This window comes from Pantherophis guttatus, chromosome 5 (genome assembly GCF_059756535.1).
Source record: "Pantherophis guttatus breed Tessera chromosome 5, ASM5975653v1, whole genome shotgun sequence".
NCBI classification, from domain to species: domain Eukaryota; kingdom Metazoa; phylum Chordata; class Lepidosauria; order Squamata; family Colubridae; genus Pantherophis; species Pantherophis guttatus.
Window position 1 is genome coordinate 129,725,703 of NC_142067.1, and position 66,046 is coordinate 129,791,748.

Here is a 66,046-nt window from a genome sequence, read left to right on the forward strand (position 1 = left end):
ATGCCTCAAAGGAAGCTCCATGGAAGATAATCAAGACTGCAGTAATTATTTTCAGCAACTGGTTTAGCATACAGGAAGACCAAGGCTGGGTTTTGTTAAACTGTATTTCTAAACGGTAGGATTAATGATATAGTTGAACCAAAGTCTCAGAGAGGTAACTGGCTTTTTCACTGGACTAAAAGCCAGATGAGGTAGCGATTAAAACACTGGCCAGAAAAAAATGGAGGACCTTCTGTTTTAGGCAGGAAGACATCTGGGTGACCTTGGGCCAGTCGCTCTGCCTCAGCCCTAGGAAGGAGGCAATGGCAAACCACTTCAGAAATCTAGTTTCCATTTTCTGAAAAATTGTTTCCAGGAATCAAGATGGAAGTTGAAGGAACACACATACACACCCACAAATCACTGGACAGTCACTTCATGGAGACACAACTTTCATAAAGTCTCATGAAGACACAAGGAGAACTAAGGAGAAATTTCCTGAAAATCAAGAATAATTTATCAGTGGAACGACCTGCCTCCAGAAGTTATGGGTGCTCAGTCCCTGGAGGTTTTTAAGAGATTGGACAGCCATTTGTCAGAAATAGGACGGGGTTGGACTAGAAGACCTCCAAGGTCCCTTCCAACTCTGTTGTTCTATGTCCCGACTATAGAATCCTGTAATTCTTGGCGATCCTAAACACACTTGTGATTTGCGAGGTCCTGTCACCATTTCTCCCACACTACATGCTGACTATTTCCTATTGCACAAAAAGATGGGTAAGGTGAAATGGCTCATATTTTCAGTGGGCTGGGTGGGAAACGGCGAACAGAATTAAGCAAACAGAGGCCAGCTGCATTTCTGAGAAGAGATCCTGTAACGTCTGGTAAACAGGTTGAAGCTGCAAATCACACGGAGCCACAAGTTTATTTAGTGACAAGCAAAACAATGAGCATCTATCTGTAGGTTGGACCCGACCGGTAAAGTTTCTGAATCATCCCTAATTTAGTTAGCTAAGCTTCATGTCGCTTTGTCTGCCGGGAAGAGTATGGAAGGAAGCCACCAAGCCAACTGAACTTTTTAAAAAAGGCATTTGTGGTTTTTTATTCCCGTCAAATCCCCAGGTTTACATCTCTAACTGTGACTAACTAGGGACAAGCTAAGCCATATTGTCTTCCTCTACTAACAAAGTCTCTCATAATTTCTTTAGGATGCAATGTAGTTACTGGCACCCCCCTCTTGCAGGGATCAATGAAGGATAAATCAAACAAACACACACGCAAAAGCATTTCGAATAACGCTCAGCATTACCTGAAGCCCAATCCGTTTAATGCAGCTCGAACGATGCCTTCAGAACGCTAGAACTCTACTTTCCCCTTTGAAGCATAGACACTGTTAACATTAGCCAGATTCAGTTTTAAAAAAGGCTAGTTATTATAACAATTATTGCCACTTCGGTTTTGCATCACCTCTTTCGAAGGACCGAACTGCCTTTTCTACCCCTTGTAAAAGCAGAGGTTAGTCAAAGCAAGATTTCCATCTTTTCTCCCTCTGGCTGAAACCTCAAGTTTGCATTTCTTTGGCAGAAGTCCTTTTGCGGCAGGATTACAATTTTAATATTTTGCTGTTGAAACGCTCTCTACACCTTTTTTTTTTAAATAGGCTTTGCAAAACCTGGTTGAATCTGGCTTTTGACTGACCACATCATCTTCTTTTAACGACCCCATAATCCCTTGCGGGGGGTGGAATCTGGGCAACTGAATGGAGCCGAGTGTTTTACTGGCCGGATGCCCTTCCTGTCACCAATGCGGAGTTTTGTTCAGCAGATAATATTCTCATTGTGCCCAGAGAGAGAGAAATATCTGCCTCTAACCTAGGATCGAACTCACAGCTTCTATATCAACATGGTATGCTTTATTGGAAGTTGACATGTGCAATCGTTAAATATACTGGTATTTTTACCATTTTCCTCCCAATTCATCGCCCAGAACATGCACAAGAACATATGCATTTTATTACACAGATCGTATGCCCACCTCCAAAATGTGAGGAATTAATTTTTTTAAGATTTTTGCTTTGGTGAATTCATCCCTGCCCCTCCCCCACCCGCAGCCCGCATCAACCGGAACTGCAAAGGACAGAGTTTGACTTCAATATATATATATATTCATTTTCCAAGGCAACTGACAGAAGCAGCACCAGCCGAATCCCAAAAAGAGCTGTATAGGTGCAAAATTGAATCCATGTAGCGTCAAAAAAATAAAATAAAATAAAAATAAACTTAAAAAAACAACAACAACCAAAACCAAAGGAAAAATAAAATCGCTATCCAAACTGATTCAGTTCATTCTTTTTAAATTCACTCTGTACAACTGAATGGAGTAGTTACAGTTTCTATTTTACAAAGTAATTGTACACTAAATACACAAATATACATTAAGCAAAGAAACCTTCATCAGACCCATCCTATGTCACAGCATTTTTATCTACCGGTTCCTCTCCTAGAAAATAGGTGATTTTTTTAATTTATTTTTATTTTTTCGCACCTTCCTTGGCTATAGAAAATGAGTGCACATCTGCTTTTTTTTTTTTTTTTAAGACTGCAGGCACCAAAAGCCCCTTCCCTCCTTTTTTTTTACTGTCCCTCAGTTTCCCCAGAGTTCTTTCTTTCCCTGTCTTATTCCTTTGGCTTCCTGGTGGAAAGCTAGAGAAGGGGGCTTCATCCCCACCACCCTAGCCAAGTTCTTCACATTGCCAGGCCCAACAGCGCTTGCATTCATCACGGCATTAACACGGAAGGAAGATCGTTAAGGAAAAATTAAGCTTCAGGCACACAAAAACTCATACGGTTGGTTTTTTTTTTTTTTCTTTTAGCAGCCGCTGCAAAAGCTGCTCAAGTCGCCCAGTGCATTTGTGCTAATTCCCTGAATGGTGGCGAGACCCTCCCTCCCACTCCCAACTTTAAAAAATAAATCTCAAAAGAAAAATTTCAACCCTCTCCTGCTCCCCCCTTGAACGGCTCTAATACTGGAAAAGAAACCAATGTTTTGCGACTAGGAGTTGGGGAGGGAGGGAGGGAGGGCGCAGAAGTGTCTTCATAATTGGGGAGGGGGGTAGGAGACAGCATGCAGAGACTGCTGGATTCCCGCAGTCCAGCCTCTCTCAGCAGAATCCAGAGTGCCGAAATCTCAAGAGGTGCTTAAGACTGACTAGGCCGAAGGTCCGGAGTTTTGCGGTGCTGCAGCTTGGGAAGGTTGCAGGTTCGTCCCCTGCGTTTGCGAAGAATTCCCAGCTGGAGAATTGCTCGTCTGCAATTGCACCTGGAACTGAGCCAGCTGCTCTGGACTGGCCAAGGTTTTCAACAGGTTGTTCTCTTGTTCCAGCTGGTTGTTTTTCTCAATGAGTTCTTTGATCTGCTCTTTCAGGACTTCGACTTCCTCTCGCACCGCGTACATCAAGTGGCTCTTCACCAGATCCTGGAAAACAGAAGCAGGAGACGCCCGCCCCCCTCAAAAAAGTTGCACCAACTGCAGAGACTTCTGCAATGGCCGGTCGGAAGGCCTGTCAAAACTGGGGAGGGTCTCCCCCCCAAAGAACCCCTCTGCTGAATCCCACTCTCCTTGTGGTTTACCCATCCCACACTTCTGTTTGTGCAAAGGAGAGTGCTCTCTCGGTGCTCTCTGAGCTTGACGGTTTTCTTGTAGACATTTCATGACCCATCTAAGGAACATCATCAGTGCATTGAGGATGGGTTAAGTTAGGCACCGATGATGTTCCCTACTTTGGGTCATGAAGCATCTGCAAGGAAATCACCAAGCTCAGAGAGTACCAAGGACCTCACAGTCCTCCTCCTCCTCCTCCTCTCCCCAAATCCCACTCCCTCCTAGCACTGATGATGTTACCTAATTGGGTAATAAAACTTCTGCAAGGAAACCACCAAGCTCAGAGAACAGCAAGGACCCCTCGTTTCAACCCTGAGCTGCAAATATTCTTCTTTATTGGTGTCTACAGAAAAGCAGCTTGAAGTGGCTTGCAAGAAATTGAAATACACAGAAAAATATAACAGACGGCAATAAAGATTCATCATCATCATCCCTTTAACTTTAGCCCAAAACCTTATTCTCATTTTAAAATCTTTCCCCTCAAACTCTTTATTTTAAAACCTTTCCACTCAAATTCTTATTTTAAAACCTTTTCATTTGCAAAATCAAGGGCAGCCCTTACGGGGAAGACGATGGACACTGGGAATGTTCTTAGCGTATCCAATTTAATAAGTGACACCCCAAATCTGTTACCCATTTAAATGACCCCAAGTGTTGAATTGAGGTTTTGGCTTGCAACACAACACAGATCTTCAAGGCCTTTTGGGTTTGGTTCTAAATTCTCAATTTCCCTTCCGCTGCAGGTTAATGCAAAGCTGTCCTGACGTGGGCACTCTGCTATGGAGGGCTCCCCCTTTCTCTTTTTGTGGGCTCCTTGGTGCTCTCTGAGCTTGCTTGTTTTCTTGTAGATGTTTCATTCCCCTAACTAGGTAACATCATCATATTCTTCTTGTCCCAATTATGAAGCAGAAGGGATCCTGGATTTGGTGGCAAGTGATTTTTTTTCCCCCAGGCAGAATTGGTGGGATAGAAGGAACGGAAGCGGTGTTCCATGCCAGCCCAGTTTCTTGGGAATTACATTAATGCCCAGAACAGGAGTCCTGTTTTTGGCTACAAGGCAAAATTGTCCAGCCAGAACAATGCCTGGTTTGAGTGCCTTTTTTGGCCTCTTCTTCTGGAGCAAAGCAATCCGGCTCCCTGGGAAGATGCAGTCTTATTTTGGATCAGACAAGGGATGCAACGGACCGAGCCTGAAATTCTCCATTGTTGCATCATCATTTTATCCTCCGGCTGAAAGCATCACGGATGCTACTCAGGTTTTATAATGGTGGCGGCTGCAGCCGGCTTGAGGAAGGGGGGGGGGGAAGCCTTCCCTAGACTTGGGGGGGGGGCTCTGGGCCCAGATCACCTTCTTGCCTGCTCCTCCTCTCCAGGATCGGGGTACCCTGCGCCCCCCCCCTTATGCCCGCCTCCTGGGCTGCAGCTCATTCTGTCTGGTGAAAGGAAGGAGGGGGGGAAATAAGGTTGCTTGCCGCATTTCCCTCCCCACCATCCCCTCTGACGTCAGCCCGGGCGAGGAAGACCGCCTCCCTAGCTGATCCTTCAGCCAATCAGCGGGGCTGCCCTATTTATAGCCTGGGGTTATACTTCAAGTTTGCCTAGCAACAGAGGCAAGAGGAGGAGGAGGAGGAGGAGGGGGTTCCCGGGAGATGGGGCTCCTTGCAGCATTCCAGCAACAAAAGCGCCCAGTGGAAATTGGAGGGAGGGGGGGAACCAAACGGATAATAATAATAATAATAATAATAATAATAATAATAATAATAATAATAATAATAATAATAAATGGGGAGACCAATCAATCAACCAATCAATAGACCAAAGGGGCGCCCTCCTCCTCCTCTTCCTTCCCCCCACCCCAGAATTAAAGGCTCTTTCTCCCCCCTCCCCAATTATCCTCCCCGCTGACCCCCCCACCTGCTTTGGGGGTGATGCAAGAGGCCGCGCGGTGTCGTGTCCACCCCCCCCACCGTCCAACCCCCCGAAGCGACCCCGGCCCATGGCCAAAAGGGCGGAGGGAGCGCGCACCGCCGGCTCTGCAGCGCGGACGGCAGGGAGAGGCGCCCCCCGACCCCATCCTCCTCCTCCTCCTCCTCCGGTTGCCCAGTACGTACCATGGCTTGCTCGATTTTGTTGTCGATGGCGACCACGCTGGCCCCGGAGGAGCTGCAAGACACAAACGGGGAGGGGTGGAGAAGAAGCGCGGGTTAGCAGCGGCCGCTAAGGATGTGGCAGCCCCCTCCTCCGCCTTGGGCCGGAGCTGTCAAGGCTCGGTCCAGCCGGCCCGCCCGCCGGGGACAATGGCGAGGAGCCTGGTCGGGCAGGGCTTTTACCTACTGTCGAGGCTGAGCGCGGCGCTCTCGGTGCCCAGCAAGGAGGAGAGGAAGGAAATGGAGAAGTGCCGCAGCTGGTAGACGCCGAGATCCATCGCCCCCGGCCGGCTACGGCAGGGGCCGGGATGCGGAGCCCCGCGGGGGAAGGAGCGCGCCGGTGCTGCGCCAAAGCGGCCGCTCGCTCGCTCGCTCGCCCGCCCGGCTGCCTGCTTGCCTGCCTGCCTGCCTGCCCCCCTCCGCGCCGGGCGCTTGGCGGGGGCTCTGGCTTGCCCGCTCGCCCAATGCAGGCAAGGGAGGCGCGGCGCTCATTGGCTGGCCCGGCCCTCCGGACACGCCCTCGCCGCGCCCCCCACCCCCGCGCCCCCGCCCGGCCTGAAAGCTTGGCGGCCAGCCCCGCAGCCCAAGGCGGTGGCGGGCGAGCGCTGCGCGAAAGGGATGGAGAGTAAGGCAGGCGGCGCCTCTTCTCCCTTCTCCCTCCCCCCCGCCGGCCCCGCTTCCCTTCAAACCCCCCCCCCCCCCAAAACAGCTCAAACCTTCAAGGCAGCCAGGAAGGAAGGGGCAGCATCTTCCAAAGTAGCCTCCTCCCCCCGCTTTCAATCCCGCTCCGGAGCCATGAGCGACGGCGGAGTCTTCACGCGCGCAAAGGAAAGCGAAAGGACGCGCAGGAGCTCGGCGGGGCGAACAAAATGGGGCGGGGGGGGAGAGTTTTTACTCCCCCCCCGGCAGGCTGCATTGCACTCACTGCTGGTTGCTTAAGGCGCTCCAAGGGCGCCCCCTAATGGCCTCTGGAGGGAAAGCAGCAGCAGCCTCGCAGCGCCTCCCCCCACCCCCAGGGAAGACGTTTGGGGGAGGGGTCTGTCCTGGAGGGGTTCTGCTGGAAAGGCTGGGGGGCTCTTCGGGGCACACAGAGATGCTTAGAAATGGGGCTTCCTACTACCTCCTCGACTTGCGACCACAACGGAGCCTAAAATTTCCCACGGCTAAGAGAGGCAGTTTGCTAAGTGAGTTTGCTCCCACTTTGCAACCGTTCTTGAGACAGCCATTGAGTGAGTCACTGCAAACGGTGGAGGTGGGAACATGTTTAAGTGACTCTGGTTTCCCCCACTGTCTTTGCTAATCAGAAGTCCACAAAGCAGGATCACATTAAATTACATGCCAGTTGCCAAGCAACCAAATTTCGATCTCGTGACCGCAGGGATGCTGCAAAAATGTTGTAAGTGTGGAAACGGTCATAAATCCGTTTTTCCAGGGCCGTTTTTCACACTTACGGCCGCTGCAGCACCCCCGTGGTCCTGTGATGAAAAATTCAGAGGCTTGGCAACTGGCATGTACTTGTGACTGTTGCAGCGTCCCGGGTTCATCACATGACCTTCTGACAAGCAAAGTCAACAGAGAAGCCAGATTCACTTAACAAATGTGTGACTAATTTTAACAGCTGCAATGATTCACTTAACAACTGGCCAAAAAGGTTGTAAAATTGGAACGAAAACTCACTCTACAACCGTCTCGCTTAGCAATGGAAATTCTGGGCTGAATTATGCAGCTGTAAGTCAGGACTGTCTGTGCTGATTTCATTTCTCTTTCCTTGCTCCGAAAACATTTTTTTCCCCTCCCTTCGAAATGAAAATGCCCCTCTTATCTCGTCATCAAGTATTTCCTAAGGTCAGGCCAGCCTGCACTGTAAACAAGAAAAAAAAGCACCTTCCCCTAAGAAAATAAATAACAAGGGCATTTCAAATGTTGATAGTTCAGAAATGCAGTGTTACAGTTTCAAACTGTTTTTATTCACGCCTTGGTTTAATGCCAGGATCATTCAAAAACAACTTAAGAATAAGGTTCCCAGGCAGGAAAATCTCTCTCTTTTTTTTTTGGGAGGGTGAAGAATTCCAGCATGGAATTGTAAAGACACAAAATTCTAAAGTGGAACTCCAAGCCTCAAAACTCACGTCTATTTTTGCCGTGAGTGGCTTTTAACATATTTTGTTTTTGTTTTCAGCCGAGTAGCTATGACACAGTTCAATGTTAAGAGAAACGCACAGGAAAACAACTCTGCTGTCACTTCCCCTTTTCCCTACAGAAACTGACTCAACCTTTTCATATTTTTCCCCTTCACAATAGAAACGGATTGTTTGTGTTCCTTGCCACATTTACTGCAAAAGGTCACCAAGTTCTTTCATCAGCCTTCTGCAGTTTTCCCACGTTTCATGTCTTGAAGAATTCAGAAAGGAAAAAAAAGAAGAAGCAGCAAAAAAATTTTTCCCAAGGCTGCTTCTTCAGTATTTATTGCCGTAAATGTTCAACCATCTGAACGCACAATTCTTCTGCTTGTTATTTCGACTCCGGAACTTAAAAAGCGCATAGCTGGGTCTTTTGCCCTGCCCAAGGGGGAATCTTATCCTTTGACAAGAGATTAAATTATGTCGCATTTGCAAGAGATTAAAAATTATGTGGCGTGAATGTCAACCCACCGCACATCTGGCTGATGCCCGTCTTAGAGGAAACAGCGAAAAATGTAATTGCCATGGGCTTGAACATGGATTCAGTTTTTTAAAAAAGTATTTCAGGTATAAGGTCATCAGCTTCAACCTCATTCACAAGAGAATGGCAGTGAAATATGTGGAACCCGGTGGAAGTGGGCTGTTCACAAGCGGCTATCCGAAAAACATTTTGTCTGTCTGTCTGTCCATCCATCTACCTATCTACCTACCTACTCACTCACCCATCCATCTCTCTCCCTCCCACCCTCTCTTTCTCTCTACCTAGCTACCTACACATCCATCTTATCTATCCATCTACTCTATCTATCCATCCATCCATTATCTATCATATCTCTATCATATCTATCTATCTATCTCTCTCTCTCTCTCTGTCTGTCTGTCGGCTGATCTATCTATCCATCCATCATTATCTATCATATCTCTCTATATCATCTATCTACCGTATTTTTCGGAGTATAAGACGCACCTTTTCCCCCCTTAAAAAGGGGTGAAAATTTAGGTGCATCTTATACATCAAATGTAGCCCTGCCCACCCACTGGCCCCCACCCTTTGGCCTCTGCCTCACAGCAATTACCTCCTTGCAAGCAAACAGCAAGAAAAAACAGCTGCTTTCAGCTTCAGCACAGCCTAATTAGCACAAGTTGATTGGGCTGGCCTCCCGACTCTCAGCTGATTTTCTCTCAGCTGTTTTGCGCAGGGCTCTGCTGCTTGCTGCAAGGAGGTAAATTGCTGGAGCAGATTTTTTCCCCCTTGTGCTAATCAAGCTATGTTGAAAACGACAATGAAAGTAAAGCAGGCTGTTTACTGTTTGCAATGAGGCAAAATTGATCAGAGGCAGAGGGAGGTTTCTTCTTTTCCTCACCAAAAAAGGTAGGTGCATCTTATACTTTGGTGTGTCTTATATGCCGAAAAATACGGTATCTATCTATCTTTCTTTCTTTCTTTCTTTCTTTCTTTCTTTCTTTCTTCTATCTATCTATCTATCTATCTATCTATCTATCTACCTACCTACCTACCTACCTACCTACCTACCTACCAAATTTATTTGCCGCCCATCTCATGTTAAAACATGGATTATGATATCAACTATCTTCTAGTCTCTCACTCAATTTTAGGTACAAATCTCTTCCCAATATCACTTTTTTTTTTACACTTTCTAGTCTAACCTAGTAAATTTCCTAGTGGCCCTTTAACCAGCTCTTATCAGGGTTAGCGTTTGAAGGTTGGTGAGGTTAGCCAGGAGCTGCCATCTAGAGCAAGTTAATAAATGGTTTACATTTCATTTTTGCCCAATCGTTATCCTTTATGGTGAACTTATTTTACTGATTTCTACTCCTGTGTTACTAAAGGAGTAACTGAAAACCATGGCTTCCAAAATAATTCTTCTAAAGCTACAGGTAGCCCTCAACTTACAATCATTCCTTCAGTGACTGTTTGAAGTTACAACAGCACAGAAAAAAGTGACTTAAAACCAGTCCTCACACATATGACCATGGCAGTATTCCCACGGTCATAAAATCATAAAACTCCACTTACAGCCATATCCCATGGACACCGGGGGGTGGGGGATTTTACAGAAATAATCTTTCAGAGGCAGTAGACCAAAAATCTCCAAACTTGGCAATTTTAAGACTTGTAGACTTCAATTCCCAGAATTCCTCATAGCTGGCTGGGGAATTGTGGGAGTTGAAGTCCAGAAGTCTTAAAGTTGCCAAGTTTGGAAAGCCCTGTATTAGACCAACAATTGGCCAGCTTTGCTGTTGTGAAAGCATTGTGCAGGCAAGCATCAATTGTGTTTTCCCCTCAAGACAACCTAGGTTTAACAAAACAGATTTTAAAAAACCCCAATGTTAAATAAATTTCATTTAGTATTAGGGTTTTAATATACTTAAGTAATCTGAAACAGAACTCTTTAAACCTAAGGGATTTTATTTATTTATTTATTTTTGGACAAATATATGAACACAAGGAAGAAAGTTGTGTGCATATTTTGTTGATTTAGCATGACAAAGTGAATAGGCTTGAATGATGGAGCTGCTTTTCATGACTATTGACTTGGAAGGATAAATATAGTAAGAAGGAATGAATGAATGGATGATGACGGAAATAAAATAACATTTAGCAAATGGCCCAATACTGGGCAGACTTAATAAGTCTTCTTGATTTGTGGAATGCACTTATGGATAAATGAATACAGAATTTAAATGTATAATGAAGAGGCATTAGAGGGTGTGTTACTGAATATTTCTACGAAGTCCGTGCTCTTACATAGGTTGAGAATGTAAACATTTTGGAACGAATGATGTATATACACTGTACAATGCAATCAATGAGAGGTATAGATTTGAAAATTAATATCTCCAAGACCAATTTCTTACTTCATGCCACAGTTCCTTTGGCTTACCACTATTTTGCATTTTGCAGAGTGTGTATATCTTTCAATGGATTACAAACTCCATCAGTTCCTTCATTTCTTTAGTCTGTTCTGACATTCTACACTTCCTGTCAAGTTTTTTCATTCTTCCAGAGTGATTTTTGGTAGCAATCCCATCCCTCCTCTTTCTTGAAGACCACTGCAACCCAACGTGCTTGCATCAACACTTCTCAAACAATTATATGCTCTTCATTCCCACTTATGTTTTTCTCTCTATGGACATCCCACATATTATGCTCAACAACACAGTGCATGTAGCAAAAGCAGCTATATCAACAGCACTGATGATATAGTTGGACAATGAAACGTCTGCAAGAAAACAGCCAAGATCAGAGAGCACCAAGAACCCCACAATCTTCCTCCTCCCCTTCTCATCCTCCTCAAACCCCACTCACTTCTAGCACTGATGATGTTACCTCGTTGGGTAATGAAACGTCTGCAAGAAAACAACCAAGATCAGAGAGCACCAAGGACCTCTCACAGCTACATTTGTCAAATATCAAGCAAACCACGGTATATATTTTCTGAAAAACTGGCGTAACGGTAAAACAATTTGGTCCCTACTCATAGCCCTCTTCTTCCTGGGCAACAGCCACAGATTCCTTGCAAAACAAGAGTTAGTTGCATGCATGGACTGAACAGAAGCTACATCTCGCAGCAAGCTTCTACTACCATGGACAGTAACTTTTATAACAAAGGGACTATATACATAGTGGCCAAAATTGTGGAAACCTTTTGGGAAAAGTGTATTTTGGGGGTTTGATGGCTAATAACACTTTTTTTTTTTTTTTTGGAATTTCAGGATAATCCTATTCCACTGCTGGAATGGCCTGGGAATAGCCCAGACCTTCACCCAATTGAAAATCTATGGAGCAGACTGAAGAAACTTGTTAGTCAGAATCGATCCACCAATAAAACCCAGTTAATAGAAGCCATCCTTCAATCTTGGTTTCACATTAGAACAGCTGCGGAACTAAAAGACTTGGTTCATTCCATGGGAAGACATTGTAAGGCCGTCATTCATGCTAAAGGTTACCCAGCTAAGGATTAACTGACATAGTGATCATTTTTGTATAACTCGTTTTTTTTCTACGTGTTTCACTTTTCTTCTTTATCCTGTAACTGCTATTCTGAGAGCAAATCCTTCATAAAAGTGATTGCATTACATTCTTCATTAAATGATCTTTCCATTGATATATAATTTTATGATACTACTCCAAAAAAAAAAGTGGTGTTATTAGCTAGTTTTAGAAAATACACTTTTCCCAAAAGGTTTCCACAATTTTAGCCACTACTGTACATATAATTGTCTACTGCATTACTGATCTCAGCTTTTCAAATACAGGGCAGTGAAGTTTCCTAAATTAATCTACTCTCTCTGCTGCAGGATTATTTTACAAGGACGGAGGCAATTCCTTATCCTACTTTCTCCACAAAAACAAACTTCTACTACTGCTTTGGCTGGACTTCCGTATCAACCAGAGCGGGAGTGCCAATCCAGCCAATTACACAGTACAGCACTAATCATGGTTAATTGACCGAGATCCACTGCCTTTTCCAGGGTTTAAAGGAGGGAAGAAAGAGAAAAATAGAGACATGAATTGAAGGAATCACCTAGAGGTAGTTTTTGACTTACTAAACCATTCATTTAGTGACCGTTTGAAGTTACAATCACACTGAAAAAAGGGACTTATAACAGTTTTTCACACTTACGACTATTGCAGTTGTATGGTCACGTAATTAAAATTCAGAGGCTTGGCAACTGGCATGTACTTATGACGGTTTGCAGAGTCCCGGAGTCCCACATGATCCCCTTTTGTGACCATCTGACAGGCAAAGTCAATGGGGAAGCCAGACTCACTTAACAACCGTGTTGCTAACTTAACAATTGCAGTGGTTCGCTTAACAACGGTGGCAAGGAAGGTCTTAAAATGGGGCAAGATTCACTTTGGTCAGCAATGGAAATTTTGGGCTGAATTGCGGTCGTAAGTCGAGGACTACCTGTACAGGCAAGTCAAGTGGATGCTCCCAAATCTAAAATGATAAAAGACTTCACTTCATTGAAAACATCTTTCAATCTCACATAATTGGCATTCCAGATATTCTCAAAACCCCTAGGGCTACTGCGTCAATTTGACAACAGTTTGTTCCAGCAAAAGAGACAAAGAAAGAAAATGCATATACAAGGGCTAGACAATAAGGAGAAATAAGCTGATTTTAATTCTCACCACGGCCATAAAAATTCTATTTGCAAATAATATATGAGAGAAAACTTGCCTCTGGATGCTAGATCGGTCCAGGTTTATCTTGAAAACAAATTGGATAGGCAAGTTTTAAGAGGGCATCCTTTAGGTATATATTGCATTTTATTTTATTGCGTTTTATTCAGCTCACATCCAGAAAGCCATCCTTCCAACAGGGCACCGAGAAAGCAACTCTTAACCTCTAAAAGCAACTGCAAAAACACAACATTCAAGCCATTAATTACCTCTTAAGGTGTTGCTCCAGATCCCAAAACATTTTCATGTTTGTTTTGCAAAAAGCTCGTTTCCAGAGGCCTTCTGGTCGCATTTAAATGCCATGTCTATTTTGACACAAGGCAGAAGCACAAGGAATAGCAGGGATGCTACTAACTTGCTTTTGCTAAGTGTAAGTCAGCATTTCCAGGGATCTTAGACGGAGGAATAGATCCTGCAGCGTAACAGGGGCTGGTTATGCTCAACAGAGGAATAAAAAATTTTTAAAGAAAAACTGCAAGCAGGCGACGTCAGAGTGGCTGAGATCACATGTTGTCCTGTTATGTAAAGCACTAAAAAGAGATTATAATCTTCCTGGCCGGGATTTCTGAGTATCTTTCTGAATTACTCACTTGTTTCTCCGAAGCTTAACCAGGGAGTCCGTCTCCGCTTTCCTCAGCTTCCTCTAAAACCTCAACCAGGAGGACGTTGTAATCCCACCTGGGCAAAAGCTGAGGCCATAAATCGAGGACTACCTATACACAAAAGCTGGCTGGCACAGATTGGAGCAAGGTGCCTGCTAAACCGTTTTGATTTTCCTTCTTTTTATTTCAAAGAAAGCTTTTCAGTGGGCGAATGTCTCCGTAAGACCCTGGATGGGAAGACAAGTTTTTCTTGTTTTATCTCGCAACGATCCAGATGTTCAATCCGCAATCCAGATAGCAGTTTTCCTAATATCTAAAGCAGGGTGGATTTGATTTAAATCGAGTTGATTTAAATCACAATTTAAATCACTAGTAAAAAGGCTTGATTTAAATCAACTCGATTTAAATCATAATTTTAAAGAGCAACTGTCATCTCTGCTACTCCTTTGACCCACTGTTGACTCACCGATAATCCCAGTGTTGCAGAATATACAGCCTCGTGCTACATAACTAAGCTCCATTTCATGCTGAATAAACTAAATTATTTATGTATCTTAAATAGAAAACTATCTTACGATAGATTTTTACCCCAAAAGTTTTTTATTAAAATAAATTCAATAAAAATCAAAAAAATCCGATTTAAATCAAAAAAATCCGATTTAAATAAAAAAAAATCTGATTTTTTTGATTTTTTTTTAAAAAAATCATTGATTTTTATCCACCCCGATCTGAAGGGCTTCCACAAAGAAGAGGGGGTCAGCCTATTCTCCAAAGCACCTGAAAGGCAGGAGAAGAAGCAAAGGATGGAAACTAACCAAGGAGAGAAGCAATTTGGATTGTTTTTGCTGTCGGGAGAAACTTCCTGACAGCGAGAACAATTAATGACTGGAACAACTTCCCTCCAGAAGTTGTGGTTGCTCCATCACTGGAGGTTTCTAAGAAGAGACTGGACAATCATTTGTCTGAAATGGCACATGGTCTCCTGCTTGAGCATGGGGTGGACTAGAAGACCTCAAAGGTCCCTTCCAACTGTTATTCAGTTTGGAAGAGGCAGAGAGGGAAACTTAAAAGTAGAGGTGAATTTTCCTTCAAGTGAAGTTTGATTCCTGGATGACTGTACAGACCCATGCAATGGTTGTTGGATTTTGGGGGGGGATGGGGTAGGATTGGGATAAGAGGGGTCTGGTTTTTTTACTGCCTTCTTGTCAAATGTATTTCCAACTGCTTAGGACCGTGATGGCAAACCTGTGGCACGCAGAGCCATATCGGTGGACATGCGAGCATTCCCCTAGCTCAGGTCTTCCGCGCATCCGCACACTGGCCAGCTGATTTTCGGGCCTTCCGGGCCCACTGGAAGTCGGGAAACAGGCTTTCTCTGGCCTCCAGGGGCGTGGGGAAGGCCATTTTTGCCCTCCCCAGGCTCCTAGGAAGACTCTAGAGCCTGGGGAGGGCGAAAAATGGGCCTACCGGGCCCACCGTGCCATCGTGTGCCAAAAGCGGGGGCAGTTCGGGGGGATGGGGCACATTGAATTATGACTGTGGGCACACGCAGTCCCCCCGCTTTCGGCACACGATGGCAAAAAAGGTTTAGCCATCACTGGCTTAGGGTGAGTGCAAGAACCTCAGATCTTCTGGTGCTCAGTTATTCAATCACAGGTCCCAACCGTCCTTAACTCTTTCAAGATTAGCAAAAGTCTGCCAGGTGCAATAACAGAAAAGGGGGAAATACTCATTTCTGCATTACAGGTAGTCCTTGGCTTACAAAGCTCACTTAGTGACTGTTCAAAGTTACAACGCTACTGAAAAAAAGTGATTTATGGCGGTTTTTCATGTTTAATAATCAGTGCAGCAAACCCCCCCCCTCCCCAGGTCACATGATCAAAATCCAGATGCTTGGCAACTGGCATGTACTTATGACGGTTGCAGTGTCACGTGATCCCCCTTTTGTGACCTTCTGACCAGCAAAGCCAGATTCACTTAACAACCTAACAGCTGCAGTGATTCGCTTAACAACGTTGGCAAGAAAGATGGAGCGAAACTCACTTAACAACTGTTTTGCTTAGCAACCAAAATTTGGCCTACGTTGAGGGCTACCTGCGAACTAAACCACAGAAATCTTTGTGGCTTTGCTGTAGTTCTTCAAGAAACGAAAAGATTCGTTCCTAACCTGAATTTTATGTCAGCTCAGGAAACCAAAAAAAAAAAGGTTCTAATTAATTAAATGACAGGCTTAACTCAAAGGCCAATAAAGAGCCTTTGCAAAATGGTTTTCTGTAAGAGATCAGGCCACACAACGCCTTAAATCTCTCTCAGCGGCTGCGCTCGGAAAATGCAAGTAGAGGGTTAAGCAGCTTAAACAATAATTAAAAGGTCATACGCATTTCCTCATGTGCTGGGAAGACAGGAGCAGCTCAATTAATAAACCGACAGGAGAAGAGCTCCCACTTTTCGTGGGGCTTAGAGGTTTTCTGCAAGCGAACCCTCAATCTCCATAGATTACGGTCAACGGTGAAGAAAACCATTTTCAGAGGTATTTTTGGAAGCTGCAAGTCTTCCCCAATTGCTCGTCTTTTTTTATTCTTATTTTTCCTTCCACTTCCTAAAATAGACTGTACGAGATCAGAGCAGAATATTGCGAGCAGAAGACGGTGATGCCAAGAGGGGGAAATTCACAAAACAAAACAATGTTTTGTGTGTCATATGTCTGGAGTTAGCCAACATGACTGTGGGAAAGGGAAGCTCTGGAGCAGCTGCTTTCGTCATGTCGCTGTCAAAAATCCCACAAGGTGCAGTTTTCTTCACCTTGAGCAGCTCAGCATGAATTCCAGCCTTCCTTTGTATTGCAAATAGGTGTTGTGTTATATGCTCGTTAGTAGATGTCAATCAAGTACCAACAATACCCCATTCAAGGAACTAACAACCCAGACAAACAATCAAAAACACACAACTCCCTACTCAAGGAAGCAATCAAAGGACATTCCCACCAAGATTGACAGGGCAAAATAGCATATAAATAGAGAGCAAACCCCACTGCCTTTTAGTACTGATGACATTATCTAGTCTGGTCATGAAATGTCTTCAAGCAAACAACCAAGAACCCAGGACCCCACATTTCAGCCCTGAGCTACAGATATTCTCCTCTGCTGCCGAGAGTCCTGTAGGGTGGGTTACAAATAAATAAATAAATATAAATATAATGAATAAAACAAATAGCCCCATTTATTACTATCCTGCCGTCTCTTGCAAATGGAAAGCATGCTGAAAATTACGGCATCGTATTTGAAGTTAAAGGAAGGTTTTAAACGGAAGGAAATACAGGGTAGTCCTTGACTTATGACTATTTGTTTAGCAAGCGTTCCAAGTTACGACGGTACTGAGGAAAAGGCGCATCATGCTTAAAACTGTCACAACGTCCCTGCAGGCACATGATTATAATTTGGTTGATTGGCAAGCGTCATGAGTTTACTTCTGATGTCACAACGTCAACATTTATGAGCAGACTAGATAGCTTCTGAGTAGCAAAGCTGTTTGGGGAAACTGGCAGGAAAGGTTGCAATCTTGTCTTGCTTAATGACCATGGTTGATTCACTTAACAATCGTGGCAAAAGGGCCATAAAAATCAGTGCCTCGCTTAAGGACCACACCGCTTAATGATGAATTTTATGATCCCTAGTGGTCGTAAGTTAAGGACTATTTTTCATCAGGTTGATCAAGACACTTAACAGAATATCCTTTGAATAATTCTGGGACGTTGTGGATACAGAGAAAGCTCTTTCTGATAATGCAGGATTGGGTTTGCAGTCATTAGAGAAGGTTAGAAGAGACTTACTGTCATCCGAGTATGTGCTCTCCATCCCTTGTACAGCATTGCTCCAATGTGTCCTACTCAATTTAGAAGATGCTCAAGAGATGCTTGAAGGACACATCAAACTACTCACTTTCCACCCTCCCAAAGTGAGGTTTCCTTTAAAGAGGCTTGGCTTCTGTAGATACATCCAAGAAGTTTCCTTAAGACAATATGCAAATCTTTCTCTTGGGACGTTTATCTGACTTCCCAACCTAGCCCTCAACCTCAGATGTTCTTCCATCCCACACAAAGTGACCCAACTCTCAAATTTCAGCACAAGCTCATTTCAACTCAACCAAGACTTCTGGTTGCTGTCTTCACTGGACACATCTCTTCATGCTTCTTCTCCACGACAGAAATCACAAACCGCCTTTTACTCCTAGTAGTAACAGAGTGCAAAACCTCCTCTAGCTCCTGAATTGAGCCTGCTTTGTTCCACCGTTGCTCTTTGGTGGTTTTTGAATTGACCCTAATTAAACTGAGGACAGCTGCAGGACCTCACTGGTTTCATCAAAGCAAGAAAATGGGTTGAAAACTTTGGGACATGCATGCAACGTTGCAACGCGATCATGATTGACACAGGAATGCAGAGGGACAGAATCAAGATCACGAGAAGTGTTAATACCACTTTATAATGCCTTGATAAGACCACACTTGGAATACTGTATCCAGTTTTGGTCACCACAATATAAAAAAGTTGTTGAAACTCTAGAACAGGGGTTCTAGAGTTTCTCAAGAACTCAAGGCCCGGGGGCCAGATCTGGCCATTAGATCTGGCCTTTGGGGCTGCCCTGGAAATAGTGAAGGACCGGCCCTCAGTGCCTCTGCCAGTGAAAACAGAGGTCGCGAGGGCCACGCACGGCCTTCCTGAGCTCCATTTTCACTGGCAGAGGGTTGCAGGAGGCCGTCCCAGCTGAAAACGGAGCTTGGGAGCCCATTTTCACTGGAAGAGCGCTCCGGCCTCCACAGATGCCCCCCCAACACAAGTGACATCATGCTGGCCACGCCCTCCCCCTCCTCCCAAGGTCAAACACAAACCTAATGCGGCCCTCAATGTAATCGAGTTTGATGCTGTAGAAAGAGCGTAGAGAAGAGCAACAATGATGATTAGGAGACTGAAGGCTAAAACATGTGAAGAGCAGTTGCAGGAATTGGATTAGATTGTGTCAGAGTGCGCACAGTGTGTCTATTTTGAGACAACCCAGGAGCAAAATGCAGTAAGCAGGTTTGTCTTTCAAATAGTGGTTTATCTACGAAGAATATACATACACCTACTAGGCAGTCAGGCAATCAATCAATCATCAACTACAGCACAGAAGCACACACAGAGAGAGGGACGCCTACACAAGGCCTCTCTTATATATACAGCCTCTTAAAGTGATAACAGTTAATAACCCTGCTGACTCATTCTCATTGCATCATCATTTCAGCATTACAGCATTACAACATTACAGCAGCTCGTCAGCTATTAAATCATCATTACTGTGACAGTCTGGTCTAATGAAAAGAAGGATTAGGGGTGACATGATAGCAGTCTTCTAATATCTGAGGGGCTGCCCCAAAGAAGAGGGAGTCAACTTATTCTCCAAAGCACCTGAAGGCAGGAAAAAGAAGCAATGGATGGAAACTAATCAAGGAGAGAAGCAACCTGGAATTAAGGAGAAACTTCCTAACAGTGATTACAATTAACCAGTGGAACAACTTGACTCCAGAAGTTGTGAATGCTCTCACTCTGGAAGTTTTTAAGAAGAGATTGGACAACCCTTTGCCTGAAATGGTATAGGGTTTCCTGCCTAAGCAGGGGGTTGGACTAGAAGACCTCCAAGGTCCCTTCCAACTCTGTTATTCTAATTCTAATAACTTGCTCTTCTGTGAATGCACCAAAGATTCTTTCAGCATCTTAAAAGCCCCTCCATTTATTATCACACAAGCTTTAATGGTTCACTCATCATTGCTATGGAGATACACTGTTGGAAAACATCTGAAAAGGACAATAATCCTGAAAGAGCAAAATACAAATTTATTCCTTTATTCATTCTGTTTGGAGGTCACCCAACTTTAACCGACTCTGGGCAGCTCACAACAATAAATAACATAAAAGCAGCAGAATGCAAAAACAAAAGGCCATGACAAGGACAAAAATAGCTACGAATTGTGGGAACACCCATAATTTTGATTTTCCACACCAGAGCAGGAGACACTCTGGCTATTTAAAAAAAAATATTAAGCAGGATCAGGCTTGGCCTCCACTTGAAATAGAGACCACACAGGAATTCCCTGTCTACGAACTACACCAGGAAGTCCAAAAAAAAAAAAAAATCCTAAGAAGAATTGGAAGACCAAACTGCTGCCAAATAGCTGCCAAAAACACTTACTTAGTTGTTAATCAAATTTGTAAGGCCTCCCATCTACGGCACAAATGTGCCAAAAAAGTCACACTAATAATTTCAGGAGTCTTTTTCCTTTTTCCTGGCAAAGCATGCAAACTGGAGCTACAAAACTTTGCAGCAAAATATTATTGGACGTACTGAATTCTTGCAAATAATGTCATTTTGGTGGGGGAGTGGGGTGGAATTGTCATTCTTTTTCCAAGAAAGAACCGTCATGGTGTGGGAGAGTGGGTTTCGGTGGCCAAAGGGACTGGGTTTTGTTAAAAAAATAAATAAAATAAAATTCACTTGGATTGAAGCAGGTCATCCTGACATTGAAATTGTGAATAGGCTGCCGCAGCAAGAATGCTTTGTGCACAAAAATGGAAAGATACTTTAATTCCCACAATGGACGAATGGCTGCAAAAATGGATAGAGTTAGCAGAGATGGCTAAATTGACTGATTTAATTAAAGAAAGACATTAAAGAATGAAAGAAACTACCGTACTTTGTTTTCCTTGATATAACTTAGTTTGTTTCCACTTGGAAACCGTGTTGTGTTTGAGGTGGGGAAAAAAAATAATTTGGGTTTTGCTGATAAGGTAGGTTTGTTGTTATAGAAATGGCTAGCATATATTATTATGTAAAAGCAAAAAGTTGAGGTTGTGTGTTATTTGGCACTAAAAAGTGTCAAAAGTCAATGCCTTTCTTTCTTTCCTTCTTTTTCTTTCCTTCCTTATCTTTCTTTCCTTGCTTTACTTTTTTTCTTCCTTCTTTTTTCTTCCATTTTTTCTTTCTTTTCTTCCTTCCTTTCTCCCCTTTTACCCTACACTTTTTCCTCTTTCCTTTTTTTCCTCCTTTACATTCCCTTTATTTTCCAATTTCTTTGCACTTTATATTTTGATTAAACCACATTAAAAAAATTGGATACCAATTATGAAAAAGTTGCTGAAAAGCTACCTGTGCCAAGGATTAGCCAGCAATTTATAGCATCTCACTGAAGCAAAGTAAAGGTTTAGATTTCTAGGAACAGAAAATATGTGTTGTTGTGGACTCAACAGTGCATAGAATGCATAGAATAACAGTGTTGGTAAGGGACCTTGGAGGTCTTCTAGTCCAACCCCCTGCTTAGGCCTCATTATTAGTGCCTCTCCATTCTCTCTGCTCTTCCTATCACTAAAAACAAAACTAGGTATCATTCTACAAACACACCCCAAGTAAAGATAGACTGTAAGAAAGAGAAATTTACGGCAATAACAGGTGTGTGTTCCGATAAGGACAAGAGAATCTGGTTTTATCTTCCTGTGTTTCACTCGGGCCAAACCCAGTTTTCCCAGACAAACGCAGATACTGGAATGAAAAGGGAGGAGGGGCAGGGGTTTTTTTAAGCAACACAACACAGCATGATAAGAGGGGCAACAGCCTTCAAACACCTCGGTCTCTTTTGCTGTCCAAATTAGACCCGTTCTGCACACCCAGAAGACTAACAGATGAACAAAATGTTTGTCTTTCGTATTTATGTTTGTCTTAAGCTCTGGCAGAATGTAAATAAATGATTGGTAATAACAGGAACTGCAGAGTTTCTCAACTTTGGAAGTTTTAAAGATGCGTGGACTTCAAATCCCAGAATCTTCCTTTATTTACAAGGTTGCTCTTGAAAATATATCTATTCAGATGAATAATAAAGAAACACAACTTTGATTTTGGGTTTTTACAGATTAGGTTGATTTGTTGTTATAGAAATGGCTGGTTTATATTGTTTTGGAAAAGTAAAAAGCTGAAGTTCTATGTTAATGCCTTATTCTACTGCAATAGAGAGAGTCGGAAGTCAAAGCCTGGAGTTTTATTTTATTTTCTCCTTCCCCTCCTCATTTTTATTTATTATTTATTAATTATTAATTTATTTATTAAGAGCCTTGCTGGCACAGTGGTCTAAAGCACCCTGTTATTAACACAGCTGCCTGCAATTACTGCAGGTTCGAATCTTACCAGGCTCAAGGTTGACTCAGCCTTCCATCCTTTCTAAGGTAGGTTAAATGAGGACCCAGTTTGTGGGGGGCAATAAGCTGACTTTGTATGAATATACAAAAGTATGAAGGCTATTGCTTAACGCACTGTAAGCCGCCCTGAGTCTCCGGAGAAGGGCGGCATATAAATCAAATTAAAAAAAAATAAATCAAATTTCTATACCGCCCTACTCCCGAAGGACTCAGGGCGGTGAACAGCCAAGATAAAATACAGATAATACAAATATTAAAAATCCCTTAAAATTATTAAATATTTTGGCCGAAACACAGATTAAAACACCCAATTTATAAAATCACGAATTAAAAAATTTAAAAGAGGAGAGTTAGGCCAGACTTTTTCTTTTCCTCTTCTCCTGCCCACTGTGTCCTATTATTTGCTTCCATATTTTTATATTTTATTCTATAATCTAATAAAAAAAAAATTTTTTTTTAAAAAGGCTCCTAAAAAAAACTCTCTGGAACGGTCATCTGAAAGTTCAAAAAGTGCATTTTCAAGAGGCAACTGAGCTTTCAGGTGGGGCGAAGTTGGTTTATGAAAGCGAAACTGATTCACGAGAATAGATTCTAAGCAGCTCACGAATTACAACAGGCAAGAAAAGGGGAAGAAATGATGGCTCCCATTCAACGGGTTTAGTTTCGTAAAAAACACGCCAAGTGTTGCAAAATGAAATCTGACTGTAGAAACTCTTAAGCATGTTGAGTCACTCCGCCCTTGCTCTAGAGAGTTTGTGCAATGTAGCCAAGTCACATGATTTAAAGTACATTCTAAATGAATGTATTTTGGATTTTAAAATCATCCAGAAAGGCAGTTGCATCAAGAGAAGCTGCAGAAAATCACCTTTTAAAAATTCAGGTGTGCCCAACCTTGGCAGCTATAAAACCTCTGGACTTCAATCCCCAGAATCCCCCAGTATTTTGAACAATGGGGATGCTGCAACCGTCATAAGTGTGAAAAACGGACGTAAATCACTTTTACAGTGCCGTTGTTATCTTCAAACGGTCACTAAACAAATAGTTGTAAGTCAAGGACTGCCTGTTCTGTACAAATATTTTCTTTGAAATAAGGCAACCCAATTTACATAGTTTCCAGAAAGATGAAAAAATTAACACTTAATTTAGTATTTAGTGTTATTAAGAGGCAGGAGCAGGGATTTATTTTATTTATTTATTTATTTATTTATTTATTTATTTATTTATTTATTTATTTATTTTCTATACCGCCCTTCTCCCGAAGGACTCAGGGCGGTGTACAGCCTGATTAAAAACACAAAGACAGACAAAATTTAAAAATAATTAAAATTATTAAATGATAGGCTCAATTTAAAACCCCAAATTTAAAATCCCATTTTTAAAAACCAATTAAAATCTTTACCTTGATAGCCTAGCCTGGTGGAACAACAAGGTTTTGAGGGCACAGCGAAATACGATTAAGGGAAGATAAGCCACATTTGTTGAAATTATTATGAAATGCAATTTTTTTTTTAAAAAACGTATCATTCGTCTGACAAAATATTTTGAATCTAGGGAAGCACAGCAGCAAAATTGGAAGGTGCATTCTGTGCTAGAGTCCTGCAAAATTAATCTCCCAGAACAAAAAATGGAAATATTACATCTGTATAACCGTTGCAGACTGCTGAATGGTTATGCTGCCTCCATGTGGGAAAAATGAAACAAGCTACACCTCTGATATTTCTCCTTCTACACAGAAACTTTAAGTCCACAATTTCACAACATTCAGGGGATTCTTAATAGGTTAATACAGGAAGTCCTTGACTTGCAACAGATTATTTAGTGGCCAAAGTTACAATGGCACTGAAAAAAAGAGACTGTTTTTTTCACAGTTACAACTTTTGCAGCATCCCCATGGTTACGTCATCAAAATTCAGACACTTGGCAGCTGATCCACACTTATGACGGTCGCAGGGTTTTGGGGTCACGTGTGACCTTCTAACAAGCAAAGTCAACGGGGAAGCCAGGTTCACTTAACAACCGGGTTACTAACTTAACAACTGCTTCACTTAACAACTCTGGCAAAAAGGTTGTAAAATAGGGCAAACCCACTGAATAAAGTCTCACATAACAACATAAATTTTGGGCTCAATTTTGGTTGTAAAACCTGTACAGTTTTCCTGTAAGTAAGGGGGGGGTTGCTAACAGAAGAGAAACCAATAGAGAAATTTTGCAATATTATTTTAGAACGCAGTTTCGTATCATAAAAAGTTTTTAATATATACAGGGATATAAAGTGAAATAATAGAGCAATAGAAAAACCCTCATTCAGTAACTTAAAATTCCTGACCAAAATGATTCACCAAATCCTTCCATCCATGCATGCATACATGTGCACATACATGCACACAATTAATTTTCCTTTTCTGGATTATGGCCAAGAACATACCAGAAAAACTGAAAAAAACGCAGAGGATTATTTCAATTCCTAGAGATTTCTTTTGCAAATTAGGTAAAAATATTGCAGGCTATGATTTTTTTTGCAGGCACTGAAAGAGCCGAGAAAGGAACCGTTTTGGGGGGGGGGGGGGAATGTGCCCTTAAAAAACAAGCAAGATTTAAATCATCCTCTAGGTGGCACTACTTGATAAATTTACCTAGTGTACGAGGGATGTATGGACAGCAGAAGCATCCTTATTGTTTCTTTGGCAAAGAAACAGTATTTATTGTGTCTTTAAAGGAGGTTTGGGCTAATGAGAGAGAGAGAGAGACAGAGACAGAGACAGAGACAGAGACAGAGACAGCAGAGAGAGAGAGAGAGAGAGAGAGAGAGAGAGAGAGACAAAGAGAGACAAAGAGAGAGAGAGAGGGAGAATGAGAACAAGAGCTGAAAGATGCCAGTAGATCATAGATAGCAGATAGCTATAGATAGATGATGAATGGATGGATGGGTGAGTGGGATGGGTGAGTAGGTAGGTAGGTAGGTAGGTAGGTAGGTAGATAGATAGATAGATAGATAGATAGATAGATAGATAGATGATAGACAGACAGACAGACATAACAAGGGGGGAGGGGGGGAGGGGAGAAAGAGGGAGAGAGAGAGATGGTAGAGGGATGGATGGATGGATGGATGGGTGGATGGACAGACAGACAGACAAAGCAGACAGATCCCTTCTCTGAGCTCACACTGAACTCCTTAAGAGAACAACAGATTTCTTTAATAAATACCAGAGATAATATCATTGATTTAAATGGTTGGTTTAAATGTTTTTTTAAAATTACTTTTGGCACTCAAAATGCAATAAAGAACATAGAGAAAATCAGAATATAAGAGGCTGATATGGTTAAGAATTATATTCTCGATTCAAATAAATCTTTAGGTACTATATCCAACTGCTGCTAAGACCAGCTATCCAGGGTTTTTTTAAAAAAATCCTAAATACTACTAAAGCTAGTTTTATATTTTGGTATGAGCTAACAAGACTTTATACAATTTGGGATAAGCTCTATACAACTGTTGTAGTCCTCGACTTAGGACAGTTCATTTAGTGACCGTTCAAAGTTACAACAGCACTGAAAAAAGTGACTTACAACCGTTTTTCACACTTACGACCACTGCAGCATCCCAAGGGTCACATGATCAAAATTCAGAGTCTTGGCAACTGGCATGTACTTATGACGGTTGCAATGTCCCGGGGTCACGTGTTCCCCTTTTGCCATCTTCTGATGAGCCAAGTCAATGGGGAAGGCAGATTCGCTTAACAACCGTGTCACTAACTTAACCCCTTCAATGATCCACTTAACAACTGTGGCAAGAGAGGTCATAAAATGGGGCAAAATTCACTTAACAAATGTCTCACTTAGCAGCACAAATTTTGGGCTCAATCATGGCTGTAAATTGATGGTCAATTGTACCTTCTACAGATCTGTTCGGCAGCCGCAATCAATAGCTACAGCATGCCAAGTTTTGTGGCTATTTACTAGACATCACTAAAAAGGCAGCTGGGAGCACTAAAATCACTTAGTTTGTTTGAGCTATGGTGACCCCAAGTGGCTAAAAAGCAGTACTGCACGCTAACACTGCATTCCCACTGCCAGCAGTTTGATCCTGACCAAGACTGACTCAGCCTTCCATCCTTCCGAGGTTGGTAAAATGAGGATCCAGATTGTTCGGGGCGCAAGATGCTGATGCTGTAAACCTCTTAGAGAGGGCTGTAAAGCAATCTGAATCAGCATATAAGTCTAAGTGTTATTGCTATTTCCATGTGTTTATTTTCATAGAAGTTTAACCTGTATTGCTTTTAAAAGTCTATGCAATGCATCACATTCTCAGACACTATCTGGATACCCCTTGTCAAGTGGCAAAAAACATGGCTGCCAGATCACCAAGGGCACTGCAATCTCTAAGGAGAGAGGACTGATTTAAATGTGGACTGGAAGGCGGTTTAATTAAGTGAATGCACAGTTGGCTCAAAATGACAAATGCTTATCAACCATTCCTTATTGGAGTGGAGTGAGATATCATGAGGGTGCCCCGAGTTTTAGTTATGGGCCATCTAACTCATCAGTATTTGAATTAATGACTTCAACGAAGTGGCGGAGGAAACATTGATCAAATCTGCAGATGACACGAACTTGGGCACAAAAGCTAATACAGCAACTGGAACGAAGGAAGGAACTTAAAAACCGTCTTAGCAGGTTAGAGAAACTGGTGAAGAAAACAGAATATATTTGAACAGAGAAGAAAGCCAAACTCTTAAACTGAGATACATACATGAAATGCCCAAGGTCGGTATTTGAAAATTTACACCTGATAAAGATAAAGAGATAAAGATAAAGAGGAACCGGTGTATTTCAAGACATGGGGACGATTGTATGTATGGTTAGAAAAGAAAAATGAATAAAATATTATAGAGAAATAAATTAGATAAAGTATGAGTAAATGAGAGAGAAGACAAAAAAGGAATAGAAACCCAGAAGACACCTGTGTAAATGGAAAAGGGGAAAGGGAGAAAGAAAATGTTATTATATAAATGTACATTTATGATGATACAGTATGTGTGAATTTAGTAAAATGAAAAAGTAATTGAAAAGAAAGTAAAAATCAGGATTGCTTGAATACCACCTTGGAAAATACTAAACTGAAAATGAATACAACAATAGAGAGAGAGTGGAGAGGGATAGAGGAGAGAAGAAAGGATGGAGAGAGAGGGAAAGAAGAAAGGGAAAAGGAGAGGAAGAAAGAGGGGAAACAAGAGTAGGAGAGAAGGTTAGAAGGGAGGAAGAAGGGAGGTGTGGGGAAAAGGAAAGTAGAGAAGGAAAAGGAGAGGAGGAAAGAAGAAAGTAAAAGAGTAGATGGAAGAAAGGAGGAAAAGGAAAGAGAGGAGAGGGAGAAGAAGGATAGTTGTAAAACAATATAATTAAATTGTTTAGGATGAAGATTGTATTAGTATGAAAGTTAAAAAAATATATATGTTAGATAAGAAATTGTACATTTAAGATATGTTTATGAGAAAAAATAAAAATAAAAAACTTTTTTAAAAAAGAAAATTTACACCTGGTTACCGCATTTTGAAACAAACTAGGAAACAAACAAAATAGGAAAGGTTTAGAAAATAGGAACAAGGATGTAGACTTTAAATCCAAGTCCAGGGGAGAGAGAGATTGAAGGAAATGGACAGGTTTTTGCCTTCATAGATAGAGCCAATACCACTCATCAAGTATCCCAAAGGTGCTTTTGACTTTGTTTTTCAGCTATCAGGAATAATAAATCGGCAGAACAATTAAAGATGAAAGTATTTGCAGTCCTCATTGGTGCCAAAACACCCCCCACCCTTCCAACCTCACCATTCAGGAAAGGAGAGTAGTGACATCCCTAGGAATGAGATCCGAACATCACCAGCTGATAAAAGGAAGATGCATGGTTATCCAGAACGCCAATGACACAATACTGAAGTGTGCACTTCTCTGAAGGACACTGATGTGTGTGAGACTCTGAAGAGAGGTCCCACCAGCAGTTATTTTTTTAAAAAAAAGATCCGTTGATTTCCTGTAACAATTACTGACGGACAATGCCACCGACAAGCCACAACAGTACTGCCCTTACACTAGGGAAGCTACTCCATGCATAGATCATCGTCCTCTTTTAATGACCCCATAATCCCTTGCAGGGTGGAGTCAGGGCAACTGAATGGAGCTGGTTGTTTACTGGCCAGATGCCCTTCCTGTCACCAATGCGGAGTTTTTTTCCCCAGCAGTGTGCTAGCAGTGTGCCCAGAGAGAGAAATATCTGCCTCTACCTAGGATCGAACTCACAGCCTCCGGATTGTGAAACGAGAGCTCCACCTGTAGGCCACCGCACCACTCAAGCTACTCCATGCATAGATGAACTCCCTAAAATCCACAAAGGGGGAACTCCACTCAGACCAATTGTCAGCAGCATCAACTCCGTCATCTACAACATTGCGAAGAAAGGGAAGAACAAAGGAAGTCCAGTTGCCTCTTGAAAAAGTACCTTTGGGACAACCATCACCTGGATGATGCTCTATGGACACCTCCTTTGAAAATGTTTTGCTTCTCATCCAAGTAGCTTCTTCAGATCTGAAGAAGAAGAGCAGAAGAAGCTTCTTGGATGAGAAGTGAAACGTCTTCAAAGAAAAAAACAGAAAGTCCAACTTGCCTCTTGAAAAAGCACCTTTGGGACAATCATGACCTGGATCTCCAGAGACACTCATCAAGTACCTGAAAGGATGGTATGGGGTTTTTTTTCCCCCCTATCATTCCAACCAAACAAAAAGTACAGATACTCAACTTACGTAAGAAAAATGGTCTAACATCACTTTTGTAAGTCATGCAGTGATCTTAAGTTAGAAAAAAGACATATTTTTGTTCCACGAATATGGCCAACGTAAAAACAACAAGAAGTTTTAAATATCAAGATTATTCCTCAAACTTTACAGGTAACAGCAAGCAGAAAAGGAGACCCTTTGAGCACTGTATGCAACAAAATTTCATTTTAATGTATGCCTAGTAGTGTACAAGTCTAAGAATAAAATGTCTGTAAATACTTCCAAATGTTAATTACATGGTATTAGAACTTCATGCATTTGTATTTCTGACAATTTTACTGCATCTCTACAGCTCTCTACAAAATATTTTTTAAGGTTCTGGTGTTAATGTGGCATCTCAGCTAAACTCTTATTGACAAAACTGCACACAATGGACAGATGATTTTTTTTTTAATGGCAGGCACCAGTTCTTTGAAGTAGATTAAAATTTGTTTTTCAAGCGATGGGCACTGTATTTTATGTGTATGTAATTGTTGCAACAGTGCCCTTAGTTTTCCAAACCAGCTCTAATTTTGACAAAGAGCAACATTATTTCTGCTCTGGAGAGAAAGACAACAAGAAGCTTGTTGCGTTCTTAAAATGAAAAGAAGCATTTTTTGTTTTTTAATAGTGACACTCAACTGCAGTCTCAAAATTTTCTGACCGAGCTCCTCCGCCCACTCGCCATTGCATTGTGCCAAGAGCATCGCTAATATATTTTTTAAAAAGGTGAGCTAAGCAAATTTGCACTCCATCTGCAGAGATGCCACAAATTTCTACGAGTTCAACCATTAATGAAGCTATGTTTGGGTTGCTGTTTGCCAAAATGAGGGAGAAAATCTTTCTATATCCACCAACTACTTACTGTGGGCATAACAGTGCTCTACAATTTAAAGGGTTGTTTTCAAAGCTGTGTTGATTCCTGGCAAACATTTTGAGGCACAGGTCAACAATTTCAAGTATATATGTATTAATCATAATGACTGCAAACATATATATTAACCTCGAGCAAATAAAACCACTCTGAACTGCTCCTGTTTACTTTTCTCAAGCGTTGTTTTTGTTTCTTGTTTAGATCAATTATTATATTAGGTCTACACTGGTACACTGGGGTAACGTTGCTTGTCAGAAGGTCTCAAAAGGGTTCATAACAACCCTGGGACACTGCAACTGTCATAAATATGACTAACATGGTTGTTAAGTGAATCTGGCTTCCCCGTTGACTCTGCTTGTCAAGTTGCAAAAGGGGATCATGTGACCCCAGAACAGTGCAACTGTCATAAATACGAGACAGTTGCCAAGCACCTGAATTTTAACCACGTAACCATAGGGATGCTGCAATGGTCATCAATGTGAAAAACTGTCATATGTTGAAGAGTACCTGTATAGGACCAAAATAAAATGGATGGGATTAAAACCCAAAGAAATGTAACTCAAGAAATAGCTATGTTGGCTAACCACCAAGAAGTTGGTAAGGCCTTCTAAAACCATTGTCAATTAGTTATGACATCGAATTGTAAACAGAAATCAAGATAATTTAAAGACGTAAGTTTAAGATAGGAGATATTTAGAATATTTATTAAAATATTTTAAATATTTAGTAGCAGAATTTGTGTAAAGAGGTTAAATAGGTTAGAGATACCAATGCAGAAAAGTTGTTATTACTATTGAAATTTTGATATGCTTGTTTTTGGTTGTTTATATTTTTTGTTTGTGTTTTTTTTTTCTTGCTTTTTTGTGTATTATGTTTCTTTTTGTACTGTGTATTTTAATCTTTGGAAATTTAATAAATATTATTTTTAAAAACATCAAGCTGATGTATTTTTCTTTATACAAATTCCAATGTTTTCTGGAATTTGTAAACGTCTGGATTATTTTATGATCACTCCAGCTTTATCATCACTCTGCACATCAAAAGGTTTTGTTGATATCCTAACTTCATTTTTCTCTCTTCCTGGATTTACATTCTTTCTGCTAATATTTAGAACAGCAGGCCTGTAAAATATTAATTCTTGGTAATGTCTGAATTACTAGCAAGGTAAATGAAAGGACGGCAGAGGCCTAAGCTTTTTAAAGCATTTAGAAAACGAAGAAATAAAATTCCTTTAGAATCAAGCTTGGCTGTCTTTTCCATGGCTTGGCTTGGCACGCCAGATACACAACACACACACACACAATACTACAACAGCATAAGACACCATCTGTAAATTAAACCCAATTCGGACTGAGACTGCAGAAGAGTTAACAGAGTTTCCTGAATTTTGGTCCCGATTTCAACTAGCAATTTCAACTGCAAAGAATGTCTATTGAAATAAATGACAACTTTCCTCCCAAGGAAAAGGCCGCATTGGAAAAGTCTATGTACTTTAAAAGCACGTGAAGAAATTCACAGTCTATTTGGCATTAGAGTGGAGACATTCTGTCACTGCATGTTATGTTGTGGTCTCTAAAGCTACTCTTAAGCTAATTAAAATACTTCTTTGGGGGATTTTGATTTTGGATGGACTAAAAAAAGACAGAGTCAAATCTATAAGTATGTATTTATTGGAGGGGCTGTCAGTATTTGAGGGGCTGCCACAAAGAAGAAGAGGCTCAACCTATTTTCCAAAGCAAGACAAAAAACAATGGGTGGAAACTAACCAAGGAGACAAACAACCTAGAACTAAGGAGAAACTTCTTAACAGAGAGGACAATTAACCAGTGGAACTACTTGCCTCCAGAATTTGTGGTGCTCCATCACTGGAGGCTTTCAAGAAGAGATTGGACAGCCACTTGTCAGAAATGGTATAGGGCAGTGATGGCTAATCTTTTCAGCATCGAGTGCTGAAACTGGAGCATGCGAATGCCGGAGCACAGGAACCCCGGAAGAGAGGAGCTGCTCTGGCGCATGTGCCCACAGAGAGGGCTCTATGTGCCACCTCTGGAACGCGTGCCATAGGTTCGCCATCATGGGCATAGGGTCTCCTGCTTGAGCAAGGGGGATGGGCTAGATGACCTCCATGATCTCTTCCAACTCTGTTATTCTGTATTTCTCAATGAAGAAAGAAGAGCAGAGAGAGGCAGGTCTCTGATGTTTCCTTAGGGAATGAAATAGTATTATACTCATTTCCAATGTCTCCATTAGAACGGAGACACAAACAGTTTCTGTAGAATGTTAGTTCCCTAGACTAATTTTGCAATATAGCTAATGTTATATATAGAGCCTTGGTGGTGCAGCAGACTAAAGTGCCGTTAAGTAGCACCAGCTGCCTGCAATTACTGCGAGTTCAAATCTCCCCAGGCTCAAGGTTGACTCAGCCTTCCATCCTTCCGAGGTAGGTAAAATGAGGACCCGGATTGTGGGGGCAATAAGATGACTTTGTATAAAAAAGAACACCGCTTAGGAGGCCCCGAAAACCCTACTAAGCAGGTATATTCAAAAGTATGAAGGCTATTGCTTAACACATTGTAAGCCGCCCTGAGTCTCCGGAGAAGGGCGGCATATAAATCAAACTAATAAAATAAAACTAATTAAATAAATGAACGAATGAATGAATGTTGTACAGTACATCTAATATGTTGTTGGCAAATGTAGCCAAGTTAACATTTTCAGGTTTTAAGAAACTGGACTATTGTACTCAGGTACAATAAGTTATGAATTCTCTGGGTATCTTTTAAAAATCTAACTAAATTCATCTAACTAAGAAAATTAAGGTTCACGAGGACCCTGAACAGAATCACAATCTTTCTCCAAAACTAGATCCATCACTCTACAATGGTTTTCACAGTGGTGAGACTGAAATGAGGTGTACCTGTGGAATTCTTCCTAGAGAGTTTGGCCTCCATAATCCCAGTCTGGAATCTTCTGATGCATTCAAGATTCCTCTAAAACTACAGTTAGAATATAATGGCAAAGGTAAAACTTTCCCCTATTCATTTCCAACTGGTCTTCAAAGAAAAAACCAGAAAGTCCAGTTGCCTCTTGAGAAAGCACTTTTGGGACAACCATGTCTTGGAGGACTGAGAATCCCCTTAGACATTCCTTTGAAAACATTTTCCTTCTCATCCAAGTAGTTTCTTCAATTCCAAAGAAGAACTGAAGAAGCTTCTTGGATGAGAAGCGAAACACCTTCAAAGAAAAACAAGAAAGCCCAGCTGCCTCTTGAAAAAGCACCTTCGGGACAACCATGATCTGGATTGACTGACAATCTCCATAGCCCTGTTCAGTTTTGTCTGACTTGGGGGTGGGGTGGGGGGTCGGCTCATTTCTTAGCCGTTTCTTGACCAAGGAAAGGCCAGCATTGTCCAAAGACAATTTCCATGGTCGTGTGGTCGGCATGGCTATATGGCAAAAGTGCTTGGAAGGTTATTACCTTCCCACCGAAGGGGTACCTATTGATCTACTCACATTTGCATGCTTTTGAACTGCTAGGTTGGCAGGAGCCAAGATAAGGAACGGGAGCTCATCCCATCACGCAATGCTCGGGTCTCCAACCTGGGCTGTCAGCTTTCTAGTGTCTTTAAACGCTGAGCCATCACAACCTCCACAGTGAGAACATAACATGTTCAGAGAAGACCAGCTCTTGTCCAAATTCAAATAGAAGGCTAACCAAGTTGTATGAAATCCTAGAAATTTCTAATTTGTATAAATTGCCAGATTGCTGGTCTTTCTATCGGCTTCAAATAGCATTTTTTTCCCCACATCGTTCTACCCAAATTTTCACACAACTACTGCTCGTGTCATTTAAGGCTAAGGGACTGCTAAGCAGAAGACAAATTTCTTTATTATGGAACTTAATCTCCCTGGAGAGGCTCATCAGGTGTTAGCTAGCATTTTTTTTTAAAAAAAATGTCCAAGACTCTAGATTGTTTATAACCATCTATTGACTTTGGGATTCTATTTATGGGTACGGTTCCTGCTTTAATATAGTTTAGTTCAGGAGCAGGCCTTAAAAGACTGGGTTTATGCTAACAAGCTGAATTAACAATCAGATAAATTAACAATAAAAAGGGTGACCTTAATTCGGGCTTCTGAATAAGCATTTTTAAGAGGGTTTGCCTCAGTCTACCATAATAGTTTGTCTGGAGGTCCCCACTATACATGGACCATCAGAAAACAGGAAGGGGAGGATCTCGTGGTTATATCTCCAGAGTCATCCTTGGATGAGAGGACAATTGGGGAGACAGTACCCCCAAAACCACACCCTTTACTTCCGGGCTTCCACAGCTATGTTGAAAAGGAAACAGATCTTTTCTGCCAAGATCAAGAAGGATTTGAATGGAAGTAGCAGCCTTCCTTCTCCACTTAGTTCTCAAGAATCCTGCCATTTGCAAATCAAAAATCAGAAGACAGATAAGCATGGTTATACATATTTTTTTAAAAAAAAGTTCAACAAGAAATGGAGTAATCTGCCCAAAGACCCTGGGGTTGACCAGGGAAAAGGGCTTCCAAGCAGGGTCAACCTAACATCAACTTATTGCCATAAAGAAGAGGAGGTCAAGTTAATCTTCAAAACAGCTGAAAGCAGAACAAGAAACAATGGATGGAAACTGATCAAGGAGAGATCCAAGCTAGAACTAAGGAGAAATTTCCCAACAGTGAGAACAATTAATCAGTGGAACTACTTGCCTCCAGAAGTTGTGGGTATTTCAACACTTGAAGTTTTAAAGAAGAGATTGGACAACCATTCGTTTAAAATGGTAGAAGGTCTCCTTCTTGAACAGAGTTGGACTAGAAGACTTACAAGGTCCCTTCCATTTCTGTTATTTTGTTATGGTCAAGCCACTACAACCACAAGATTACTGAGGGCCTGCATCTGACTGTTGACTTTATTCCTTCAGGCAGTTTCTTGACAAGCGTTGATATCTTGACCTTGTACTGAATTTTACAACTGCATCTGTTGTAGCCTGGCAGATTGTGTGTGTAATAGCCCAGATCAAAAACTGATATTTGCAATGCTTGTAGAAGATCCAGCAACTATGGTTAATGAGTGACTGGACCCCCATCAAGAGTGGTTTAAATGTGTTTACAATTATTGTATTCCTCGTGGAGATCTGATGAATTCTGGATCTTGAAGGAGAGGAGACTCCTCCGATGATATTTACTAGAGCTGTCAGCATTCATCCAAAGTAGAACTGCCCAAACCTGTCAATCAGGTTCACTGATAAGCAGGGTTTGCTTTCATTTTTTTCTTGTTTATATTATCAAGTTAATCAGTGTTTGATGTTATAAGCCAGCTGAAGCTCAAGTGGACTCTGCAAAAAAAAATCTAAACAACCAACATCTCACAAAACTGCATGTTTCAATTGGAAAAAGTGCTACCAGATTTCTGGGGTTTGCCACCATAAACTAACAGAGCTCTCCTCCTAGTGTCCCAACAAAGGAATGGTTGATTTAATTCTGAAATAAGAGGTGCCTCTACTATATTTCTACTAAGTCACTCATGGAATGTCAGAAGAGAAAATGTTCTAAGACTGATGCATAGAATATAGAATAACAGAGTTGGAAGGGACCTTGGAGGTCTTCTAGTCTAAATCCCTGCTCAAGCTGGAGACCCTGTACCATTTCTGATAAATTGTTGTCCAGTCTGTTTTTGAAAGCCTCCAGTGATGAAGCAGCCACAACGTCTAGTGGCAAGCTGTTCCACTGATGAATTTCTCCTTAGTTTTAGTTTGCTTCTCTCCTTGTTTAGTTTTCATCCGTTGCTTCTTGTCCTGCCCTCAGATGCTTTGGAGAATAGCTTGAATCCCTCTTCTTTGTAGGAGCCCCTCAAATATTGGAAGACTGCTATCATGTCTCCCCTAGTCCTTCCCTTCATTAAACTAGACATACCCAGTTCCTGCAACCGTTCTTCATATTTTTAAGCCTCCAGCCCCCTAATAATTCGTTGCTCTTCTCTGTACTCTTTCCAGAGTCTCAACCTCCTTTTTGTATTGTGGTGTCAGAACTGGATGCAGTATTCCAAATGTGGTTTTACTAAAGCTTTGTAAACCACTAGTAGAGTTTTACATGATCTTCACGTGATCCCTGTAAACCCTTCCCCAAATACTTCAACCCAATCTCAATATCCTCTACCCACTTGTCATGCCATTCAACATGCACTCATTAGCGGCTGAAGTCTTAAGTCAAGATATAGTATATCTGAAGCATTCACACAATCTATTCATGATGTCGCCTAATCAAAAAATGAGTAAGATGAACTGAGTGAGTTTTAGCTTGGCAATTCCATGCATTTATAGTCACATGACTATGAGCCTTGGTGGCGCAGCAGACTAAAGTGCCGTTAAGTAGCACCAGCTGCCTGCAATTACTGCAAGTTCAAATCTCACCAGGCTCAAGGTTGATTCAGCCTTCCATCCTTCCAAGGTAGGTAAAATGAGGACCCGGATTGTGGGGGCAATAAGCTGACTTTGTCTAAATATACAAAAGTATGAATGCTATTGCTTAATGCATTGTAAACCGCCCTGAGTCTCCGGAGAAGGGCGGTATATAAATCGAACCAATAAATAAATAATAAATAAATAAATGAACATAAGAGCCTTGATAGTACAGGGGTTTAGTGCACCCTGTCATTAACACAGCTGCCTGCAATTACTGCAGGTTCGAATCTCGCCAGGCTCAAGGTTGACTCAGCCTTCCATCCTTTCTAAGGTAGGTGAAATGAGGACCCAGTTTGTGGGGGCAATAAGCTGACTTTGTATAAAATATACAAAAGTATGAAGGCTATTGCTTAACGCATTGTAAGCCGCCCTGAGTCTCCGGAGAAGGGCGGCATATAAATCAAATAAAAAAAATAAAAAAAAAACATTTTTGATGTCCTTTGCCAGTTTCCAGCATTTACTTCTGGTTTATCTTAGGGTAAAATGGATTCTTTTAACAATTGCAGCATTCGTTTGATGGCCACAAACAACCTGATAAAATGGGATCTGATCTGATCATGTGATGACCTGCTTAATGAGTGCAATGACGTAGAATTCTGGGCTCAATTATAGTCATAAATCAAGCTAGCTATCTTGTTTCAGATTATGTAGATTTTACTTCATAGATTGTAATATTTTAGATTTTCTCTTGCACAGGTAATTATCACATTTTACTAGTTACATTTTGTTATTTTATCTTTGTTATGCTAATATTTTATTTCATCTATTTGATATCATTTTGATGCTGTATTTTTTTTCAAATTTTGTTGGTCATCAACAGAAAAATAAATGTACATTATTTGTGAACCAAGGAAACACTTGATTCAAAACCAAATACATTTCTGGTTAAATAAATATTGCGATAACACGTGAATATTTTCTGTTTGCAACTTTCTACCAACTTCAGCTGCACACTTTCATGCTGCCAAGCTTTGTGGAAAACTACTCCTGAAAACATAAAATCCAGGAAAATGAATAGAAGAATGAGATGGAAGGATTAATCTGGGCTCACATACGCTAACTACGGATGACAGCTGTTGATGGGAACAGATTCAAGAATTAACTTGGATAAAATTTACCTGCTGAAGTTGCAATATATGAAATTACATCACCGTAGCTACCAATTTCCCCTGTTTTTTTTTTTTTTTAGAACTTGGAAATGCTCCAAAAACGGAAACTTCTCCATGCAAGTTATGTATTCCTTTCCTGGATCTTCCCTTAATCCTTTTTCATAATTTTATTGGTAGCTCTAGCAAGAACTACCAGTTATTTCAAGGGCCAGATGTTGTGGTCATTGTCCTCAAAAAAAAACCAGCTGCTCTGGACCATCACAATTAGGAATCAACCACAATGCATGCCAACCATGTTTACAGACACAAGGCACACCTCATTTCCTTAGCTTTTAACATCTAAATGATCACTTAAGAAAACTTCTCAACTCTCAGTCATTGGAAGAAAACAAGAAAATTGTCCAGGTTAGGTTCATCGTTTAAAAATTGAGCCAGAATATTGAAAAAAAAATGAAACAAGTTATGTAATATTAGTAATGGAAGTCAGGTAGATAAACTTGTTTAATTGCTTCTATATATGTATAACATGTAAAGTACGTATTTTATATGTAGCATTTGATGACTTCATGTATATGAATCTGGGACGCTGCAACTGTCTTAAATTCATGTCAGATGCCAAGTGCTCGATTTTGATCACGTGTCCCTGGGGAATGCTGCAAGAGTTGTAAGAGTGAAAACGAGTCATAAGTCACTTTTATAAGTTTTAGAAGTTAGCTCTGCTTCAGCACAATTTTCCTCCAACAAAAAAGCACAATTCAAATACTATAAGGAACCATCCTAAGCATGCAACTATCTTACTATGTAGTCGCTTCATCTATCTGTTGTCAGATAAACAGGTGTCAAGCATTTACAGAAATCTTTTATTGTTCCTTATTGTATGAGAGGTAACCAAAAAAAAGTCCCCAAAGTGCTTTTTTCAAGAGGCAACTGGACTTTCTTGTTTTTCTTCTAAGACGTTTCGCTTCTCATCCAAGAAGCTTCCAATCCATCCAAGATAGTAGGGAATGGAAGGATTTATATGCCTTGCAGACAACTAGTCATTTGCATCCTTTTAAGAGTCGCTGAGGCCATTTGGAGGAGACTGGGAATTCTATTTTTTTTTCAGAACTGAGGAAACTTCTTGGATGAGAAGCAAAACATCTTCAAACAAAAACAAGAAGGTCCATTCCTGAAAAAAAGCATATTTGGGACAACCATGACCTGGATGACTGAGAATCTCCACAGACATATAACAAAAAAAGGCTCTTACAAGTTATAATGGCTAAAAACCCCAAGCTAAAAATGCAAGCCAACGAAAGCAGACAAGATGGCTAGAAGGGAAATTTTGCTGTATCTTGCATCAGATTTTTGGCAAAGCTAACCAGAGTGAGTTGAAAATGCCAACGCTAACAAATCTCCCTGGCAAGCTGCAGCCAAAACTCCTAACCCAGGACTTTTGACTGCCCAACCTTCATTATATTGAATGCCAGTGGTATTATATTTATATACAACCCACAAGTCCAATAGTCAAAGCGAAGTTTTAAGCAGCTAAAGATCACGTTGATTGAAGACAGTCAAGGATTATGGTCCAACGTCTGGAAGGCTGAACTTACCATAGTTCTACGTGCCAAGAAAGCAGAATTCAACCTGATATTGTAATTACTTCTGTGGTTACTAACCTGGAAACTAGAGTGATTTATTGAATTGCTGGCATAATACCATATCCAAGGTCACTTTGTTTAGAAAAGGCCCAATTTGACAATGCTGTCATTTCCTATTCTCTCCGATGCTTCTTCTGTCACCTGCCTTGGATAATTTCCAAAAGTTTCCTTCACTCTCTCCTGCTGATAAGATAGTCAGCCAATTTCTACCAGATTATGATAAAAACAACAACAATATTATCCAAAGGCATCTCAAGAAGACGACCCTTGAAAAAGAGTTAACCAATGAAATCTCTACTCCCTTTCTCTTCCCCCACAAATTCACAACTTTTTCAACAGACATGGGCTGAAATAAAAGCATAGCATCCCACCCAAATCCTAATATAGACCCACATACACACACATTACAAATGCACTCATACAGTTTATGTAGGAAGTGGGGGAGAAATGAGAACTAGCGATTCTGAGATTCTTCCATTACTGATTTTGGAACACTGAGCTATTTCATTTTACTCAAGAATGACTGTTTCCAGCAAAAATATAGAAGCCAGCTGCCAGTAACTATAGACAGTCCTCAATTTATGATCACAATGGTCACTGTTGTAAATCGAGGACTACCTGTACTCAAAGTTAGGATGATCAAAGTATTCTGTAATAGGCTATCCTCCTTTCCAGGGGATAAAATAAAATATAGTCCTCACTCACTCAACTCATTAGAAGATTGAATTACAAGATTGAAGAGATCCGTTCTGGTTTAAGGTGGAAATGTATGTAATTCTATGGTTTGGTTTCTGAGAGTTTTGCAGGACATTTTGATATTATATGGGAAACAGAACTAGCACTTACTGGTTGTAAGTTAAGGACTTCCTGTATGCTTTATCTCAGAGATTGTTTCAAAAGTCTGGAGAAAAGAAACTTGAACTGGTCTATGATCCTTTTTAGAAGGACCGAATGGGGTTTAAATTTGCGGATGAATTATTCAATGGAATTAACACCTTAGAAGCAAATGTTTCTCATGCTATTTAAATCATTTCACAGACACATCAGAAAAAACAACAACTATGTTGCATATAGATTCAGTCCAAAATTGACAATTTTTTTATTTCTCTAAAATAATGTCAAACCTCTATTTCCATTTACGTTAAATAACTGCAGAATTTCCCTTCTGAAGCAAAGTGAGGCAAGTGTATTTTAAGTAGTCTTTAATTACATTCTCTGAAAAGAAAACTAATTATCTTCCATGGTTAATTTGCAAAATGCAAATGAAGTTACACAGTTCCATGAGCCAGTCAAAAAGGCATATTTAGTTTAGCTTCATCAGCTACACTGCAATTACTTGGTTGAAGGCCTAGAAACATTTGCAATGATGACAATATATCAAAGCACTTTCAACATATTCTCAGAGCTTATAAAAAGACTTTCGTCCACAAAAACAAGGGAATCAATAGTTCAAGAAACAAATATACTCTTCGTTATTGGCAGCCAGCATACGGGTATGATTGGAATGACAAACTTGCCCATCAAAAATACTCCTTTGGAGAGAGACTAAAAACCATGTCATTTATTTTGTGTTCTTAAAAGATTATTTGGTTTTTCAGTTATGCCTGATATTCTTGCTCTTCTAGCATCCAATAATTCAAGTCCTCCAAGAGATAACCTCTTCTTTTTTCTTTTTTTTTTTTTGAAATAATCTTTTTTTATTTTGAAATAAACAAATACAGAAGAGGGCAGTCACTCTGCTAGTTCAGTCTGCTGAACTAGCAGTCAGCTGAAGTAGCTGCAGTACAGCACTCTAACCACTGCGCCACCTCGGCTCATTAGGTGGACCTCAGCTCGGGTTGGACTAGAAGACCTCCAAGGCCCCTTTTCAACCCTGTTATTCTATGTTCCATATTCTATGTTCTATTTATTTATTTATTATTTGAATTTCTATACCGCCCTTCTCCTTTCGGACTCAGGGCGGTGAACAGCCAAAATAAAAACATTTATACATAAGTACGATTAAAAATAGATTTAAAATAATTAAATTTGGCCCATAGTTTAAAATTTATCAATATGAGAAGTTGTCTCCACTGAAGGCCTAAATATAAGCAAAATCCTATCCAATTATTTTATCTGCGTTCTTTGAATTGAATTCTGCCCCTTCTTTCTATCTCTACTTCGCTTTCTGACGTTACTATTCTACGGAGAACTCAAGCGAGAACTGCTTCTTTCTTTAACCATAATTTTAAAAAAGCAACTTCAAATATTTATCAAGTCCCCATTAATTTCAGCCAGATGGCACACAACTATGTAAAAGAGAACAATTGTCTTAATTAACACCTTAGCGGCCAAGGCACAAATAAGATTCTTGTGCTGAACGCAGACTACATTTTTAAAATGGCACAGTGACACTTCATAAAAGAATTTGTTTCAAACATGTCGAGCTTCCCCAGCAACAGTATAATTTGCGAGCAGCAAAAGGCTTAATTGGAACATCAGAATTTTCTCAAACTATCCGCACTGGGCTTCGTACCATGAGCAAATTAAGCCATGGCTAGACACATCATTCTGAAACAATTAAAAGTGGTGTCTCCATGGATATTATTAATCCCTCCAAACCACTCAGCTAAAACGATTGTAGCTATCAGACTGCAAGATAAGGAATGTTGTTCTTAAATTGAAAGATTAATCTTTGTAGGCCTTGAAAATTATTTAGAGGTAAAGGTAGGCCTTTTTGACTTATAACAATCTGTTTAGTGACCATTTTTTTTAAAAAATTTGATTTATATGCCGCCCTTCTCCAGAGACTCAGGGGGGCTTACAGTGCGCTAAGCAACAGCCTTCATCCTTTTGTATATTTATACAAAGTCAGCTTATTGCCCCCACAAACTGGGTCCTCAATTTACCTACCTTAGAAAGGATGGAAGGCTGAGTCAACCTTGAGCCTGGCAAGATTCGAACCAGCAGTAATTGCAGGCAGCTGTGTTAATAACAGGGTGCTTAGACCACTGTACTATCAAGGCTCTGTAATTCTAAGTTACAACGGCACTGAAAAAAGTGACTTATGATTGCTTTACATGCTTACAATCGTTGCGGTATCTCCATGGTCAGATAATCAAAATTTGGACGCTTGGCAACTGACTCACATTTATGACGGTTGCAGTATCCCGGGGTCATGTGATCCCTTTTTATGACCGTCTGACAAGCAAAGTCAATGGGGAAGCCAGATTCACTTAACAACCATGTTGCTTGCAGAGACCGTGGCAAGGTAGGTTATAAAATGGGGCAAAATTCACTTAATAAATAGCACTAGCAGTAACCTGTAGACTTATTCATAGTGCTTTACAGCTCCCTCTAAGCTGTTTACACAGTCAGCCTTATTATTGCCCCCAACAATCTGGGTCCTCATTTTACGGATGGAAGGCTGAGTCAACTTTGAACCTTGATGTCTCACTTAGCCAGAGAAATTTTGGGCTCAATTGTGGTCGTAAATCAAGGACTACCCGCAGTTCTCAAGTTACAATCACAATTCGAACTAGAATTTCCATTGCTAAGCAAGAAAATTGTTAAAATGAATTGTGCCCGAGTTTATTTTTTTTTGCCACGGTTGTTGAGTGAATCACATGGTCATTAAGCAAATCCATCTTCCCCAAGCGACTTTGCTGGTCAGTAGCCAGGCTGGGAACACAGCAAGCAACAATCACACGGCCCCCTGACTATAACCATTGGCTGTTTGCCAAGCACCCAAATTTTGATCAAATGATCGTGGGGGAATGTTGTGAATGTCGTTAAGTGTGAAGTGCAGCTGTAAGCCACTTTTTTTCAGTGTTGTCGTAACTTGAACGAATGCTTATACTTGAAGGACTGCCTGTCCACTTCATATTTAAAGCTAATACCCTCTGCCTTGCGTGCAAAATACTCCAGGAAGCAATCGTGGTGTTCCAAAATCCGAGAGGTGTGATGGCAATTTAACAGTAATTCCAACAGATACATTCTCAGTCCTGAAAACACTTTTGCATGGTAATTACCTTAATATTTTATGAGGCCAGAAGTTTTCTTTTCTTCCTTCTCACTGTCAGTCTTAAAGCCACACCATTTCTCAGGGAATCCTAGGGCTTCAAGCGAACTCCAGAAGTTGTGGGTGCTCCCATCACAGGAGGTGTTTGAGAAGAGATTGGAGAAAGCAAACTATATAGCATAAAGTAAGGAGGTTCCCTACAAAATCCATAACCTCTGAGATAGCTCCTGACCAGTTCTGCTTCCTTGGGAAAAGACCTTTGAGAGGGTTGATTAATCTTCCTGTAGGCTTCATAGAGGGGAGGTCATTATATTCAAAACCCCTGAGGATTTAAAGGAATTGTTGAGATCTTCCCTTTTGTGTAGATTCCCTGCCTTATCTAAGGTTGAGGGAAGGACGCAAAATGGGGGGGGGAGGAATACTGATGTCACTCAAAGACCACCATCTCTACTTGGTGAAAGAAGGAAGAATCCCCCAAAATAAGTGCATCTCAATACTTTCCTGAGGGACATTGGTGAATTATTTCTTCCACTACTATTGTAACACGCTCAAAAGTCTGTAGAGATTCTCAGTCATCCAGGTCATGGTTATCCCAAAAAGGTGCTTTTTCAGGAGGCAACTGGACTTTCTCATTTTTTTCCTTTGAAGACATTTCACTTCTCATCCAAGAAGCTTCTTCAGCTCTGAAAGGATGTTAGGGAAGGGAAGGATTTATATTCCTTGCAGACAGTCATTTGCATCCTTTGAGAGTCGTTGAGGCCACTTGGAGGTTTCTCTGTGTGTCCTCAGGTTCACCTGAGTGGTGCAAATGGTTCCTGTAGTCTGCAATTTTTTTCCTCTGGAAACCCATTCCTACTTCCAACACCCTTCAAAGTAACACACCTCAGTTGAGCAAAGTTGTAACACACTCAGTTGAGCAAAAATGAAGTTATATTTCAAGGGAATCTCAAGTCGCTAGAATATTAACCCTACTCAGAGAACCAAAATGTGGTTCTGGAGAAGACAAGCCGAATTTGCACGTTTGCCCCTTGATGATGACAAGAAAACACCAAAATAGAAGGCTTAAAAGGGTCTAGTCTCGCATGGAAAAACCAGCATGAATTCCCCCATTGCTTCTCTATATATTTCACAAAATTAGGAAAACTAACATGAGGGACAGCTCACACAGTCCAAATAGGAATTGAAATTGGAAGCCCCGAGAGCATAATACAGGAAGACTGGGTTCCATGGAGTAGTTCATATAATAATAAATTACAGCCCAGCTCGTTGGTGCTTTGCTTAAGGTACTACGCAAACCCATCTTTTATGTCACAGGATTGTAAACAAGCCGGATTGCTGTGGCCTATAAAGCCAGCCATGGTTATTAAAATCCTGACTTAGCAGAATATGTGACTATAGCTGGTGGCATGAGGCAGCTTCGCACGTGGGATGGATGTTTACAACCAAGAAATAGAAGGCGCAGAGGCTCATGTTTGATGATACGAACTAGGACATAATTTGTCTCCTGCTTAGCATAATCCACGAAGCCAGCCATCACGGTTTTGCATTGTTTGTTAACCAGGCTAACTTCTGCAATCCAGGCAGTCCTTGGCTTACGACCACAACTGAACCTAAAATTTCTTTTTGCTAAGCGACACATTTGCTAAGTGAGTTTCATCCCCATTTTACAAACTTTTTTGACGCAGTGGTTAATGTTATGTGAATCACTGCGGATGTTAAGTTAGTAACATGGATGTTAAGTGAACTTGGCTTTCCCCATGGGTTTTGCTTGTCAGAAGGATGCAAAAAGGGATCCCATGACCCCGGGACACTGCAACCGTCATAAGTATGAGTCAATTGTGAAAAGAGTTTGATTTTGTTCACGTGAGCATGGGGATGCTGCAGTAACTCACTTTTTTCAGGGCTGTTGTAACTTTGAATGGTCATTAAATATACTGTTGTAAGTTGAGGACTACCTGTACTCTTAATAAGGTGTTTTGCAACCTTGGTCAACCTGGAAGATGTAGAGGCTTCAGCCCCCAGAATTCCCCACCCAACCTGAAGGCTAGGAATTCTGGGAGTTGAAGTCCATACATCTCCAAGTGGTCAAGGTTGGGATGCACTGCTCCAATGAGCTGAAGAAGCTTCTTGGATGAGAAGCGAAACATCTTCAAAGGAAAAGCCATGACCTGGATGATGGAGAACCTCCATAGATATCCTGCTCCAATAGATGTCCTCACCTCCAGGATTGAGGTATCTTTGGAAGAACACTTTGCTCATAGTGGTGATAAAACCTACACCTTGGCCATTTCACTTGGTCAAAGCTCAAAGCAAGGACTACTCTTGGGCATGAGGGTGAGGAGATAAATAATGGGAGAAGAAGGATAGAAGAACAGCATGGAGAATTCAACACTCAAGCAATATCTTTAGGAGCAGCAGAAGACAGCTATTTTTCAAGTTTTGAAACAGCTGATTTGGCTTACTACCTTCAGTGCAAGTACTCTCTAGACTAGAGGATACCAGAGTACCATCCACCAATTTTTTTAGGAGGACCACAACCTCTCCTGTATATAGCCCATCAATTCCAAGCCCATCATTGTCCTGTTCTAAAGCTTCACACAGTTGCATGACTTAATTTCGTTTCCAGAAATAAACTGGGGCATCTTTTCCTCCACATAAGCTGCTCTTCTCTTTCTTCATGACATGCCCTAAGTTAATACTGCAATCAACCAGACCACAAATAATAGTAAGCGATACCCTAATCAAGGAACTGCCAGATCAGGAAAACAATCACATAGTAAACAAACACCTAATCAAGGAACTACCAAGGAGAGAAACAACACTCCCACCTCCAATACTGATCAGGGCAAACTACAGTATAAAAACAGAGAGTAAGTCCCACTCTCTTCCAGCACTGATGATATTATCTAGTTGGGTAATGAAACATCTACATGAAAAACAACGCAGCTCAGGGAGCACGCCAAGGATCCCACAGTTCAACATTGAGCTACAAATATTCTCTTCTACAGATAATTCGATAGATAAATCAAGACAATTCAGAACATACTAAAATTCCCCATGCAATACTTTACATTTCGACTGGAGAGTTAATACTAGCCCATCATCACTTAGTTGGTTAAATTTTAACCAAGACTCCTGATAAAGTTAGTCTAAACCCAAGTTCCCAAAACATGGATATATTTTCAGAAAGTTCTTTCTAGATCAAAAGGGTTCCACTCAGTATTGATTCGGACAACCAGGTTTCTCAATTTGTCTACTTTCTGTTTGAGTTTTCTTTCAATAGCATGATATATTTTATTGTTTATTTTTAACTAATTTATGTACTGTATTTTTCAGAGTATAAAACGCACCGGATTATAAAACGCACCTTTTTTGGTGAGGAAAAGAAGAAAAAGAAATTTCCCTCTGCCTCTGCAGCAAACAGCAAGCTTTACTTTCATTTTCGTTTTCAGCATAGCTTGATTAGCACAAGGGGGAAAAAATCTGCTGCAGTAATTTACCTCCTTGCAGCAAGCAGCAGAGAGGCCTGCGCAAAAACAGCTGAGAGCAAATCAGCTGAGAGTCGGGAGGCCGATCTAATCAACTTGTGCTAATTAGGCTGTGCTGAAGCTGAAAGGAGCTGTTTTTTCTTGCTGTTTGCTGCAAGGAGGTAACTGCTGGGAAGCAGAGGCCAGAGGGTGGGGGCCAGTGGGTGGGCAGGGCTACATTCGGTGTATACGACGCACCTAAATTTTTACCCCCTTTTAGGGGGGAAAAAAGTGCCTCTTATACTCTGAAAAATACGGTAGTTATCCATCTCACCAGTGCATCTCTGAGCATAATGAAATGACACATCTTTCTAAAAAAAATAATAATAATAATTTCCAGATCTGAAAAGAGTGAAATGGCTACAGCACTGGGGTTCTGACAGCTCCTGAACCAATATAGATGGATACCATATTCAATGGCATTAGAAAACTGAGGGATCAAATAAGATCAACAGATCACATTCCCCGCCCCCCACCCACTTCTCTACCTGTTAAACCCATCAATTGATTCAGACTGACTGAGACCATAACTATGCTATACTGTTGGAAACAGGTTCAAATTACAAGTTATCATCATTTGGTAGCTATCATTTAGGCTCCCTTATTTATTTTATGCCAAGTATGTCCCAAAGGTGCTTTTTCAAGAGGCAAACTGGAGTTTGTTTTTCCTTGAAGATGTTTCCCTTCTCATCCAAGAAGTTTGAGGAGAAGTGAAATATCTTCAAGGAAAAAAACAAGAAAGTCCAATTGCCTCTTGAAAAAAAAGCATCTTTGGGATAAGAATCTCCATAGAGATTCCTTTGAAAATGTTTTCTTCTCATCCAAGTCTTCTTCTTCAGTTCTGAAGAAGAAGAACTGAAGAAGCCTCTGGGATGAAAAGCGAAACGTCTTCAAGGAAAAAACAAGAAAGTCCAGTTGCCTCTTGAAAAAGCACCTTTGGGACAACCATGACCTGGAGGACCGAGAATCTCCATAGACTTGTGCCAAGTATTTTTGGATCTCTGCTGTTTTCCTGGCAAGATTTCAAAATTAGTTTGCCATTGCCTCCTTCCTAGGGTTGAGAGTGAGTGACAGGCCCAAAGCCATCCAGCTGGCTTTGTGCATAAGGTAGGATTAGAACTCAGGATCTCACATTTTTTTATTCTGGTCCCTTAACCACTACACCAAACCATCTATCTCTATGCCATGTAGAAATACTGAAATGTTCTATTGTATTAGCTATTAAAAAGTAACAGAATTCTAATATGGCTCTAGAACATGGAATAATAAAATAAAAATGGAAATAAAAAGAATTGATATTGGTATAAAGCCACTTAAAACCTAGGAAGGCATTCAACTGGACATCATGAAATGCTTAATTATAGTTTAGTGGGATATCTGAATAAATAACTGATTAGTTCCAACCAATGACAGAACTGAAAATTTCAGCAATTGTTCCACCTCCAACGCTGAACTTTCAAAATGTTGAATGCCTAAAATTAAACAATTATGCTATAAACTTTATTTTGGTTATGGTCCCACGGCTTCGGTTCCATTAGATCCAGCTGCTGTACTTGCCCAGAAACAAGATAACTTTATAGTTTTATTATTTGAATTGTGCTAAGATAACTTTGCTCCTGTAATCCACATTAATTATTAAACCTGATCACAAGCAAGAAAAAAGAAATATTGCTCTTTGATATTCAGGGACCTCAAATGATTTCTTCACAAGAAAGAGTAGAAAGACGAGACTGGAGAAAAAGACAGATTAAAGACTATTTAGATGGAGTCAGCCAATGCTCCTTTTAAAAATTGAAGCAGGACAAGAAAACCCTACAGTGATTTTGAGCAAAGCCATAGAGGTATATTTCTAAGATTATGAAAGAGTAAGTAACCGTAACTCTTGGGAGTTAAAAGCCAAAATATGCATATAAGAAACTGGAAAATCCAGTTTCCAACTGCCCCATCACTACTTCAAGGATGCTTAAGTTAATAATTGCTAATAATAATTGTAGTACACAAAAATGGCCAGGCTGTGTGTTAAATCAGCAAGATTCATTGTGCACAGCAGAAATGTTGTGGCCTATCGGCCACTGGCCCCTCCAGCAGCCAAATCAGAGGAGGAGGAGGAGGTGTGGGAGTCAGGATCAGCATCGAGGCAACCTGAGAGCTCCGAGGAGGAAGAGGGAATGGAGCTGGCAAAGAGAGAGAGACAGAGGTGGAGTCTGGGCCGTCCGTCAGTGCTCAGATGGAGAATCAACAGCCCCAAAGGTCTGGAAGTGGCTGATGAGGAAGAAGAGGAACAGTTGGGTCCAGTGCCTGATGCGTAGATGCGCAGAAGGCAGAGGAGAGGAGAGCAGTGGAAATCTATGGGCCGGTCCTTGGGACAGAAGAGCCATTGCTGCTAGCAAAACCCCACCCTAACTCTGGGGATAAAAGACAAAGGGCGGAAACAAATAGGTGTGGCAGACAACTATTCATCTTCCGGACAGATGGACTTGTTAGCCTGCGGTGAGAGAGAAACTTTTTGCCGGGGCTGCTGGCGCTCCTAATTAAAGGAATCTTTGAGTTCACTTCAGAGGGTTTGTCGTGTTTGGGGAGCTGGGTCAGAACAACGAAGTGCATTATTGCTTCCCTCATCCTAAATTCTTATATAGTCTCGATGTCAGCACTTCAAGCTGCATTTACTCTAGTGCTGACATAAGGAGGAGGAGCGGAGGCGTCTGGAAAGGGACGTTTGACTTTTCACCTACTTATTTTCCCTGGAGATAATATCCCCTAGGAGATGGGATGGGAGGGGGGAAATTCCTTTGAGCTGGAGCAGTAGATTAGGGGTAGAGTGACTTGGAAGATGGCCAATGAGTGCAGGGGAGTGGGGAACGGAAAGGGAGGGTTTTGGATCTGGAAGTCAGTGTTGGCTTTGATGGAGTCGGATTTAGAATGTCGTGCTTAATAAATAGGAGTTTTTCTTCAAAGACTTTGTTTGAAATGCAATTTATTTGAGACGACCTCGAAACCTGACACTCATCACACTTTGGTGAACCAATAAAAACATGACTGCAGCGTATATCATCATCATCATAATCATTCAATATTAGGAATTATAACAAAAAGGGATGGGGAAAAAAAATAGCATTACCCAAGTAAGTACATAGTATAAGTTTGAAAGAGAGTTTTGATCATTATAAGCAAGTCTTCGAATTACGGTTATAATGGAGCCTGCCCATCACGGACATAACTTGAGATTGTTGCAAAGGAGGTCACTTACATACTGACTCCATTTTAAGACCCTTTTTAGAGGTTGGTCACTAGGCAGTTATTAAGTGAACCATGGTTTGCTAGGGGCATGGTTTTTCTCGGAAGTTGGGCGTAAATGCAGAGTTTGGCAAAACCGTCATAAAACAGAGTCGCGAGACTACAGGGTGCTGCAAAGGTGGCCTGGCTGCCGAGTGACCGAAGGATGGTCATGTGACTGAGGGTGGCGTCTCCCGACCATCGAAACTTTGAATCCAGATCATAAATAACCCCCTGCCTCTTCGATAGGTCTGTCGGAATTTTGAACGGTTGCTAAACGCTTGCAAATAGAGAATTACCTGTATCTCAAAAAAGAGAGTCGGGAAAGGGGTAGGGGAAAAAAAAACAATACCAAAAACAAATTCCAGGCAGTCCTTGACTTACAACAGTTCATTTAGTGGCCATTTAAAGTTACCACCGCACTTTAAAAAGGGACTAATGGTCTCATCGCAGTCGTGAATTAATAAAAATGTGACTGCAGCTTACGTCATCGTGAATTCAGTCCATTTCAGAATTTATAGCAAAAAGGGATGGAAAAATCCATTATCCAAGTACAGCTAGTCCTTGATTTACAACAGTTTGTTTAGTGACCATTCGAAGTTACAACAGCACTGAAAAAGGTGACTTGTGACCGTTTTTCACACTTAACGACCGTTGCGGCATTCCCCATAGTCACGTGATCAAAATCCAGAGGCTTGGCAACTGGCATGTACTTATGACAGTTGGAGTATCCCAGGGTCACATGATCCCCTTTTGCGAGCTTCTGACAAGCCAAATCAATGGGGAAGCCAGATTCACTTAACAACCAGGTTACTAACTGATCAAGTGCAATGATTCGCTTAACAACTGTGGGCAGGAAAAGTCGTAAAATGGGGCAAAACTCACTTAAACAAATTTCCCTTCCAACTCTGTTCATTCTTCACAAAATTAACCAGTGGAACGACTTGCCTCCAGAAGTTGAGTGCTCCATCACTGGAGGTTTTCAAGAAGAGATTGGCATGAATGGTATAGGGTCTCCTGCCTGAGAAGGGGGTTGGACTAGAAGACCTCCAAGCTCCCTTCCGACTCTTGTTATTCTGCCTCCTTCAACATGAAACTAATCCAGAAAGTGTGAACATTCTTTCCCCTCCACCCTCACCTTCCCTCCTTCTGCACCTGCTGACTTAATGCTGCAGAACGTTTTACAAAAGGCTCCATTGCTAGAGAGGCATTTCTGAATAATTCAGATAGATCAGGGATCTCTCATACTGTGACTGCCCTCGGTAACAAGGAGAACCACCTCTGACAGGGAGCTGCCATCTGGCTGTTAAGGCACAAAATATGAATTTGTTTCAAAAGCCAAATCAACATTTTCACACTTCAGGACTTTTATATCCTTTTGTCTATTTAAAGCAAGGTCACATGCACTGCTGACACATGTCCTCACTCACAGAGGTTTCTGTCCCACGAATTTGAGCCACAACTTAATTATTCATACCCCAAAGAGCCGGCTGGCTCGTATAATCCTTAGGGTATATAGTAAAGTACATGCTGTTGACATTTGTAAAATTCTTAAATTTGGGAAGCCTGGTTGTTCTCCTTCAATTCATTGTTTTCTGGGGTTTTTTTTCCCCAGCATGAACATTCTTTTATGTTGTTGCTGCTTTTAAAGTTGCTTGTGGTGATTCAGTTTTGAAAGCTAAAAGCAATTGAAAAGATAAGTGAAAACAGAAATAAAATATCTCCTGCCCACATGCTTCTAAAGGATGAGTCAGGAGAGAAAAAAAGAGAGTTGCTCAGAACACCTGACTATCAAGGGCACCGTGGAAAATAACCAATTAAGACCAAAAAGTCTATGAAGTATAAATTGGTATGTCTGTGCCTCAGAGTGGCTTGAAGGCTGAACAGAAAAAGAGTCTATATGGCCTTTCCTATTTTGCCACTATGTCTAAAGGCAGCTCCTTATAAATATTGAAAAGGTATTGCAGGAAGTGAAAGAAACAGAAATAAAAACATCCACCGGTCTTCATGCTCCAGTGAATCAGGCCAGGTAACAGGATTTCAAGGCCAAGAAGTAAACTGGACTCAGTTAATGCACTGTATATGGAAAAAATAATAATATGGTTTTTCCCTTATTTCCTTAACCTAGGGCACCTGATGGGGTGACTAGTTTTGTATTATGGATAGAGAATTAACAAGTAAAAAAAATAATTATACCACCGAAAAACAAGGTGACTTTTACCTAGTTTCAAAAGCATACTAAGTGGAATATAGACCAACCCAGAATATAAAAGGATGTAATAATAAATATAATAAATATAATATAATAAATATATTATATTATATATATATATATATATATATATATATATATATATATATATATATATATATATATGATGTAATAGAAAATAAATATAGAATAGAATATAGAATATACAAAAATAAAATATAATAGAAAATAAAATATAATACATATAAATATGCATACGTGTGTGTGTATGTGGATGGCAGGTTGGATGGATGGATGGACAGATAGCTAGATTGATAGACAGACAGATGATAGACAGATGATAGATAGATAGATAGATAGATAGATATTCACAGTTCTGTGAGCACAAATTTACCAAAGTGACATGAAGCTCATCAATTGTAGTTTATTCAACAATTTATTTAAGAATGTTCATTAAATATGAAGTGGTATGCCAAAAAAGGATTCAGCTACTATTCATTTGCTCAGTAAAATGAAAACAGAACCTTGAGATGTATCTGAAAATTCTAATTTTGTAAAACAGATGAGCAGTGTTCTGGATTTTGCCAATTGAAAAGGGACCATAATCTTTCATATCCATCATCGTTGTATCAAAAAGGGAATTTGTTACAAAATTTGTGTGGAAAACTATGTTACAGAAGTTTGTTCAAAACTCTTTGCAGTTTATCTGAAACAGGGCTACAAAGTTTGATACTTGATAGTTGTTTGCAAAGAGTGGATACAAATTCTTTGTATCACTGACCTAAAAAAATAATCAAAACTTTCAGATTATTTTTTTCCTCTTTTTTATTCAACTCAACATACTTTTCAATCTTACTTAGTTAATCAGCGAGTACAAACCACTACAAAAAGGTTGCATTTTTAATTAAGTCCAATTATTCTTCAAGCATATTTAGGTGAATATAATCAAGCACCAACACTCCTAAAAATAATTCAGTTTCCTTTTTTTCCTCTCCAAAGTGGAATTGCCAACTAAACTGGTTTCTCTGCGATACTTCAGAAGTAGAAAATCACAAGTAATTTAAAATCAAGCCGCATGACCCTGCTCAGCTAAGGCGGAGGGAGAATTGTAGAATTGGAAAGGACCTCAATAGAAGCTCATCCGGCCCTTTGCAACATGAAGGAAAACAGACTGAACCATCCAGCTTCTTCTAAAAGCTTCCAGAGATAAGAGAATCTCAGAATGTCAGAAAAATCCAGTTTAAGTCAGCAGAGAGCTATGGTAGATTATCTTGCACAAAATATGTTCCCATTTACAGTTGCTTAAACAGCCCAGTACTCTTCTAAATTTCTTGCAAAGATGTTACAGAAGTATTAAGTATTTATTTGCCTATGTCAAACACAGATTGTATTATTATATTATTCTATTGGAAAGTAGAAAAAGAACCAGATTGCTCAGCAAAACACCTAGAATCCATACTTCCCTCAAGTATGATTAGTTTGAAAAGGGGTCAAAATATTTGTCCAAATGACACTCCAGCCTCTTCCAAGGTAGAACATGGAATCCTAGGGACCTCAGAGGTCTTCTAGTCCAACCCCCTTACTAAAGGCAGATGGATCTTATACCATCCTGTGCGCTCCCACAGAGAGGGCCTCCTCGGGGTGCCATCAGCCAAACAGTGCAGGCTGGTGACCCCCAGGGGGAGGGCCTTCTCTGTGGGGGCACCTACCCTCTGGAATCAATTGCCTCCAGAGATAAGGAGAATCCAAGACCTCGGTGCCTTCCGCCGTGCCCTTAAAACCTTCCTTTTCCAGCAAGCCGGGCTGGCCTAATTTTTTTAAGTGTTTTTAAGTGTTTTGTTTATTGTTTTTAATCAATGGGGCCAAATTTATATATGTATATTTTAACTGTATTTTAATATTTGTATTTGATGTTTTTACTTGGCTGTTCACCGCCCTGAGTCCTCAGGGAGAAGGGCGGTATACAAATTCAAAATAAAATAAAATAAAAATAAAATAAATTGACTATCATTAAGTGTTGTACCTTATGATTCCTGACAAATGTATCTTGTCTTTTTATGTACACTGAGAGCTTATGCACCAAAGACAAATTCCTTGTGTGTCCAATCATACTTGGCCAATAAAGAATTCTATTCTTTTGTCATCGAAAAAAATATATGGGTTGCCCGGTGTATTTCTGAAAACCTCCAGTACTTTCCATTTCTCTTGAACATTTGCAACTGGAATCATACAGAGGGAGAATACACGTGGGATTGAGAAGATGTGCAACCTTACTTCAATCATATTATATCACCCAGGAGGAAGAGTGGCTGAATTCATTTGGGGTCAGCTCCTTGGATGGAAAGAGAAATTAGAAACAGAACTGTGAAATCAGAGCTCAATATCTGCCCCACAAGTAATGTTACCAAGCTGTTTTAAAATCTGGGGTTAAGCTATTTTAAAAGGTGATGCAGTTAGTAGGCCTGGGCAAAGAAACACAGAGGTTTTGAAGATTTGTACAGGTAGTCCTTGACTTATAACCATTTAGTGACCATTTAAAGTTACAATGCCACTGCAAATAAGGGAAGTCCTTGTCATGAGCCACAAATATTCTCCTTTATTAGTAACACTGAAAATAGTCACTTACGACTGAGTCACTTTCACACTTACGACCGTTAGAGCATCTCCACTGTCATGTGATCAAAATTTGGACACTTGGCAACTGGCATGTACTTATGATGGTTGCACTTTCCTGGGGTCACCAAGTCATGAGGGGGGGAGGAGGAGGAGATCAGATTCACTTAACAACGGGCTTCTCTTAACAACTGCAGTGATTCACTTAACAACTTGGGCAAAAAGATCATAAAATGAGGTGCAACTCACTTAACAACTGCCTCATGTAGCAACAGAAATCTGGAGCTCAATTTTAAGTCAAGGTCTACCTGTACAGAGTAATCTGCCTGTTTCATGAACAAAATCTAAGAGTGAAACAGCTGTTTTACTACACTTTACTTCCGGGATCTCACCGAGCCAAGAAATCTTGACTGGATGAGAAAAAAAGAAAAAGAAAAAATAATGCAATAGCAATCCAGCTGTGCTGTCTCATCTTTTTGCTCCTACCCTGAATCAAAGCCTTGGATATCACCGATGCAAATTTGCAAAGATATTTCATCTTGCGAAGTACCTTCACTGGGAACCAGAATTCTGCCTGGATGAATCTGCGCAGCTATCACAAAGTAAAGATTTAAATCAACCCTACCCAAAGCTGGTGGCTTCCCAGATGCTTTGCGATGACAATCCTCAGCCTGAGACACATGGACAATGCAGGAAACACACCCATGTCCCTTCTCAAGCACGTTTTCTGCTTCACATCAGAATAGCTGCACATTCCTCTTTGACATCAGGTTAAGACCAGAGGTTTAGTGTTACAGCACCATTAAGATGCTGGAATTGGAGTGGGGAGACCAGGGTTTTGGGGGCAACTGGGGCCCCACATTTCTGCCAGGGGTTTCTTTTTGGGTGCAACCTTAAATCAACACATACCCAACTTACTACATACCAACCGTTCCCTAGATTCTCACAGGGTATCAAAAACAGGCATCGTCTCTAGGTCCAGCCTACCATAGGGTGGCTGTTTTAAGAATGAAAAGGAGATTAAAAACTCCATCTGAGCTCAGAGAAAAAGTGGGATAGTGATACAAATAATAATAATAATTAATAATAATAATAATAATAATTAATAATAATAATAATAATAATAATAATAATAATACGGTAAAGAGATTTCAGGTCTCCTAGGCCAATGGCTTCTGTGCAGAAGGAAGAGAATAAGCAACACTAAAAAATTAAATAAATCAACTTTCTAATGTTACAGAACAAGAAGATCCATCAATGAATGGACCCACCCATCTTGAATGCATCTGCCACAAGAAAAATGCTGAAATGATCATTAGGTAGGTAGTGTGTGTGTATGTATAGAGAGAGATGATAGATAAATGAGATAGATATCTATATATAGAGAGAGAGGGGGGGGAGGGAGGGAGGGAGGGAAAAGAAAGGCTGGAGAGAGGTGTGTCAAGAGAGATAGACAGATGAGAGAGTAAGTAGGCTAGATAGAGAGAGAAAGAGACAGTAGGTAGGCAGGTAGGTAGGGAGAAAGCAATGAGAAAAGAAGGAGAATATCTGTAGCCTCCATAGACTGAACAAAAAACTCCCAGCATCGACCAGCACTGGAAATTGACTGCATAAAATCAATTCAAAGGTCACAAAGAACAAGCCCACCCATTAATTCTCGACTTCTTGCTGACCCCCTGTCCCCCAAACCCCTCCCTCCCTCCCCCCATACATGTTTTACCTAAGGATGGAAATAACCTCCAGGTCCCACATTTTCTGCCTTGGTTTCTTTTGGGTCTGACCTTAAATCAACACACAACAACTTCAACTTCATGCCCCAAATCTGCTCTCTCATCCTTATGGGGGTGGGGCGGGGATTCTGACTGTGCAGGCTTCCCTTCATTAAATCAGCCTCTCTTTCTCTAATCTACAATTCTGCAGAATTTTGCCCTGGAAAAGAATCTCAAGATCCTGGAAATACACGTCGCTTTACGGATATATAGGGTTGGTTTAACAATGGTGCCTTAAATAGTGGGTGGGGGAGGGAGGAAATTCTGAATGAAGGATGGTTCAGGTCTCGGTGCTCTCTAAATTCATTCCCGTTTCCCTTTTCCACCTCTAATGAAAAAAGCCCAAATCTCTATAAATATGGAATTAATTTGGACCAATGTGCTTCCAACAAGGCACTTCTTAAGTACCTTACGCACAAAGAAAAGATCGTCTCATCCCTAAATTTACGTGTTTGCAGATCTTTCCCACAGCTAACCCCCCCCCCCCCCGGGACACCGACCACTTTTGGAAGCACCCCAAAAAGGGCCATCCTGGATTTTGGCAGAGATTCCTCTGATTACTACGACCCAACCTAATTCTTGTAAGCTTCCAAGACATTCATTAGAAAGCTGGTCTCCGGCCAGGCCTGAGCCCCTCACCTAAGTCCACCTTACCTTACATGTCCCTTTGAAAGGATCTTACCTGTCTTCCTCACCATCCAGAGAGGCCAGCGGAAGTGCCTTCAGGGGGAAGAGAGAGGAGACCATGCTCCCATCTGCCAAGGCTGAGGAGGCGCCGATGCTGCTGCTGCTTTCAGCGCCACCAGAAGGCTGGGTTAAGCCAACCAGGATGGACTCGGTCGTAGGGCGCTTGGCCTCTTCAATTCGGCTCGCGATAGACTGAGCGAGGGACTGCGAGGAGAACTGGGAAGAGTTGGGGGCTCCCGGCAAATGGACGCCCGTGGAAAGCAAGGCAGGCTGAGAGACATTTTGGACCAGGCTCCCATTTTGCATACTTGAAGGCTGGGCGAGGGTCTTGGAAGGAGCCAGGCTCCCAGGCGCAGGGGGCATACTGGAAGCCGAGTGGCCAGGCACAGGAGCAGCAGAGCTGACGGAAGGGACTGGGCTAACAGGAGGCAACTGGGCCATTCCTTGAACCAGAGGATCGGCGGCTTGCATGGGCATCAGGTTGCCCGGTGGCGGGATGCCCAAAGTCTGAGGAAGGCCTGATGGAGCACTTTGGGATCCTGGGGCTGCTTGTGGAGGTGCAGGAACAGCAGCGCTGGGGGCCAACACAGAAGGAGCAATCTGACTTGCGACGGAGGGCCGCTGGGCTACGGGAGCGGCACTTCCTGGTTGCCCAACGTTCATCAGGGCAGCGGGAGCCCCCGCGGCTGGGATGGCGGGTTGAGCCTGCGCCACAGACTGAGAAGGTGCCACTGGGATGTGTGTCTGGACAGGAAGCTGCATATTTGGAGGCTGAGCGACGGGCACGGATGAACCGCTTCCGACGATCGCTGTCCCGGGCTGCAAAGAAGGAGCTGGAAGCATCTGCGGGGGCTGGATGTACTCAGGCAATGAAGTTTGGGTGATGGGCTTCACGTGCTGCCCTGGAGCCATCTGCATAGGCATGGGGGGCAAGGCGGTGGGGTGCTGAGCCTGTCCCTGCCCAAAAGGTAACGGCTGGGGCTGTGGAGCGACTGGAACCGCAGGGACCGGCTGGGTTGGCGGTGGGGTGAACGGCAGAGTTGGTTGATGGCCACCCACGACGGTCAACGGAGGAGGCATGGCTGAGGTGGGAGGGGGCGCCCCTTGCTTCTGCGGAGGGTAGCTGACCTCTTGAGGATGCAGCTGGACTTGGGAGAGCTGGGACTGAGACATACTCTGGGGGAGCCCCGGTGCTGATGCTGAGGGCAACCCAGTGCTGAACTCCATCTGCTGAGGATGGAACCCTTGCGGCTGCATCCCAGGAGGTGCCCCCATCTCCCCGCTGCCCACGCTCTCGGTGTAGTGGCTCAGGGTGCTACTGACCGAGCTCCCACTGGTGCTTTCTCTTTCGGAGGCCACGTCTAGGAGAGCGTCCACGGTTTTAGCCACGGGGGCACTTTCAGCCACTGCCCCGGGATTCTCCTTGTCGTAGAACTCGGTACAAGTCCATCGGCCTTTCTTAAAGGGCTCCGAACTTGAATCTAATTTCACCACACGGAAACGGGAGGTGCTGCCGGCCGGCTGCAGATGACCCGTTGCCGTGGCCCCTGCGGCTGTATGACCAGTACTTCCGGAGGTGTTTGAGGGGGTCCCGGTACCGTTGCCGATCCCGCCGGAGAGTGCCACATTCCCAGGGTGGCTCCCTCCAGGCAAGGCCATGCCGTTGCCCGCAGCGGCAAGGTTCGTGAGGGTCTTGCCCACCTGGCGGGCCCTGCCACTCGCTGCAGCGGCCACGGCTTCCCCGGCAGCAATGGCCCCCGCATGGAAGTGAGCTACGGTGGCCCCCGCAAGGGCCGCCACGGAGGATGCTCCTGCAGGACCAGGCCTCTCCAAACTTCCCGCGACGGGCAGCCTTCGGAAAGACGGGCTGGATGGAGATCCCGCAGACATCGGCGGGGGGACCCCGGCATGGGAGGGAGGCTGGGGGTGCCCCCCTTGGGCGTAGTGGGGCATGTGCAGCGGGTGGGCGCTGCCGTTGGTCAGGCCTCGGGGCTGCTGGGCCGGGCGAGGCTGGTTGGGGGAGACGGCGCCGGGACTGTCGGCCTCGTGGAAGTTGTTGAGCGTCTCCTCGGAGGAGCTGCGCTCGGGCTCCCCCAAGTCGGTGGCCCGGGAGAGCGAGACGTCCAGGATCTCGGAGGAGGAGAAGTCCTCGGTGTGCGACTCGTCCAGGTCGTCGTAACTCTCGGTGTCTTCGGCGATGCTGTTGTTGGAGCTGAGGCTGGCCGAGATCTGCGCCGGGGTCACGCTGGTGATCTGGAAGCCGCTCTTCTTCTTCAACTGGGCGCCCGCCGGCCCGCCGCCGCCGCCGCCTCCCCCCTGCGAGAGCAGCGCCAGGCTCTGCGGCGGAGGAGCCCCGGGAGGGCAGGAGGAGACCGAGACCGAGACGGAGGCGGAGGATGCGGCAGGGGACGCCGGCGTCGGCTGGACCAGCAGGCCGGCCGGGAAGTCCTCCAAGCCGGCGCCGCTGCTGCTGGTGCTGCCGCCCCTCCGAGGCAGCATCGCGGGCTGCGCCATCTTCTTCCTCTCCCGCGCCTCCGCCGCTGAGTCAGGCTGCTGCTGCTGCTGCTGCTGCTGCATTGGGGCCGGCGGGAGGAAGGCCCGACGCCGCCGCTGCCTCCCTCAGGCGCCGCCCCGACCGGGCTGAGGAGGAGGAGGAGGAGGAGGACGACGAGGCGGCCGCCGCCCCCGAGCCTGCTTCCCTCAGCAGCGGTGGCGGCGAGACGAGGCGGCCGGGTTCCCCTCAGGAGGAGGAGGAGGAGGAGGAAGGAGCCGCCCCTGGCGACGCGGACGCGAGGCAGCCCCCGCCGGCCGCGGCCCCATCCAGAGACGCCGCCGCCGCAGCACCAGCCGCTCCTCCTCACGGGGCACCAGCGCCGCTTCTCCTCAGCCTGACGCCGCCGCCGCCGCCGCCGCCCCGTCGGAGCCGCCTTGGCGAGGCCGGAGCTCGCTCTGGAGGGGGGCGGGAGTGGGGGGGGAGAGAGAGAGAGAGAGAGGCGCGCGCGGCCGGGCTGAGGAGACGCTCCTCCTCCTGCTCGGCGCTTCGGCTGGGCTGGGCGGGGGGAGGCTGGCTTAAGGGCAGGGGGAGGCGGGCGAAAGATGGCGCAGGCGCCGCCCCGCCGCAGACATCAAAGGCCCGTCGGGACGGGTGGGTGGGAGGGAGGGAGAAGTGGCCGAAGGGCTTCGGCTACTCTGGCGGAAACGGACGAAGCTAGTCGGAGGGGGGAGGGAGGTGTGCGGTCGCAGCCCCCCCGTCGCAGACATCGAGGGCCCGTCAGGACGAGCGGAGCTGGAGAGGCCGACTCTGGCGGAAATGGCCGAAGCTAGTCGGAAGGGGGGAGGGAGGTGTCCCGCCGCAGACATCAAGAGACCGTCGGGACGGAGAAGGGAGGGAGATGGGGAGGCCGAAGAGCTTGGCGGAAATAGCCGAAGCTAGTCGGAGGAGGGGAAAGAGGGGAGGTGTCCCGCCGCAGACATAAAGAGCCTGTCGGGACGAAGAAGGAGGGAGGGAGGGAAATGGGGAGGCCGAAGGCGTTCGGCTCCGCTGGCGGAAATGGCCGAGGCTCAGCCGGAGGAGGGAGGGGGGGAGGGAGAGGAGGCGAGGTTTGTGGGCGCAGCCCCGCCGCAGACCTCAAGGAACCGTCGGGAAGAGGGAGGGCGGCGGCCGAAGGGCTTCGGCTCCCCTGGCGGAAATGGCCGAGGCTAGGGGTGGGGAATGGGCCGGGCTGCGGGTGGCCGCTCTCTGAGGGACTCGGGAGGAGCAAACCGAAAGAGCCAGGCGGATTGAGGGACAGGCATGCCATCTGCCAGGGCTGCAATGCCAAGGCACCCGTTGCGGCAAAGGAAAAACCGATCAAGGAGAATATTTGTAGCCCGGGGTTGAAAGGAAGGGTCCTTGGTGCTCTCTGAGGTTGCTGGTTTTCTTGCAGACGTTTCATGACCCAACTAGGTAACATCATCAGGGCGAGAAGGGAGTACGGAGGAGGAGGAGGAGTGTGAGATCCTTGGTGCTCTCTGGGCTGGGAGGGTTTTCTTGCAAATATTTCATTACCCAACTAGGGAACATCATCAGTGTTAGGAGGGAGGGGGGGTTGCGTGTGGAGGAGGAGGACTACAATGGCTGTGGGGTCCCTGGTGCTCTCTGAATTTGGTGGTTTTCTTGCAGACGTTTCAGGACCCGTGTAGGTAACACCATCAGTACTAATTAGGACTCCCTACTAGCACTGATGATATTACCCAGTTTGGTCAGGAAACATCCACATGTCAAAGCGTGAATCAGCCTCGGTCCCCCCCACCCCAGGAAACTGTAATTAATTAGAGGTGAATGGATCTTGTTTTCCATGCTGTATACTTTCAAAGAAAGAAAACCCGAATGTATTCTAAGAAACATTTTATTATAAAAGTAAAAAAAAACTAGCTAACTACATTTTACCGGCAGTTATCTCAGAGACGAACAAAGGAAGTATAAATCAGGAAGATAGAAAAAAAGAATGTAGACATGCGCTGTAGTCCAATGTCTCACAAGACCAGTCTTATCTCTATTGCTATAGATAAGTTCTCTGGCAGACTACCGTAAGTCTTAGGATGGAAGCTCAGCTGGCAAACACTTAACGCAGTGACACCGCAAGGAAATCACCAAGCTCAGATATCACCAAGGACCCAAACAAAGAAGCCCCTGGTCCCCCCACCCCCACCCCGAGATACTGGATTTTTCCAGAACTCTGCCTTGTAGGTGAAGGCATGCGAGTCTCTCTTTTTGTGTGTTTGTGAATGTGTGTCAGTGATGGGAAAGTGTTGAAAGACCTGCTGGGTCATGCTCAACTGAGAAGAGCATCCATCTCTGGAGAACATCCATCTCTGAGGTGGCTAAAAAGTCAAAACCAACCTGATGGGGCAGACCAGTGGTGGGATTCAAATAATTTAACAACCAGTTTTCTGCCCTAATGATCAGCTGGGTAGGCGTGGCTTGGTGGTCATGTGACTGTGGGTGTGGCCAACTCAACGTCACTCAGGTCGATGGGCGCTTCGCCTTAGCTGTTACAATGTAATAAGGGTTAACCGGATATGCAGTTTCTGTAAGCAGAGGAATAAAGATTGGGCTAGAAACAACACCAGAATGTTGTAATTCCTTACAGGATTAGCCCTGTAAAGTGGGGAAAAAAAACAAAATAAGATTTCTTCCAACAACCGGTTCTCCTAACTGCTTAGAAAGTTAACAACCGCTTCTCCCGAATAGGTGTGAACTGGCTGAATCCCACCACTGGCGCAGACTCCAAGGAACGCAAATTATGAGCTTCTCCTCTTAAGGCTTCTAACTTTCCTTTCTCAATCTGATGGTTGACGGATGATATAGATTAGATAAATTGATAAATGGGTAGATATAATCTTATATGATAGCTATAGGATGGATGGATGATAGATAGATTGATAGATGATAGATTAGATAGATTGATAGACGGATGATATAGATTAGATAGATAAATTGATGGATAGGTAGATATAATCTTATATGATAGCTATAGGATGGATGGATAATAGATCGATTGATAGATGATAGATTAAATAGATTGATAGACGGATGATATAGATTAGATAGATAAATTGATGGATAGGTAGATATAATCTTATATGATAGCTATAGAATGGATGGATTGATTGATAGATGATAGATTGATTGATAGACGGATGATATAGATAGATAAATTGATGGATGATTGATAGATTGATAGATGGATGATAAATTGATTGATAGATGATAGGTAGATATAGATATACGATAGAAATAGATACGATATAGATGGATAGATGGATGCATGTGTGTGTGTGTGCACATGTATCCAAGTTTGTAGCCTTGGGGGTTCCCTCCTTTCCCCCCAATACAGTGCCAGGGCAGCTGAGTGTGAGAGTGACATTTGTGCACTGCTATCACACGGAATGAGGCCTGCTTCCTGTTCCCCAGAGTTCCTGCAGTGAGCCCATTGATGGCAAAGAGGAACCCAGGGAGAGCAGAGGGGGAAACGGGTGTTATTAACAAGAGCAGAAAAGGCATGGAAAAGGGGAGGCCGGCGCAAGGCTTGTTCTCTTTTGAGCCTGGCACCCCAGGAGACTTTCTGGGAAGAAGGGGGCCCCAGAAGAGACTAATTGACTAATAAAGAAATCCTGTGGCTGCTCAGCCTCGCTGGCCCCCTTTTACAAGCTGCTTTGAACATCTGGGAGCAGAAAAGGGGGAAAAAAAACCAGTACACACTTCAAGGAACAAAAGCAATTGCCTTCTTTCCTGTTTTTAAGCAGTTTCCGAACCATGTAAAATGTATAACTAGGGTGAAAAAGAGATTCCTCCCCGTCCCCCAAATGACAGCTTCACCTTGCTTATTTTTTTAAAAAAATAATACTTGAAATAATAAAGGACAAAGTTGGGATTGGAAAAGCTATTCTGAATCCCTACAGCACACTTTTATTTGAGTGGCATCAAATAAAAGCAGGATATAAATAAATATAGTCGGCAATGAGGAGCGAAATAAAAATCCGCAGGGACTCCTTTACCTTTTACTTTTTTAAAAAAATAAATACATAAGGTTTAAAATTTACAAATAACTCATGTTAAGACCATAGGCAAGATGGACATAGATGTGTTTCTGTGTATCAATCCCTAGTTATCCGTCTTCCGTTAAAAATGGTTACCGCCTCCAAATCTGAGATATATATCATCATTTTTATATCTCCATTTGGGGGGGGGGGGTTAAAATGTAGAAAGAAATGCATTTCGGTTTTTCATTTACTTTATCCATTGAATACGCATCGAACAGTAGCTGAGATATAAGCTGCATAAAGTAGAGAAATTGTGAAGTTTGCTTCTTTATCTCCTCTGATAGGAAATGCTGGGTGAACTCTTAAAAAAAAAAAAAATTGGAAATGTTGGTGATTTTTTTTCCATGACTGGGCATCAGTGCGCCTGCAACCGAAGTGGTTCTTACTCTGTTTCTTTAAATATTAGTGATTCATTTTGCTAAACATTTTTTTAAAGTTGTTGTCTGCTCAAATAAAGTGGCTCTGAAGTTATACAGGGCGTTTATAAACCCTTGAAATTTGTTTTGAGTGATTTGGGAGCTTTATTGTTTTAACAAGGAAGTTGCACTGTATAACTAATCCGGACGGCCATTAATATAGATGCAGTGATCCAGACAACAGAATTGTCCCAACTTTCGAAACACAAAGCTGCCTGTCGGGTTATATTTACATTACAAACAAGGGTAATTTTAAGTGCTTCTTTGGAAGTACATGGGTCACCTTGGACAGATCTGACATCCTCAGAAATGAAACTACAGAATCCAGAGAGAACAACAGATCTTCTCTTTCTGCTAGACCTGGCGAGAAGCTTGGACATTGGGCTCAAGATACATCATAGGCTTTTAAAGTTTGTAATACAGAAGATAAGGATAAATTAATTAAAAGTAATAAAACAAAAAGTAACGAACAAAAACTCAGAAGGGCCAATTGGATTAGGGGACTGGAGGTTAAAACATAAAGAACTGGATGAAAATCAAGATACTTTGGCCACCTAATGAGAAGGAAGGACTCCCTGGAGAAGAGCCTAATGCTGGGAACGATGGAGGGCAAAAGAAGAAGGGGACGGCAAAGAATGAGGCTGGATGGGGTCACTGAAGCAGTCGGCAGTGGTGGGTTCCTCCCGGTTCTCCCAAGCCGGTAGCGATGACTATATGACATCACCGAATTGGTTCTGTCATATTGCAGTCATACCGTCCTAAGTGGGAGGAGATGGGTGGTGGGAATGATGAGAAGATTAATAGTGCAGACTTAGTAAATAGTTTGACAGTGTTGAGGGAATAATTTGTTTAGCAGAGTGATGGCGTTCGGGAAAAAACTCCTTGTGTCTAATTGTTCTGCAGTGCTCTATAGCGTCGTTTTGAGGGTAGGAGTTGAAACAGTTTATGTCCAGGATGTGAGGGGTCTGTAGATATTTTCCCAGCCCTCTTTTTGACTCGTGCAGTATACAAGTCCTCCATGGAAGGCAGGTTGGTAGCCATGGTTTTTTCTGCAGTTCTAATTCTCCTCTGAAGTCTGTGTCTGTCTTGTTGGGTTGCAGAACCAAACCAGACAGTTATAGAGGTGCAGATGACAGACTCAGTAATTCCTCTGTAGAACTGGATCAGCAGCTCCTGGGGCAGTTTGAGCTTCCTGAGTTGGCGCAGAAAGAACATTGATCTACCTTACCAAGTGGCCAAATAGAGTGGTTGAAAGCAGACCTATCTCTCTCCTTCTTTTGTTACCCCCCAAAAGGCTGGAGAACACAGAATTAGCTTCTTTTAACACAGGACTCTAGAATGCTCATCACCGTGAACACCTGCAAACTCATCAGAATTCTTCTGAGCTCTTCATAATGGATTACCTTCTGCTCTTTCTCTGCGGCAGACACAATTAAACACCCAGACATGAAATATTATGTCCTTGCAACTCCGGAGACATAGAAACAATCAACCATGTCCTCTTTTATTGCCATTAGCACAGAGATCGCCAAAAGGACCAGAGAATGCCAATCCTCCAGCAATTCCCAGTAGAGCTGATAATTTATAACAAGGAGAGTTGCTACCTATTGCGGTGAAGGTGTTCAGAAATTTTTGGGAGTAAAGTGGAAATCGTAAACATCTTTGTATGGCTGAATTCTGGGCCCTTCCTTGAACACTCCACATTCTGCATAAAAGAAATTAATTCTCACTTGAAGTATTTAAGCCTATTTTATCCTTTGATATTTTCCAGTTGTGCCCTATAGATACAATATAGAGAATGCAACGTTTATTCGGACTTCTTGTTAGCTGTGAAAATAACGAAGTCAGCAATATGCTATATGCAGTATATATTGCTTCAAACTCTGGATTGCAGTGGAGGTTTGTTTCCATTTCTCTTCAAAAAGCACCCTGAATATTAATTTACAAGCAAAAAAATCACAATAAAAAAATCAAAGTAACCATGCGCTGAGCTATGTCCCACTCAGTTTAAACTTATTTGTAGCAGTCTTTTTTCAAAGGCAAAACTCTTCACA

At 42.5% G+C, this 66,046-nt stretch overlaps 1 protein-coding gene across 1 annotated transcript; it reads right to left on the reverse strand.

Moving 5' to 3' along the window:
• Window positions 1–1,869: 1,869 nt before the first annotated feature.
• Window positions 1,870–60,057, reverse strand: TSC22D1 (TSC22 domain family member 1). The gene is made up of 3 exons (XM_034416341.3): window positions 56,987–60,057; window positions 5,751–5,802; window positions 1,870–3,453 (listed from the first exon to the last, which is right to left on the reverse strand). The coding sequence occupies exons 1-3, from the start codon at window positions 59,566–59,568 to the stop codon at window positions 3,187–3,189; spliced, it is 2,901 nt and encodes a 966-aa protein (XP_034272232.2). The 5' UTR covers window positions 59,569–60,057; the 3' UTR covers window positions 1,870–3,186.
• Between the last annotated feature and the right edge of the window lie 5,989 nt (window positions 60,058–66,046).

Bases quoted from the DNA above. Each gene is read 5' to 3' on its own strand.
- TSC22D1 (XM_034416341.3), bottom strand. From the start codon at position 59,568: ATGCAGCAGCAGCAGCAGCAGCAGCAGCCTGACTCAGCGGCGGAGGCG. The intron at 5,803-56,986 runs GTAAGATCCTTT...TGTGTCTTGCAG, and splicing joins CTGGATGGTGAGGAAGACAG to CTCCTCCGGGGCCAGCGTGG. The intron at 3,454-5,750 runs GTACGTACTGGG...TCTGTTTTCCAG, and splicing joins ACAAAATCGAGCAAGCCATG to GATCTGGTGAAGAGCCACTT.